General features: G+C 46.3%; 1 protein-coding gene and 1 pseudogene across 1 annotated transcript; both read right to left on the minus strand.

Annotated features, from left to right (window-relative positions):
• Positions 1 to 16,950: 16,950 nt before the first annotated feature.
• LOC148593315 (olfactory receptor 14A16-like) lies at positions 16,951 to 34,788 on the minus strand. The gene is made up of 2 exons (XM_088531442.1): positions 34,778 to 34,788; positions 16,951 to 17,936 (listed from the first exon to the last, which is right to left on the minus strand). The coding sequence occupies exon 2, from the start codon at positions 17,878 to 17,880 to the stop codon at positions 16,951 to 16,953; it is 930 nt and encodes a 309-aa protein (XP_088387568.1). The 5' UTR covers positions 17,881 to 17,936; positions 34,778 to 34,788.
• Positions 34,789 to 40,260: 5,472 nt separating this feature from the next.
• Positions 40,261 to 57,600, minus strand: LOC148593316 (structure-specific endonuclease subunit SLX4-like; annotated as a pseudogene).
• Positions 57,601 to 72,089: the final 14,489 nt, after the last annotated feature.

Below are 72,089 nucleotides of genomic sequence, written 5' to 3' on the forward strand. Positions count from 1 at the left end.
CTTAACATTAGACTGATTACAATGAGCACCTTGAAAAGAAAGTTGGCTATTTTTTTTTTGAGCTTTCTTATTTTTTTCCATTTTCTAAATCAGCCATACGCACTTTCTCCACTTCCTAGCGTGTCTCCTAATGAAGTCTGGACATGTGTGAAAAGCAGTGTTTTTGAGGGGGGACCTGTATGAAGAACCTTCTTGCTCAGCTCCCCAGCCCTGCCGCTTCTCTCATCAGCCACTGGGGACTCGGATCACTCTGCTTAAAATCAAACTGTTTTTCCACTCCAGTAGCTGAATGTTACAGCTCATGTGCATCAATTCCCACCTGAACTAGCTGCAAACAGGCGGAAGTGTTAAGTGTGGTGAAACAAAATAACCTGGATTCTGTGTCAATAGGAAACAAAACGCACTTCTCAACTGCTAGTTGAGTCCTGATTGCTTACAAGGAGCTCCACAGCCTACAAGGAATAACCTTCCTTGAACTGTTTTTCACAACTAGATAGAAAAGCCTGGATAGACACATGGTAGAGGAGCTGGTTAAGAGACAACAAGAGACTCCTGAAAGACTCCCTGAAGCTCAAAGCAGCAAGTGAAGAGTTGAGAGGTGCCTGAATGATAAAGAGCAAGAGGAGGAGGAAGACTTAAAAAAAAAAATGGAAAGTGCAAATGTGCAGATCATCTGAATCAAAGCTGTCTTTCCAAAAGTTCAGCTTAATCAGGCTTGTAGAGATATGTGAGGGATTGGTGAAAGGGTGTATATGAGGAGGGAGATTCCGCCCAATGTCAGACCCCATCCGGACAGATGTCTCTGTCAAATCCAGTTATCTGGACTTTCCTTTCTAGTCAAAGGAGGGAAATAAGTGCTCTTAACAGACTTTTAATTTCAGATATATTTCCTAATGAAAAGCTAAGGGCCTGCAGGAACTGCCTCCAAAATTTTCAGCACTGCAGGGGAATACAATGAACACAGAGCATCTCCAGCAGCACCGGCCTCTCTATGTGATCAAATGGAATCCATCCCCTAAAGCAGATTATAGTCATAAGTGAGATAATTCCCAAAGAATAACAAAGATTGCCTTTTCCAAAACTTCAGGCAGTTTTTAACCTTACGAAATACATTTTCATTCTTCTAATTTGGCAGCATCATGTTCGAGCACGACTTTCACCATGGCCATGAAGTAAGGCAGGAAGCAGACTCCTAGGTAAAATTCCCAGGATCATCTGTGTTAAGGGCACCTTTGCTCTTTTCTGGCCTATCACCTCTATCTTAAGCAGCACAGTGCATGAAACCCTGCTGAGGAAGTGAAGAACAGCGAGCCTGCTTTGGTGCTTCCAGGAGGAGGACTGTCTTCTGACATAGACTGTCCTCCATCCCACTTCTACCCAAAGAGCAGCCCACAGCAGTCATCATGGAGCTGAGGCTCACCCTCATCTCAGTCTGTGCTCAGACTTCGTGCTCTTTCATCCCACAGGCCTTTGATCCTGTCTTGCCAAACGCCAAACCCTCAAACCAAGCGCCAACCCCAGGCAACCCTATAGCTCTGCCCAGGACACACACTTGCCAGGGCAAGGACAGAGAAGTGACCTCTCCAGTTGCCCCTTTCAGACATTTCTCAGGCTTCACCTTGTTGCTGAAGGTTGACTGAAGCCAAGCAGGGCTGCACTTGCTAGAATCCCAGTCCCATTCAGCAGTGAGCCCACATTTTCCTTCTTCATTATTTACTCTTACTGAAGCAGGAGCAGGGAGATTTGGCTTCCCCAAAACCATCCTTACTGTTCTGGACAATATTTGTGATTTCCTCCTTTGCAGCCTCTTCCCCTTTCCACATGCTGCCTTATTGACTTGAAGGCCATACGTCAGTTCTCTGTTTAGTCAAGCTGAGCTCCAGAGATGTTTCCTAATTTTACCAACTGTTTGTATGGAGCATTCTTCTTCTTGACAGATGCTTACTTAATGGCTGCCTTTCCTGAGGTCCTCCACCCTTCAGAGCTGCTTGGAGCTGCTCTCCTCAGAATGGGGAGCCTGGGGCCTTGGCCCCCAACAAGGACATGGTCACCGTGGGGACCACCCTTTCACAATGGCCTTATGGGCAGGCTACCACTGCCATCACAAAGCCCTGGTGGTTTCCATGGGGATGTTATTCTGATGCCCTGATCGAGACCACCGAGACCCTATCATGATGCCTTTGTGGGGACTGCGGAGGTCCCATCATGATTCCTTGGTGGAGACCTTGGAGAAATACGCCATCAAAATGTCTTGTTGAAAACCATGGGGATCCCATCATGCTGCCTTTCTAGAGATCCGTAGTAGAGATCTACACAAGGCCAGCTCTGTTGCTCTGCTCACTAATCCTCATCCCTACAATCCTGACAGGTTCTCTCTCCATCCCTAAGCAGAGCTCCCTGCATCCCCCTGCTCTCTCCAGGGGTTCCTTTGTCCACATCACTTGCACCTTTCCTGGCCATCCCAGCTTGTCAATTCCTCCCTCTTGCTGGAGTCTTCTTCTCCCCTGAGTCACTCCCAATTTAAAGCTGTCCTCACAGGATTGGCCACCTGGTTGATAACCATCAGGCCAGCAGATGGGAAGAGTCTGGAAATGTGACAACCTGCAGCCTTGCTGCCCTGCTGTGGGCTCTTCTCCAGGTCCTCCTCCAAATCCTACTGAAAAAAAAATGAAAAAGTAGAGAAAAAAAGAGGGGGAGAGCAGGAAAGACCTTTGCTATTTGTCCTCTCCAATTTCATCTTGTAATAAGCTGGTATGAGGGTACATGAAAGCAATATGAATTATAGTATAGGAAATGCAGAATAAAATCATGAATATTTAGGACATGTTTCTCCTTCTTGCATCACTGCATGCCCAGATGTGCAGGGATGCTGCTGCTGGAGGCATGTTCTGTGCATCACTGCTTTGTTCCAGAGCAAAGGCCACCACAATGGCACTGGCTGAAGACTCCAAAGCACATGGACAGACCAGCAGGTTGTGAGGAAGCTCCAAAAGTGCCTTTGCCCACTCTGCCTTTTGACAGCACCAGCAGCACCTTTACTGGCTCCATCAGGCCACCGGGCAGGGCAAAGGGGATACCCAGGGAGTGCCAGGCACCCAAAGGCCATGCCAGTGCCGTAGGGACCATGGGTGTATGCGTGCAGGTGCTGTAGGTGGGCACATGGACCATTTGTGACTGTCACACCTGCCTAGCCTGAGGGATGGGGCAGGATGGTAGATTTCTTGAAGCAATCTCTAGGAAAGTGAAGGTGCTGCTGAAGAAGTCCCTAGGCCTTGGTAGCCAGTACTCCATCCACTCTGAGGCCCTCATTAGGCCAGTCTCTGTTCACATCATCTGGCAGGGGGAGCAGAAATTTGGGAAAGGAGAGCTAGAAGGGTTTGAGAGGGCAGAGACTGGAGAAGAGACATGGCAGGGTGAGGATGCCTCCCATTTATGCAGCACCCTGGATGTAGATGGGATGGGGTTTCCCTACAGTTTGGAAGAGGGGCTTCCTGAGTGGGACATTTTCAGGTCTTCCAAGTAACCATGCTCTGATGAAACAAACTACAGTGCTGACACCAGTCTTTCCTAGTGTTTAGAGAGGGATAATCAGGGATTATTTTAGTTGACTGCAGTGCACATTTCCCAGGAGGAGGCGACACAAGGGGCAGAGAAATTGGTGAGTTCAGCTGTTCCTCTGCTCCTGAGCGGGGCCAGGCTCCTGGGACGGAGGCAGCTCATGGCAGCCTGTCAGCACTGCCCAGAGACAGCCGAGTGCAGGAGCAGCTCCTGTGCCAAGAGCAGCAGGGCTGCGGGCACTGCCTGCTGCTGCGGACAGCAGAGGAGAGAAGGCAGCGAGAGGGGAATGGCAGTGTGGAGCAGGAGGACAGAGGAGACCTTCACAGCTCTTGACACGGTGAGTTTTTGCTTACAGGACAATGCTATGGAGCTCCTTAAAGGGACATAAGAACCCATCACACCTCATGGCTGGCAGCATTTTTCTCTTCTGGCTTCTGCAGTGTGGAGGAAGAGGAGCTTCTTCAGAGCAGGGATTCTCTAACATACCACCTAAGGGCAGGGCATCCTGCTGCCTTCCCCAACAGAAACAGCAGTGATGTGAAGCCGGGTTGTGCAGACAGGGTGAGAGGTCTGCACTTCAGAGCAGGGTCCCTGCACCCAAAGGTGCTGTGTGCCGCAGCAGTGACTGTGTCGCCTGTGAAGGTCAGCACTCAGCCTGCCCAGGGAGCTCCCCACAGCACTGAGGGGAGAAGTTCTGGGTGGGAGGATTATCCTCTACCAGGACAGGCTCCTTCTCCTGCTGGGAGGGTGCTGCAGGGCTCAGCTCTGCTCACAGGTCTAGCTGTGAGCACATTTCAGGGGGCACTTTGCAAAAGGAAAGGCAAGGCAGGTATTTCCTGAAGGAGAAGCCAATGAGATGGTGCTTAGATGGTCCTCCCACTTGGTAAGAGGAAAATGGAAATGAAATGGTCAGATTTGGACAAGAGACTGATACTCATTAAGAGATTCAAGGAACGGCCAAAGAGTCTGCCAGGGATATCTGAATGGCCCCTCATCCATCCCTTAGTGCATAGACAGCACCAGCTTCTCCTGGGCTGCTGCATCAGGGTCTATCTGAGCTGCTCCTTAGCACATGCAAACATGGGGGTGCCCCTGGACAGTCCCCTGCTCCTGGGAGGTTTTTGCAGGGAGAACTGGGCTCACTTGTGAGTGTCGTTGTCCTTCATGTGAGTGAGGTGCAAGTACATGACAGTGAGGGGCAAGGCTCAGTGATGAGGCAGGTCCCACGACAAAGTCCTTTTTCTGCTGTTGGAATGCACAAGGGTTCGTGCTGAGAGTGATTGAAATGCCAAGGATTTCTGTTCTATCTAAGAATGCTCCCACATTGAGGAGGCACCTTTGTGTGTTTGTGTGTGCACCATCATATATAATATATATATATATATATATATACGCACATTTCTATACCGACAGACTCCTGCAGTGACCCTTTTGCAGTGAACACTTGATTTCCGCATATTGAAGAGCCCTGCCATGGAAGGGGAGGCCATCGACTCCTGCACATTTTGTGCAGCAAAGCTGCTCCTTCTCTCTGAAGTTTCTGGAAGACAGGCGCAGATGATGAAGTGCCATGAGGACAAGTACTGTCTCTAGACATCTCGACATGTAAAAAGAGGTAAGGTCTTTCCTTGCTTCCATTTGACGGTTTTCCTCCCTGGCTGGAGTCAGATCTGGTGTGACAGATTCAGATACAAATATCTCTGTTGAGGAGGGCAAAAGGTTGATGGGGACAAATCCTTCACAAAGCTCTTCTCCTTCAGACACAACCGGTGTGAGTGCTGTATTCAGCTCTGATGCTGGTGAATGGAGAATATTCCCAGCGGGTTTTCCGGGACAAGTCCCTTCCAAGCAATGCAAGACACCATTCCCAGGCATCTCCAGAAATACTAATCAAAGAGTAGTTTGACACATCCAGTTACACCTGCAGCACAGCAGAAACAACTCCTTTGGAGTCATGGGAAGTGGGTTTCTGCTGCAGAGAATACAGCCATTTCAATGTGTATCACCTGAAATGGGGCTGAAAGGGAGAGAGGAAATATGGGGGGATTTTTGAGAAACTGAAATGGTTTGGCTCAGACAAGTCTGCTCTAAATTTTTGCTTTCTTTCCTTCCTTGGACAGGACTCCCAAAGGACCTAATGTCCAACAGCAGCTCCTTCAACGAGTTCCTTCTCTTGGCATTTGCAGACAGGCGGGAGCTGCAGCTCTTGCACTTCTCGCTCTTCCTGGCCATCTACCTGGCTGCCCTCCTGGCCAACGGCCTCATCATCACAGCTGTAGCCTGCGACCACCGCCTCCACACCCCCATGTACTTCTTCCTCCTCAACCTCTCCCTCCTTGACCTGGGCTCCATCTCCACGACTGTTCCCAAAGCCATGCACAATTCCCTGTGGAACACCAGGGCCATTTCCTATTTGGAATGTGCTGCCCAGATATTTTCCTTCGTCTTCTTGCTTGGAGGAGAGTTTTTTCTCCTCACAGTCATGGCCTATGACCGCTACATTGCCATCTGCAGACCCCTGTACTACGGGACCATCATGGACAGCAGAGCTTGTGTCAAAATGACAGCAGCTGCCTGGTCCTGTGGCTTTCTCTATGCTCTCCTGCACGCTGGGAACACATTTTCCCTACCCCTCTGCCAAGGCAATGTGGTGGAGCAGTTCTTCTGTGAGATCCCCCAGATCCTCAAGCTCTCCTGCTCAGACTCCTACCTCAGGGAAGCTGGGATTATTGTGCTTGGTGCCTGTTTAGTCTTTGGGTGTTTCGTTTTCATTGTGGTGTCCTACGTGCAGATCTTCAGAGCTGTGCTGAGGATCCCCTCTGAGCAGGGCCAGCACAAAGCCTTTTCCATGTGCCTCCCACACCTGGCTGTGGTCTCCTTGTTTGTCATTCCTGTATTGTTTGCCTACCTGAAGCCTCCCTCCATCTCCTTCCCGCTTTTAGATATGGTTGTGTCCATTCTGTACTCGGTGGTGCCTCCAGCCCTGAATCCCCTCATCTACAGCATGAGGAACAAGGAGCTCAAGGAGGCACTGAAGAAACTCATCCAGTGGGTACAAGGTCAATAATAACAACTGTTTCATTCACTCACCAGGATATCTGGGATCAAGACTGTATTTTATCCATTTCTTTCTTTTTTAGTTCTCTCTTTTACATCCACCTTAAAATAATAAATAATAAAATAAAGATACCTAGTTTTTGTCACGTCTGCACAGGAATCTCTCATTTAGCACTTAAACATAGACCGTAATAAAGCAGGAAGCCAGGCTTCCCCCTTCACTAGCAGAGAGGGGGGATTCTCTGAGCCGCTTCTTGGAGCTCCCTTGGATGTGCTCAGTGCAGGGAGGAGAGTTTCCCTCTGCAGCGTCTTTTCCAGCACTGACACCAAGGGACCTCTGGGGTACAGAGTCATGGCGGGACAAGGGCAGGTGGGCTGAGACCAGGGGTCCAGTGTTGTTTAGGAGATCTCAGCTCTCATGGCTATGGTTAGAGTGTGATCTCAAATCTCTCTAATATGAGAGAAATGGCAACCAAGTGTCACCGCCTTCCCATGGCAGTTCATCTTTCCTGAAGACACATTCCAGGAGGGCAGCAGGACTTTCTCTATTTAGAGTTGGCCGCCTCATTTCCGTGTGGTCCACCTGGCTGTGGTCTGTATGGTTGTCAGCTCTGGTCTGTTTGTCTACTTGAAGCCCCCCTCCATCTCCTCCCCATCTCTGGATTTGGTGCTGGCTGTTCTGTACTCGGTGGTGCCTCCAGCAGTGAACCCCCTCATCTACAGCATGAGGAACAAGGAGCTCAAGGATGCCATTAGGAAAGTGATTTCATGGACCTTTTTAAGCAGTGCTAATTTTTCCACATCTCTCTGCAAATGACTCTTTCTGTATCCCGTAACTGGATTGAGCATTGCTTCTTCATGTTATTTTTATTGCGGCTTTTATTAGGGATAATAATTGTTATCATGTTCCTACACAACTACTTGTATTAATTCCCCTTTTTACAGTGTCTGCTCTGTCTCGCCTGATACCCTCAATTGTGTTGAATGATGGACAAGGACTGGCTCCCTAACAGTATCTCTGTAATAAAGTAATTTCTATCAGTACAGTGCGTGAAAGCTGGGCTTTTCCTCCAAAGCTGGTGTCAAGAATAGGCCCAAGGACTTGCACCCCTCAAGGGCCTGCTGAACAGGATTCTCCATGGGTTCAGCAATACAGAGCTCAGGATCATGTAATGGTCTTTCGGAGACCGAGGGCTGGTTTGAGAATTCCCCTATCAGAGTCCAAGGATAGTGGAGACGCTGAATGGTCATGGATTTACACATGCACAGCTCTCCTACGTATTAAGGCACAGTGTCAGATGGCTGTTCTCATGGAGGGGAAGCTGGCGGTGTCAAGAGAGCACAGAGATCCTCCTGGAACAGCATATGCCTGGATGGACTGTGAGTAGAGCCTCATAAAGGGAGAGCTCCTCAAAGATGGAGTTTCTTAGAGGTAAAGCACTGGGTATTCACAGGCAAAAGAGGACTCTGCAGTCTCAGGAGAGGCAGTGAGGACTCAACTGTCAGGAAGAAGGGAGAACAGAGAGCCCTCTGGGTCACCATCTATCAGATACCAGGGCAGGATGTATAGGCACAACTGGACACAACGAGCACCCTTGGAAATGCTCTGCAGTCCAGGTGCCCTGGACTGTGCAGTCATCTGCAGTCCCCCGGAGGGATTAGAGGTCGTGATACCCATTTGGTTGGGTCTGACTCCTACCCCCGCTCACAGGGGCAGTGAAATGTCACCCTTAGCCACTTTACTCCCCCCTCTCCTCCCTCCATATCCTTCCCAGCTCTGGATCTCTCTGTACTGGCCATTCTGTACTCAGTGGTGCCTCCAGCACTGAACCCCCTTGTCTACAGCATGAGGAACAAGGAGCTCAAGGAGGCACTGAGGAAACTTCCTCAATGGGTACAATGTCCGTGCCAAAATCTGTCCTGTGTGCAGTCACTTGTCATTCCCATGTACTTGGCATGAAACATGTGCTCTTCATTTATTTCTTTCTGAATTTTGACTCTTACATTCCTGATAAAATAATAATAAATAATTATTTTAAATACAATACAAAAATACAGTAGGAACAAAAGGCTGACTAGGGAAAATATGGGCCTGCTGCTGAATGGGCCAAGAGCCCTGGTGAGAGAGGACACAGAAAAGGCCACCTTTCCCACTGGCTTTAGTGCTAAGAGTGACCCTCAGGAATCCTAGGCCCTGGAGACCATGGAGAAAGGAAGACTTTCCCTTGCTGGAGAAGGATCTGAGTAGCGCTCACTTCAGCAAACTGGACACCCACAAAACCATGGGCTCTGAGGGGACTCTCTTGCACTGTTCAGTGCCCACATCTGACAGAGCTCCATGAACTGGAAGAAATCGAGTCCCTCCAATTACACTGCTTGTACCTCTGGCCCTTGGCAAGCGACCTTCACACATCAGAGACTCTCTGAGTACCACCTGATAGATGCAAAAAGGGGCTCACATTGGAATGCTGCATTTATGGCACTGCATCTCGCAAGGCTTTCATGCCTCCTGATGGTTAGCTTGCTTCCCTTTACCCCTTCTCTGTTTGTCACACTGCACCATTGCATGTGTCACGATCACATCTCAAAGTGCACAAGTGGCAGTTCCTCCTCTGGTGTTATTCCTGTGTTTCACACCTCAGACAACTTCACCTGCCACCTGCATGGTCAAAGTGACAACTGGGAATAGAAGAAGCTGAGAGCAGGGAAGGACCTTGCTCTACCTTCCTTGGTCTTGTTACAGGCATTGCCTGCTTCAGACTGGGCTGCTTTTTCTTGGAGAGTAGCAAGGGAAGAGGCATCTTTCCCTTTTAAAAGTCATCAGGCAATAATTTGCATCCTGCTTGTAACACACACTTGCTACTCAGGGCCATAAGGGCCAGGGGCTTGGGACATGCAAAGGAGCACAACGAGAAAGAAGAGCACCGGCACAGCTCTGGGGCACATGGGGCGAGGGAAAGAACCAGACGCCACTGGAAAGAATGGTCTTATTTCACTATTAATATTAAGTCAGTACAGAATGATACATTTAACAAAAAAAAGCTTATTACACACTAGTTTTAGCATCAGACAAAATAAGCAAGGTAATGCCCCTAACCATTACTATATGAGAAAGGGAATAGTGATTAAAAGATACATCACCAATTGCCTAAATTTGCCATCATATGTCATCATCTTCCAGATCCGCAGTTGCTGGGGAGTCCCTGTTGTGGCGAGGATTTGGAGAACCTTCTCAGCAACTGGGAGGTCTTACGTGGTGCATCCACCCGTGAGGTCTCCAAAATCACAGCAAGAGTGTCCATCTTTTATAGAGCCAAATCAGCAAATCATGACAACTTGAATTTTCTTTGTGAGCGGTAACATCTGATGTGGCATACTTTCCCTATCATGTGGGATGCGGATCTGCTCAGAGCCCAGGCCTTGGATGGGAGGGTTCCCTTCAAGGTCAAAAACAACTGCACGAAGGCTTAAAAAAGCTACAGTTTAATAATCCTCCGTGCAAGCTGGCATGAGCAATTCTACAGGCGAGTTTGTGCACTGCAAAGGTAGTGCCGTATTCATCTCTAAGTCAACCCCGACTCGGGACTGTCGTTCAGGCCCTGGCACTTCAGTTCCTCACGTTCCACTCTGTCGTGACACACCAGGTTATATTCGTTCCCACATTGTGGGGCTGCCAAGAGATTTCCTTGGTAGTGGGAAGCAGCATGAAAAGAGGAAACAGGACCAAAATACAGCTTGGGAAGCTCAGATTGGGCAATAGGATGAAGAAATATCACTTGAAGGGTGGAGCAGTGGTGCTACAGGGCACCCAGAGTGAGTCTGTCACCACCCATGGCTTTGTGTTCCAAGAAACAGCCACTGAGGATGGAAAAGCTCTCAAGGATGGGAAGGAGAACCTCTTGTGAGAACTTGCTGGGGAAGCAGATTGGGTGTCCATAGTCTGCAGGGACACAGGTGCAGGTCTAGGACGACCTGTGGTAGAAATGGCCAAGGGCGCTGTCAAGGCCCCAACAGAATGGAGGTCTTTATCCTCTTGACTATGGCTGTTGTGTCTGTCACTGAGGCCTACCAGGAATCATCAGGACTTCTTTGCCCCCTTTATCCTTCTCGGGACCCTGGGAGGTGTCGTGTGTTTGTCCTGCACTCAGCATTGCACACCCACACCCAAACACTGATGCCAGGGAAAATGTGGGCAACACATAGAGGAAAGGATCTCCCTTCCCAGGGTTTCTCTGCCTCTGCTCTGCAGAGAAGACAGACAGAGAAGACAGTTTCTCTGCCTGTGCTCTGCAATTTTCCTTGATAAAACACATCAAGGGTGTATTCAGCATCAGAGCCACCTGAGTATTTTTTCTACCTAACTATTACCAATGATTATATTTTTTAGTTTTAACCAGCCCCTGGTGATTTGTTGTAGTTAATGGCCTCAGGGGGATCCATTAATGCTCTACAAAACTTTAGGGTTTCCTTCTGACTTTGACTTCTTCACGGATTTCATCAATCTCCTCTCAATAGCTGCAATTCATGGACTCAGCTCCAAGTACTGCATGCAGCTCATTAAAAAGCAAAAAGCCCTGATACACCAGGACTCTGCCTGCAAAGTCCTTCAAGTGTCCATGGCTAATTGGAGAGGTTTGGGGAGTGTAGCTGAAAGCTGAAGACAACAATTATATACAAGTATTTCATCTTTTTAAGGTTTTGCATTATTATTCCAAAGAATAGGTGATAGCACACTGCCAGCTTGCAGCCATCCAGAGTGACTCCTAATGAAGTCAACACACATATGAAAAGCAGTGTCCCGGAGATCAGGCACTGTATGCACAATCTTCCTCCCCACCTCCCCATCCCTGCTATTTCCCTCATCAGCCTCTTGGAAATTTAAATCACTCTTGCTGAAATCCAACCTTAGTCCACCTAAGTCTGCATTGAATGTTATAGCTCACCTGCCCCAATTCTCACCTGCTCTACTTAGACAACTGGCTGCCAACAGGCACAGGGGGATCTTTTTTTAGCTACAAGGAGACAAAAAAATAAAGCAGAGTATAGTTTCATGGCAAATAATGACACTCTTTGAATGTATGCAAAGTCCATACAATCTGTACATATAGTAAGGACTTGGATAATGGGGTAGACTGCAGAAAGACAGAGCAAGCTTTAACCTCCCTAAAGGGCAAACCAGCCGCTGGTTCTCTGAGTGAACAAAGTATTGGGAGGAGTCACAATGTGTCCAGATAGTGCCCAAAAGGGGATGTTAGAAATTGTCACTTGAAACAGGACATGTGGGAATGGGAGGCTTAGGTAGATGCACAGGACACAGGGGAGAGAATGGGCCAAGACCCCCGTAATGACGAGCTGGGCTCACAGCATCACTGATGAGCTGCCACAGACTGAATAAGCAACCCAAAGAAGTCCTTCCTTTGGCAGTGACTTGGAAAGCCACATCTCTGGAAGGGTTCCAGGGAGACGGGGTTTTCTCTTCGCGAAGATGGTCTCCAGGACTACGCAGAGATGAGGAAGAGCAGGAAGGGAGGTTGCAGGGATATTCACCAGCTTCATCAGCTGCAGAGAAGGGAGCTGCTCATCTCACAAACTGCTGATTGAGTAAAATGAACTTCAGTTCTTGCTCGCAGTGATCCTGCTGCTCTCCAACAAGGCTCCCACCTTCGGGAGCTCCTTCCCAAGGGGTCACACAGAAACTGTCACTGCAAAGACCCCTGTGGATCCCAGGATGTGGCAGTAGCTGCTCAGGGCTGCAGGCTGCCACAAGAGTCCTGCCTGAGGGTCCCACCTTGCTCAGGGGACAACGTGGCAGCCAGGAATCCTGGAGATGGGGCTTTCCCAAGCCCCAAGGCTGCCATGGGGCAGCTCCAACCCTTGTGTGGGCGCTGGGGGCAGAAGGAGAGAATCCAGGGCAGGTTTCCCTGGCACTGGCTGCCCCTCTTCTCCCCCACGCCGGGGTGGGCAGTGCTGGCTGAGCCCAACACAGCAGCTCACACAGCCCCCCAGGCCCCCACACCAGCACCCCCAGCACCCGCAGCCCCGAGCTGGGCTCCCCTCCCTGCCCCGGCCCCGCACAGCCCCCAGCACAGCCAGGAGCCCCGCGGGGCCTCACAGCCAATGGCTGCGCTGGGCACGAGGAGGTCACTGCTGCCGCAGCCCCTGATAGGCCAGCTGCAGGGAGAGGGCGTGGCTGCTGCTTGGGAGGTCCCCGCTGCGGGCAGAGCTGATTGGGCAGCAGCAGGGCTGGCTCTGGCTGGTGACTGTGAGGTCACCGCTCCCGCAGCGCCTCATTGGGCAGCAGCCGGGCCCTGCGGGGCTCTGCGCTGCTGAGATCATCTCCGCGGAGCAGCTGCTGAGCCCGGGCTGGGCTCCTGGCGGGGAAGGGCTGGGGAGGCCATTGCTGCCCTGGAGGGCAGGGCCAGAGAGCTGGGCGGGACGGCGCTGTGACGTCATGTCTTTGTGAGTGCCTGATTGGCCGGCAGCAGGCAGGCAGGCGTGGGCGGTGGGTGGGGGGTCTCTGTGGTGAGAGGAGCTGAGAGGGCAGCAGTGGTTCCTGTGTGGGGAAGGGGTTTGAGGAAGCTGCTGTCTCTGAAGGCCTCAGGCAGCAGCAGGGATGTGGTGGGTTTGCACCTGTGAGGTCACCTCCACCTGAGCAGCTGGTTCTAGGCTTTAGGGTTGTGATTCAGTGGCACAGAGCCTCGTTGGAGGGCTGTAGCTAGCAGTGTCCCCCAGAGGTCCAGTCCTGTTCAGTTTATTCATTAATGACCTGCATGAAGGGACAGAGTGCAGCAGGTTTGCTGAGAATATAAAACTGGGAGGAGTGGTGATGCTTGGTAGGGCTGTGCAGGCATTGAGAGGAACTTGGAGAGGCTGGAGAGCTGGATGTAGATGAACCTCATGAAGTTCAACACAGTCAAGAGCAGCACGTGGGGAGGAATGACTTCATGCACCAGGACAGTTGGGGTTTCACTTGCTGAAATTCAGCTGTGTGGTGAAGGACCTGTGCATCCTGGTGGCCAAGAATTTGTCCATGAGCCAGCATGTGCTGGCTCCTGTGGCGGAGAAGCCCAATGGTGTCCTGGTTGGAGAGAGGATCTTATCAGTGTTTATAAATACCTTAAGAGAGGATGTTCAAAGGAGGAGGGCAGCTCGTGTCATCAGAGGCTCTCTCTGTAAGTCAATGCCATGGAGATGGCCCAGTCAGGCAGAGAAGAGACCTGGAAAAGAGTACCCTCCATTCAGCCCTGTTGTTATCCAGAACTTGCTGATAAATCCTTCAGGAATGTCTCCAGATGGTACCAAAGGATGTGAAGTATTTCCAGTGGGGCACTGGAGAAGCCCTTTCTACTCCCCTGCACCAACAGGCCTCTGCACTGGGCACAGCTGTGCAAGAAGCCAGGACTTTGGGGCTGTTTGGGGGTTTGGTGTTTTGTGAGGGAACCAGGCTTTCAGGGTGCTTTCAGGCTGGGTATTTTTCAACACTAGAATTGAAGTTGCGTGGGATGAAACAGCACAAAACATGGCCATGGCATGAGATGCTTTGATGGACCTCAGTACAAGTTTCTCCTGGGAGTTGCTCTTTTTGTGCAAGTCAGATGTAGGACAATATAGGACAGGTCAGATGTTTCCTTCTTTAGGCACCAGAGTAGCTTTTAAGCAGCAGGAATCATGTTTCTTAGTTGCTACATACGATTAGTAGGAAGAAGGTGCCTCTCGGCTAAGAGCACAAGAGGGATCCTGAGCATTTTTCTGTCTAACTTTTAAGTGGGAGTAAATTTTTACACAGACATTATTTTACATGATGAATCAGATCTATCCACCATTCTTGATCCTACCTATCCCTTTGCTGTGTTACAGTGTGAGTTAGTTCTGTGTGGACATGAAATGGGCCATTGGGGCTGATTTTGCACTTCTAGTATAACCTTTGCACAACCTTTGTGCCTCTGGCTGGATTAGACTGCTTTCTTTGTAGCACTTCTATTTTATAAGAAGAGCGGGGCTGTGGAAGGTCAGCTGAGATGTCCTGCTCACGGGGTACATGGCCTTGCATGTTGTTTCCTGTAAAACTAGAGTGTAATATAAATTTCCTTCACAAGTGACCAATAAATTTCTGCAATGGAAGGAGGTTCTGGGAAGAAGATAGGGTGTGATGGACCACAGTTCTTGCAAGGAAAGCTAAAGGGTGGGACTGTAGGGTGGCCCTTGTTTTAGATAAGCTGCAAGACCACTTCAGTGGAGTAGTTGACCGTATTCCAGCTGAGTGGATCAAGTGGTTGCACAAATGTCTTTGACCATATTAATCAAAAGAGAGTGAATGTCTCCCTGAGTGAGCCAGACCAGCGTGTGTTGGGTAGGGGGAGTGTGGACGTGCCTCAGCTAACACAGATTATAAAAAACAAAATTTAAGAAAGAAATAAAAATGGGATCTGGAGCTGTTTTCATGGTATTCCTTTCTGGCAGCTGGGGATGCTCAGTGTGGTGGCAACGAGCGTGTTGTAAAGACAGGTTAATGGGAATCCCATTTGTACTGTCCCACACCTGAGTTCCCATCCAGCTGTGGGGCGGTCCCTGGCCAGCTCAATCCTCCTGCAGGTCCCCATATCCCAAGGAGAGGAACAGGCCAGGCTTGCGTGACCTCTCTTGTGCAGCAGAGCCCAGCAGGTCCTGCAGCCCAGCTGCCTGCGGAGCCCTGTGTGGGGCACAGCCTGGGGTGGGCAGGAACCGGCTCCTCGGCTGCCCCAGACCTGACCCCGCTGAGCAGCAGCCCCCATTTCCCTCCCTCCTTCCTTGTGCTCTGGATGTGCTGGCAGGAGGCCTCCGCGTTGCCCTCCCCTCCCCTCGCTCTTTCCAGCTCCAGCCGAGCTCTGCATTTCCTCTCTCCATCCCTGCTTGCACAGAGCAGGTCTCGATGCTCCCCCGGGGCAGCCCGTCCCCTCCTGCCCTCTGTGCACTCCCACCCGGGCACCCTGGGCGCTGGTACTGCTGCCAGGGCAGAGGTGGAGGATTCCCTGGAGCGGCTCCGCAGGGAGCTCCCAGGGAAAAGCTGTGCCCAGCCCCAACCCCAGCGTGGCAGAGGGGGCTGCCCTCTCCCACCCACCTGGTGGTGCCAGACCCACCTCAGCCCAATCCTGAATGGCTCCAGCACAGCCCTGGAGGAGCTGGAGCTGCCTTGGGCCTTGAGATCATCTGCCAGCAGGAGGATTTGACGTGGGCACAGCAGCAGCGGTGATGAGAGGAACAGACCCTGCAATTGCCTATGTTGGCCAGGGCACTGGACGGGTGATGCCTCTGTGGCCAGATGGACCCTATGTGTTAGGTGGATACCTGCTCAAGGTAGGAGCAGCAGGACCTTCTTGGGCTTCCAATGCAGAGTGAGCTTCCAGTGCTTCTGGATCTGTGGCTAAGGAGTAAGAAATCACGGAGTTACAGAGAAGTTGCTGTGGGAAGGGACCCCTGGAGTTTTCCAGTCCAACCTCCTACACAGAGCAGGGCTGTTTGGAGCCCTCCAGTGTTACCTGGCCACTGCTGGACTCTGCCTGACCCCCGTTACCATCCACAAACCTGCCCTGCTTATCTTGTTTGAGCACTGGAGGATGGCATCTTCTGTCTGTAGATTCCTGCCCTGCTTGCACCCTGGACATTGTAAGCTCAGACCCGAGTGTCTGATGTTGTTTCTTCATGCACATAAGACTCTGCATGCAGCGTTCCTGGGTAGGCGGCCTGAATCTGAAGTTCTTCTCATGCTTTTAATTTGTCTTGTCAGGAAATTTTCTGCCGTGTACATACAGACAGCTTTGGTATCTAGAGCCCTCTCTGGGACCTGCTCAGTTCCAGCTTCCCTTGCCAAGACTTTCCAAACTATTAGGAGGGCCGAGTCGAGCTGGAGATGGGAAGTCATCTCCACAGAATGATGACAAGACCAAGTCAGGACCCAGCTCAGCCATGTCCACAGCATGAGTCAGGGCAAGCACAAGGACAAGGGGCAGGAGGCCCCATAATGAGGTCGATGACTCCCTGTCTCCCTAGCTCTTGTGCCCAGCAGGTCCCCTCCCTGTCTGCCTGCAGTCCCTCCATACCCACCCTGCTGCCCAGCACTGCATGAGACCGGCCCTGCAGCCCCTCCAGCAACTGCTGCTTGTCACGGTGGGAGACAGACTCAGTTGGAAGTGAACATGGCTAAGAGTCAGATTTACATGAGAGATTCTTCAGGACAAATGGCACGAAACAGAAAATTTATTTTCCTTTGCAGGAATGTAACAGAACAAAAGGAAGAAATAAATCAAAAAACAACACATATCCTGGATGCCAAATCTCCCAGTACAGATATTGCTGATGTTAGAACAATTGGATGAGTTTCCTAAGGGCATCCTTGAGCTCCTTGTTCCTCATGCTGTAGATGAGGGGGTTCAGTGCTGGAGGCACCACCGAGTACAGAATGGACACAACCATATCTAGAAGTGGGGAGGAGATGGAGGGGGGCTTCAGGTAGGCAAATGCACCTGTGCTGAGAAACAGGGAGACCACGGCCAGGTGTGGGAGGCACATGGAAAAGGCTTTGTGCCGGCCCTGCTCTGATGGGATCCTCAGCACAGCTCTGAAGATCTGCACGTAGGACACCACAATGAAAGTGAAACACCCGAAGAACAAACAGCCACTAACCACAATAATCCCAGCTTCCCTGAGGTAGGAATTTGAGCAGGAGAGCTTGAGGATCTGGGGGATCTCACAGAAGAACTGCTCCACCACATTGCCTTGGCATAGAGGTAGGGAAAATGTGTTCCCAGTGTGCAGGAGAGCATTGAGGAAACCACTGGCCCAGGCAGCTGCGGCCATTCTGACACAGGCTCTGCTGCCCAGGAGGGTCCCATAGTGCAAGGGTCTGCAGATGGCAACATAGCGATCATAGGCCATGACTGTGAGGAGATAATGCTCCGCTGATACGAAAAAAAAGAAGAAAAAGACCTGCCCAGCACATCCCAAGTATGAAATGACCCTCATGTTCCACAGAGAATTGTGCATGGATTTGGGAACAGTGGTGGAGATGCAGCCAAGGTCGAGGAGGGAGAGGTTGAGGAGGAAGAAGTACATGGGGGTGTGGAGGTGGTGGTCACAGGCTACGGCTGTGATGATGAGGCCGTTGGCCAGGAGGGCAGCCAGGTAGATGGCCAGGAAGAGCGAGAAGTGCAAGAGCTGCAGCTCCCACCTGTCTGAGAACAGCAGGAGCAGGAACTTGTTGAGGGAGCTGCTGTTGGACATCTGTTCCATTGGGCTCAGGAAAACTGTGTAGGGAAGAAAAGGCAATAATAGCTTAGAAGAATTTTCTCTGAAATAAACTTTCCATTTTTCATAGAAATGCTTCTCAATCCCTGTTCCAGCTCTCAGTAATTCCTTCTTCTCACTATCACCTTCAGTCAGCTCCTCAGTCTCTGCTCCAGCTGAGTTTTCTGGGAAGAGCCGGAGCCTGAGTTACTCTAAGTCAATGTGTATAAAGGACTGGTTCTTGATATCTCTCCTTTTTGGAGTTGATGTCACAGGACATCCAACTTTAAGATAAAGGTTCGTTTCATATTCCCACATACACTTCCAAGGAGTTCGGGGTGCAGGAGGGGATTTTAGCATTTTGCTTTAGAATAACTTATTTTGGAAAGTTTTAGATTCTGTCACCATATCTCATCAGGTTTTTTACATGTCTTTCTTGACATGCAAATACAGCTGTCTTTATTGCTGCAAGCATGAACATAAAGCAGACTGGAGAGAGAGCTCTCTGCTGCTTAGGGAAGAGTGTGGAGTGCGGTTGAGTCCATGTGCCTTGTTCCTGCAGAAAAACCTGGACTCTGTTGAGATCATAGAAGACTGTTTCAAAGCACTCATTTAACTTTGCTCTCCCTCTAATGTTAAGGTGGATACATGATGGAGAGAACAGGACACTGCTCCTTACATGGCAAGCACTCTGTGCACTGAATCCTCTTCTGGAGGGCACCTCACAACCCCAGCCGGACAACAGAGACAGTCACGTATCCTGACAGTCACAGGGTCTCCTAAAGGGAGAGTCAACCCCTTTGCAGCCCCTCCAATGACGCTGCCCAGCACCCTGGGCACATTGCCCCTCTTCAGACACCTCCATGGCAGGACCTCACGGTGAGTATCTGAATTTGTAGCTGAAGCCCCAGCTGACTGCCAGGACAAGAGCAGAAAGGAGAGGCAGGGAAATGAGGAGAAACACTGTGACTGCTGCCAAGGGAGGACAGAGAGACAGAGCAGCACCGTCCCCAGGTTGCACCTCCCAGACAGTGTGTCCTCCCAGGACAGTGGTTCTCAGACCCTGTGCCTTGCAATGGGAAATGGGCACATGGCAGGAGAGAGCAGCTCTGCTGTTCTGGAAATCTGACTGCAGGAGAGTCTTTTTGCTTCTCTGGGAAATTTCCTATCCGATTCTGAAGACATAAGTGAAGAACCAACAGCAGGATAAAAAGACATAGAAGATTTGAGAGGAGGACTGCCAAAAAAACCATCCCTGTGTGGAGAGAGGTCTTTTTGTGACTTGGAGTAAGGAAGCAAATCATTAACATCAACATGTTTTTCGCTAACAGCCTTTCCTGACTCTTTGATAACTTCTTTCATTGGAGAAGGCTCACTGTATTCTATCTGATTTTTGGAAAATAAGCATTTATAATTTTCACGCCTATCAGTATCATTGTGCAGTGAACAGTTGGTGAATTGTTGTTCTTCCAAGCGGTCGTCTCCTCCCATATTATGTGAAGCCTGAGACAACTTGAAATCTTTCCCACTTTCCCATCTCCTAACCCACATCTGAGGTTCAAACTGACAAGACTCAAAATTGATGCTTGTGGCATTCACATTTTTGCATCCACTTGTATTCTGCATTTTGTCTTCTTCAGACAAGTCACATTTGGATGTTTCCACATCATTGTCTTCCCTCAGATGTTTGAAGTCATTGCTTATCAAGGCAGATACGGACCTTTTTGCCTCTTTTTTCTTAGTCTGCTGGTTCGCACCTTGGGCTACCTCAGTATCACTACAGATGTTGTAATCTGTGCCTTCACTCATCTCCAGTTTGTCTTGAACCATTTTTCTTTGAGTTGCAGCAAACTCATATATTTCCTCCGGCTCCTGTTCACCCACCCCGTTGTCGTCTTCCTTCTGGCATGCAGGGTTTAGCACAGCTTCTTCTTCCTCATCTTCACCCACCCACACTGAGTTCAGGAGCTCTTTGAAGTTCTCAGCTCTGTTATCATTATCTTCATCGTCTCTCGCAGAGAGGAGATCATCTTCTGGATCCACTCCAGAAGATGCCTGGCTCTCTTCAGCGCAGTCCTTACACTTGAGCACAAGTTCCCTTAAATCAAACCTGCAAGAATGTAACAGAAATGTTAATGTTTATCTCCCTCAAAATTCATTCAAAATTCCAAAATGTTATAGTTGCCTCATCAATCTAGTGAGTCTTGTAAAGAAAGTTAAATTTAATTTGTGAAACTGTTGTGCCAAATTAGACATGCAGTTTCAACATTAATAAAGTCAATAACAATTTCAGGTTTTCACTCCGTGTCACCATAATCTTCTCAGGTTTCACACTTATTTCCTCCATTCCAAACAATGCATCGCTGCCACTACAGAGGATAATCAGTTCTCCTTGATTAGGTATGAGTTTAACTGACTATCAACATAAAAGAGCAGATTTTTTTTCCTGGTCTTTTTCAGAATTACTTTAAAAGGAGGACACCTACATTTCCAGAACTAAGTGATTTTGATCCGATAGAATGTGTTTCATCTGCTGCTGTTTCAAGTTCATTATCTAACACATGTCTAGGATCATGACTGACATAACAAATTAGCATTCCCTGCATCCACATTCTGCAAGTCTCATTCAGATTAAGTGTGTCACTAGGGCAATGCTTTGAGAATTACACTCATCACCATTGCCACCATCAGCTGTCATTAAAGATCATGAGACAAAACTTGGCAAAAGTGTTCTAGTCATAAACCAAAAATAGAAAATCTCAAGCAGATGTAACCTGAAGAAAGATTCATGAAAAAATGAGGATAAGATGCTCTTGTGTTCATATTTCACTTAAGATGGAAGCAGAGGTACTTGCATCTCAAGTGAAATGAGTTTTGTGAAAGCCACTGAAACCACAACAGAAGGTATCAGGTTAAAGTCCATGTGGCTGAAAGCATGAGGTGACCCAAAGCACACTCATATGATACAAACCTGGTAGCCAAAGCCCTCAGCTGGGGCACAATCCTAGCAGGGATGTCAGTATAAGCAGTGTAAAGATATCGCAGGAATGCGAGGACTGCCTCTTTTGTCACATCGCTCAGCAGCACCCGGCGCGTCTGCTCGTCGTCATCGTCCTTCACCTTCACATATATCCCTTCGTCGTAAACCTGTGCGGTAAAAGGAAAGCAAACAAGGTCCGCTTCCTCATAAAGGAACACCACCAGCAGTATCTGCTCTCTATCAGGCCACTATTTTTTTTTTTTTTTGTGTGTGAAAGTCTGTTCCTATGGCCAGGATTTGGTGCCTCAGAGGGAAGCTAAAATGACCAGAGATACCGTGAAGCTTTCAAGGACCCCTCATAAATGGTCCTAAGCACCTTGAGTTGAAACTGCTGTAATCATGCATGAGGACAAAACGAATTCTACTGATTACAGAAAGAATGACAAAACTTTGTCAAGAAGTTGGTATGGTTTGGTGGCAGCTCTGTCAGAAGGCAAGTTCCTGTCTTCAGCCCACTACCTTTCATTGCCTTTGCAGGAAATTGCACAGGAGCAGGCTGGAAACTGTATGAACCAAAATGCTTCTGGGAACACAGAAATTACTTCACTGGCCTTGCCAAAGGCACAGGTCAATGCAGCTACCTCCATAGCACCTGTGGGAGTGACAGACCTCTGTCTGGGTTAGTTACAAGCACAGCTTGTAAATACTGTCTACTCCATAATCAGCAGGTCCAGAGTGACTTGCCACTGGATCTCCAAATACTCTGTGCTTACTGTACGGCATCACTAACTCATTTGTTGTGATCAGTCTGGAATAGACGGTCAAACTCCTGTTACTGCAAAGGGGCTTTACTCGAGGGGAAGAGAAGAGTCTAACAGCAGTACTTACCAGCTGAACAGCCCGTGGACAGCGTGCATACAGCACAAACATATGGGCATAAAGGATTTCTCCAGAGTCCACTTGAAACTGGATATCACTCAAGTAGGCGTTGTTAACCATGATATTGTAATCTTCTGCCAGCATCCTGAAAGAGGACTAGAACATAGAAGGGACACAAAGACAGAAGTTGTTACAGCTGTAAGGCATTTTCCTGGCAGATAAGGAGGCAACAGCCCAGTTTGTCAGCACTGCTGTACTCTGGGTCCCAGCGTGGGTATGGCTGCCTTTGCCTTCTCAGGACTAACAGAATCCTTATCAGTGCAAGGTCTTCCATAAGAGACGTAAGCAACCTAGTCCAACACACATCTCTGGCTTTGTTTCCCTCCTTCTCCTCTCTTCAAAGCTTAGCAGCTGTGAAGAGGCAGTCACATGCTGTCTTCCACTCTACTTGTGGAACAGCCTTTTGCATTACAGCACATCATCGTCCTCGGATCTTTACCACATCATTTCCTGATGTGGCAGAGCCACTGCCTGCAGTTGGCCTCTTGCTCTGCTGTCTTCCACCATGTTTTTGAAAGCTGTAATTCCCACCTTGATGGAACTGAACTCAGTTCATAACAATTGCATAGAGCAAGAGGAATGAGGATGACCCAGGGGCAAGGTAATGAGCCTTTCCTCTCTTGTTCACTGTTTTGGTCTAGCAATGACACCTGGGAAGAAGCCCTCTGCAACAAGGGGGCAACACGGAATAAAAGAAATGCAGGTATCTAGTCCAAAGGAACTTGTGCACTTGTTACTGAAATCTCCTTTGAAAATTCCTTTATTTATTTACTTTTAAGTATTTACTCTTATAATTTTAGACTCCTTTACTGAAAGTTTGGGGAAGGCTGGTTGCCCAAGCGATCTGTGACTAGTTTAATGTCTGGCACTACCCCTACTACAAACCCATACAAGGCAATCTTCTAAAGACTCAGACTCCCTAGGTAGCAGTGTTGCTTCTGGAGGTGGCCAGTGCTTCAGAGAAGCGTGAAATACCTGCAGCCCATGGTTGAGGGAGGCTGCCTGACTGTAAGTAGAAAGCAGCTTTACCTGAGACACTAATTGTTGACCTTGTACTTTCTGAACCTAGCGCAGACTGGAAGAAAGGCAAGTTTTATCCAACTCCATGAGAGGTAGTTCCACCAGAAACAGCAGAGCTCTTTATTTTATTAGCAGGTTTCTAGGTTGGTTCAGTGGGAACTCAGCCTCTCTACTTGCTTCAGTGTGTTTGCAAGGAGCCAATACCGGTTAGCATGGAAACGGCAGCACACGCTGGGCCATTTCTTCCAGGCTTCACAGGTGGGCTAGAGGAGACTCTGCACGTCATGGACTGCTCTCCAAGGGCAAGACAGGAAGCTCAGTCTGGAAACCTGTTAGGTGTTTCTTGCTCTCTTTTTCTTGGCAGGTAGGACACCTGCAAGACGGTACCCCGAGAAGGCAGGCACTGCTTTCCAGGCAGGAAGCCCAGAACAGCCTTCCTGCTGACACTAAAATTATGACTCGAAAATGGGGAAATTAAGTAAGAACAGAAATATTCTGGCTGCACCATTCTCTGTGCAAAAGAAAGACTGGAAAGGAAGATAAGAGGAGAGGCATTGACAAAGTTCTGGTCAGAACCATGCAAAATGGGTGCGTACATGAGCCTGGATGAAACCCCAGACAGTTCTGTCTCTCCTGGTCTCCAGGAAGTGTGGCCTGTGTCATCTAGGCTGGGCATCAAAGCAGAGTACTACCTAAGTGCTGAGCAGATACATCCCTAGTAACTACCCCCAAATACTCTATGCACTACAGCCTCAATATTTAACCTGGTTCTCTTTGTGTAAATTATGCACAAATTTGCTTTATGTTACCTGTTATTTTAAATTAAGTAGGACAAACACTCTGAAACACCCACAAGCCTGCCTGTGGGCATCAATGAAACATCACGTATTTGGACTTCAGCTTTGCCTAGGATGATTCCTGTGAGTGACTGTAATGCTTAAACATCTCTGTTTCTGTGAAAATGAATGGGAAATACTCCATACTTCTGGAAATTAATCAAATAGGAGAGGCTTTTTTTTTAACAAATAAACAATACAAAAATACAGTGCAAATAAACAATACAAAAATACAGTGCAAATAAACAATACAAAAAAGGGGAAAAATAACATTTGTCCTTACATTTCTATCGTTGCTTCTCGGAAATCTCTTCTCTATGGGTAGAAGGGCAAAGCCACTTAGTGAAGAATCACTGGAAGTCAATTCTTTTCCTCAAAGAAGAAAAGGCACATCTCAAGTCATGTACAACCTTCTTGTAAGACAGAATGAAGTGGCAACTCTTAACTGCCATTTCTTCCTTGCCATGACAACTCCCCAAGAGACTCCTGTCCCAGGCTGACATTTCTGAGCTGAATGGTTCAGCCTCCCCCTCTTGGCTTTATCAGATGCATTTGGTTTTCTTGGCATATGACCAGCAGCCATTTGCTGCAGCTTAATAGGAGAACTGAGGGAATTTTACCCAAGTCAAGTACAAAGCAGAGAGACATTAGATTTAGCAACCATAGTCTTCACTGATGAGTGAACAGGAGACACACAGTGCATATATTATGCTAAATGGTTGGACAATTTTAAGGCTATCATTGGTCTTGGAATGTGCCGTTGTGCAATGCACACCACTGTAACCAGGGAAGTTAGAGCTGCTCTTGAAGGAATTCTAGGTGGTGGACTTTTTTCAGCCTGTACAGATCAACTTCAGGGACTGTGTATCCATGTACCAACACAACATCATCTCTTAACGCTCTTCTTTCACCAGGTCTTCTCCTGGTGAAACCTCGTAAGACAGTGCTGTCGGCAAAAGCCACTAGGCAGAAAAGAGCATATATTTTGGGGATATATTTTTGCCTCACGATTGGCCGTGTCTGGGCCCCCAGCTGGCAGAAATGCATCTGACACCTTTAAAGGATTTTTAAAATAAAATTTAGAAGCTGCTGTCTAAGAGGAGCTCTTCTTAAATATTGGGATCTATGAATCATTTCAGAAATGTCAACTTGATTGTACCTAAAGCCTACTACAGAACAATGCCCCCAAATATCACCCCCTGGATCAACAATATCATCTTGAGGCTGCTGCCACTGCTCTCCAAGTTCAGTATGGCTAAACGTGGCTCCTCATAGCTGATGACACCAGAGAGGAGGCTCATGAGGCTGCCAGAACTTACTTGGCTGCTCTACTTCCTGAGCGTCGTTAAGCTCAAGCCTCCACTGAGTTTGTGCTTCCATGGCCAACTCAACCAGTTGCTGCAGAGTCTGAACATGAACCTTCTCGCCCTGAGACGAAATCTGTCCAGCCTGTTCAGAGCCTGAGTCGGCTTCATCAGCAGCTTTTTCTCCGGTCTCTGGAGAAGCAGGATAATGAGGACTGAGATCAGGCTGAAGTTGCTGAGATACTTCTGGTTGATCAGATCCCACTGATGGCAGAGAAGTCTCTGACTTACAAATCTGATCAAAGGAGAGAAAAAAAAAGACATCAATAAAATAATTTTGTATGTATTTGCAGAGCTCAGAGTACAGTCTCTGAATTGATCTCTAGTTCATACTTTCAAAATATCTTAATAAATATTAATAAAATACTTTGAGCGATCCCCAGATACATACTTGCTCTCCAAGAAGATAGTGCTATAAGGCGACAGACTAAAAGGTCCTGTCTGTTTCTGTAGGCAGCATTTATAAAACTACAGAAAAACGAGAGGCAAGACATCTGGATAATAACAGAGTGAGACCGCCCGGTTTAAAACTGGATCACAGTCCTGCATGCAGCTTCAGGCAGTGGGATACATGGGGAAAGCCTGAAATGCAAACGCTTCACTTTACAACCCTAGGAGTGCCCACCCCCTCCTCAGTGTAACACACAAGCATCCATCTTCAGTGTGAACTTTCCACACTGTTCCTTGCTGCCTTGATACAAAACATGAGTAAAGAAAGAGAAAGGCTCTCATTATAATCAGTCAGAGAAAAGTATCAAGAAGGAACACAAGAGTCAGGCTACTGTAAAAATAGCTAAGCTAGTGGCAAAATGAAGAGGCTCAAGCCCTCTCACTCAGTGCTCTGCTCCCATTTGTTTTGTCTTCCAAAAGCCCAAAGAACAGCACGGCAACACAAGCCTCAGCCTCCTGTCCAAAAGGGAGAAGCGAAAGTTCAAGATCACCAAACCTACTTGTGTGAGACCAGGGGACAGTTGTGCAGGAGCAGAGAGCATGCAGAGCATGGGGTGACTCACTTACATGGCAGAAAAGAGAAGGGCTACAGAGCAAGTAAACTGTGGCACACAAATACCAGAGGAAGGAGAAAAGAGCATCCCACCTGCACAGTTATGCAAGGTACGATTGGAGGGGTCGGTTCAGCAGTGTAGAATGATTCAGGGTCGCAGGGCCCTGTTAGAGCACTGCTGTTCCATAAAGGGCAGTCCTTGTTTCTGGGCGATGGCATGAGCCAGTCTGTTTTCTCAGATCCATCCTCCAAAATCCTACTGGTGGGAAGCCGAGGAGTGGAAGGGAATTCCATCTCTTGTGTAAGCACCATGGCGGCTCGCTCTTCAGTCCTTTTGCGGGCTGTCTCTGGATCCCGCAGCAGTAACGGTGGAGGAGTAGTTGGGCCTCTTTTACGTGTTCTTTTCTCTTTAAAAAGAAAAGCAAAAGAAACCCAAATAAATGAACAGCTGAACACATAAGCAGAGGAACTGAACCTGCCAGCTTTTTCAAGTGTTGCAGTTGGCAATGATCAAAATGCAACTACAGCAGAACACAAGATTTCTGCAATAAGTCCCAAGCCTCCCGTTACTTCTGCCAGAGAAACAAACCTTCAGGGAAGACTTATTCGTGCACACATGGTCCTGCTGGGCTGAGCTGTCAAATCAGATCACTATGAAAGCAACTGATACCTATGTGCAGGCTACCTTCCAGACCCTTTGAACAGTGAGCGTACAGTGCTTTTGGCGAGTTAGCAGCGCTTCACTCAAAAAAGAGAGAGAGAGAGAGAAGAAAAAAGACTCCAAAGCCATGAAGGACTGCTTTTGGTGTGTCTTGATCACTGGTGATGGTCACTCATGTCAAACCACAGCACATATGAATCCTGCACAGCTATCATTTGTCAGGTCTGTTTCTCAGGTCTGTTTCTTTACTGCCTTTGACTTACTAATTCCCAATATAATTGGCAGTGGTTATCAGCAGGAAGAGATTGAGGAGAGCCACGAAGAGCAAAGTGTCTCCTATGTGCAGAACTCAACCTTCCCCCACGGCAACTGGCTTCTTTTCTGACCATTTTTGTGCATTTAAATAGCAAACCACAGGTTCAACGTGTGTAGTTGTATGCACATATACCTCAGAAAGAAAGCAGAGCAAGGAGAGAAGGATGAAAAAGTTGCATAATCAAGGGTATGGGACAGTGAATAAGAAAAATGCACTGCAAAAAAAATAACAATGGTCTTTTCATGTTTTCCCTTTGGGATTTATTAAAAAAACAACTCATCTTAAAAACATTCTATAGTTTTGAAACAATCAACCAGTGAAATAAATATAAGACTCAGAATGGATTTCAGTGAAACATCCTGCAGCCTCCCTTGGCTATCTGTATGTGGATACTTTGCATTACTCCATCTCGGACAACTTAAATGAAACAGAAGTGTGCTTGTCATCCCCTATGCCCAACAGAAAAGTTGGTAGTGAAGAGCAGGCTGTTACATCACTCCTCCAATAGTACAGCCTGAGACACTCACGGTGACACATACCTGATCCAGGCTTCCATTTGATTGGCAAGGCAGCCACGGGTTTCATATTTGCAGCTACTGCTGCTTGTTCACGCTTTTCTTGCTCCAAGAGAGAGCGTGACATTGCCATAGCAACCTGCAGATCTTCATCCTGAGGTTCCATTTTGATCCTCTTTTTCATTTCCTTTGAGTCATCTCCGGAGAACTCTTTGCGCTTTGATATGTTTGGTTGATTGCTGAAACGTAAGAATGCAGCAGAAAGCCCAAGTTAACCTAACATAACTGGATCAGAGACAAGAAACCCTGAGCACTTCAGACCAGCTGCCCCACTTCCTCAGAGAGATTCCCATATCCAGAATAATAAGAAAGCATCAACAGTACTTTTTTCTGTGGAGGAAAGAAAAGGATTTCTTATCATGCGTGGAATTCACAGCAATTTGGAGAAAATCTTATTTTGGAAAGGTAAACATAAGACTGCAGCACTGACAAACTGCCTTTTTTTTTTTTTTTTGCAAGGGCAGGAATGGCCTTAACCATCTGCTACCTCAAACCTAAACTTTGTATCAAAGGGCAAAAATCAGGTTGAAGTCAAGAACACCGTCACCAAAACCGTTCTGCCAATCTTACACTTCCACAGTAAACAAGCAATGGCCCTTCCTCAGCACAATAAGACTTAAAAGTCCTTTGGATACATTTCAGGCAGGCACCACTCGCTATACTCTGAACATGGTGCTCAAATCCCAAAGAGCAGATACATCTCTGCACCCAGCACAATTCAGAACATCCTGTATGTTTCCTCCTTGACTCTGTGGATAAGGCCCATGTATCCAGGACAGCAACGAGCCGAAAAGCTGAGGCCTTGGAAACACGGATACTCCAAAGAGACTGTATGCTCATATAGCATGTTCTGCTTAATAAGCTCAACCACGCTATTCAGCTTTATTACGTAATTACCTCTCAGAGCATAAATATTTCTGACAAATTAGTGTAAGATTATTTACTTCCCATTTTGCTCCTGTCTGCTGACTCATAGTCATCCACCACCTGATCACTTTTGAAGGAAAGCAAGATTTTCACCAAAATCTTACCTGGGATACTTAGGAGAGGCAACTCCAAACTGAGACACCTGCAGTGCCTGAAGCAGCATTTTAGGAGGAACAGCCATCTTCACAGCACAGCGTTTCAAGTGAGTAGTTTGGCTCTCGGAAGTTTGGAAATGTTTGCCACAGACGAGACAATCAGGGATTGCTGGTTTGCTGGAGGAGGAGATCTCTGCTGCCTCCATCTCATCCAGACACCTGGAGGATGATGGAAATAAAACAAAACAAAACAAAATAAAATAAAATGCTCTTTTTGAACCTTGCCTCCTGAAATGCTGTAATTGAGCAACTCCAACTACTTAAGCAAGCTGTTTACAATACTTTCTTTACAGAGAAGCACAGACATTTCATTCATAAAGAGCTAGCTGTATGTACTATTTTAACAGTATTTGATATTTACCACTAAGGAAACTGTTATAGAGTGCTGGCATCAATTTAAGCCCACACCATTCTGACAAAAGAAAACACAAGGATCCTTCCCTTAGCCTTCCACTCTCATTACCTGTGGAAAGCAAAGGTCTATAGTGCATATATATAGTATTTACAAAGGTATATAGTGCATAGTTTTACAAAAGTATATAGTGCATAGTCTATGTGCATCTTGCAAAACAGTATCACATCTTTCCTTCAGCGAATAGCTCAGATTTGCAAACAGCTGACATACCAAATGTTCTTAGGAAATCATTATTTAATTGAATAAATGGGTTGAAATGGGCAGATTTTGAAATGGACACTAACGGGTAGCTTTGCTACCTAGTCTGCAATTACATCTTCTCTAAGGCACTGCTGCTGAAAGCCACACTGGCCTTTCATGCTAGTGCTTCACCTATTAACGTGCTGCCCCCGTCGTGTTGTGTTCATGGCTGAAAGATCCTTCTGGCAGATCTGACAAAAAAACAAGCCCTTCTCCTCTAGGCTTTCCGGGACTTCCTCCTTGATCTTCTGCTGAAGGGCAAAAGCCAAAGCACCATCGTCCTTTGTGGATGGAAGATCGTGGGTAACTGGCACAGAAGGGAGAGATGATAGAGTTAAACATCTTGTAGTGAAAGGCATGAAACTGTTACATTTGTCATGATTATTTTATTAACTTAAAAAACCCCTGCAATCTTCCTGTTGCATCTTCACATCTCATTTCTCACAAGGGAATGCACAAACAGTACAGGAGAGCACTACCCCAGGAGTGGAAGGTGGCAATTGGTTCATCGCACATTATGTATCAGAACCAAAAGGAGAGTTATGTTTTAGATGAAGTTTCTGGGAGAACATGGGGTCTTAAACATTACATATTAAGCACAGGAAATTCTCATGTCCATAGAGAACCAGCAGGGCCTTGACTTTTAAAGGGGCCTTGACTTTTAAAGCACCAAAACACCAAAAAAAGTGCTATGAATTCAAATTGCTACGGATTCAATTCATCTGCATAGAACATCCTATTTTGTAAGTGCTCAGAGATTTACAGAAGACACGGAGTAACTAAGGTCATATTTATATGAGCTACACAATATTGCCCCCGAGAAGAACGACTAGATTTACTGATGCTGTTAGAATCTCAACCTGTTTCCAGAAAGTAAATTCTCTCTCCAGAACTTAACATAAAATCAAATTTCAGCCGCACAAAAGATCTAGGAGAAAAGTATAGAGATCAATACACATTTATCAATAGAGAAAGCAAGTTCTCAGACATGTGGAGCGATTTATTCAGCATCACACAAGCCACCTGTCCAGCTGTGAACAAAGCCCAGGAAGCCAGACTGCTGCTCATGCAATCACCCTAAGCAGCCCTCAGCACTCTCCATGCACACATAGGAGCTAAATAACAGCAGAAACGTACCTTTTTCCGGGTTCTCTTCCTCGCTTTCATCAGAGGAATTCCTGCTAGCTGCAGCCTTTGGCAAGCTATCGCCCAGGCTATGTTTTAGCTGCTCAGGTGCCACTCTCTTGAACTGCTGCATTCCCTCCACCGCCAGCTTTGCTGCCCGCACCTTCGACCCAGGCAGCAGTGGTGTCTTCAAGGTGTCCGAAGAGCAGGTCTCTGGTTGTGAAGGACGGAAGGATAGTGTAGTCTGGGAACAGTCACTCGGAGCATTCACTGAAGGGGACAAAGCACAGTTTCCCAGTCAGAATTAAACAGGTAACTGAGCTGCCCAGGGAGCTCTTGGGAAGCTTCCCAAAACAGCAACCTGAGATAGTCAAAAAAAATGAACATGTTTCTACTCTGATCTTCAAGCCCTATCCATGGTTCGGACTTTCAGGCTCAGAACCAAGCAACAGGTGTTCCTAAGGAGGGGTGGTAACGAGCAGCAGGCTAACAGCTCAGTGTATCTCCGCTCTGCTTTGAGGCAACCTGTGAGATCAGACCAAAGATCTCACCAGCCCAGTTTCTGAGTGCAGTCACTAGTAGATAATTACGAAAGGGTATCAGGCAGAACAAGTACAAAATAATCCTTCTCCTGGTTGACCTTAGCTGTCAGCTTAAGGATTTCATGCACTGGTGACTGCCTTCTGGTCATCATATTTAGTCATCACTGAAAGACCAATCCTTCATGAATTAACCCAGAACCTTTCTTAATTTATTTTTTTGGCCTTGGTGACAGTCAATGGCAACATAATTCAACATTCAATACAATAACACACTGTGAAAAAACACTTTGATATAATCTAAACTTGCTTCTTGATGATTTGAGGGATGATTTACATTCTGAAGTCGCAAAAAAAAAGGTAATGACTCCCTCATATATCACTCAGCACTTAGGTTTCACCTTACTGAAGAACTGCATACCTCCTCCAGACTTCTAAAGAGCTCTACTGAACTGAGTCTTTTCAGTACTAGCCTATTTTCTGTCTGAAAGATTTCAGTGCACGCACCTGTCACATTCCTCTTGGTAGAGTAACTGGTCACTGTGCGCAGCTGGCTGTCAGGGAAAGCGCTTCTCCTGTCTTCTTGTGACGTCCCACCACTACTGCAGGGCACAGCATCATCGTCTTCTTCACGCATCCCTGTCGGCACCTTAGAACCCAAATTTTGTGGCAAATCTTTCCCCTTCACTACTGGAAAGCACTGATCGATTTGGCTCCCAGGAACAGATCTGCCTGTTGTAGTGGTCTTTATCCATTTCTGAACCTTCTTTGTTGCCTCAGTATCCTCAGCTTTCTCCTCAGTATCCTCAGCTTTCTCCTCAGTATCCTCAGCTTTCTTCTTTGCCCTACCGACAATTTTTGCCCACACTACTTTAAATTCATTGTCCTCTTCATCCATGGTGCTGCAGGCTGCAGTAATGCTGCCTAGCAGCGCTACAGGGAAAGATCTCAGGAACAGTCAGGGCTGCGTCTTCTCTGGCTCGCCGCCTTCATTCTTCAGACGCCAGCACTTCTCCACTGTTCCAACGGTGGACTTTCCTCTGTGATTAATTCATCTGCATAGAATATATTATAGCATTTAGTGCAGCACATTCTCCAAGGACCCTGCTTATTTTCACTCAGCACAGTGATGACTTTCTTGTTCAGAGGATTTTGGAATGGAAGTGAAGCATTTCAATCTGCCCAAAGCATGTGTAGGATCTTCATGGTACGCTAGAGGGCTTCAGAAAGATTTACTGAAGCCCTTTAATGGAAAAACCTCTAAAAGGTGGATATGTAAGATGGTATACGCAGATGCAGTGTGAAACAGGCCTCTGGTACCAATTTGAAAGAGGACATTCTTTGAAGACTCTTCTTTGAAGGAGAAGAGATTCTCATATAAAATATTGCAGCACATAAGTATAATAGCACATATTGACCCAAAACACTAATACTGTACTTTCCGCACAGACAGACACAGGCCACATTCAAAAGCATGCTGACCTCTCCTTTGAGGTCAGAATCCTGCCTGGAGCTCAGAATTTGAGATGTCCCACTTGTATATGCATCCATATCTACATTTACATAACACAGCAAAAATGAATGTATTCACTCCCATAAGGTGGGGAGGAAAGACTGTCACTCGGAGTGCAAAATTTCATTTTGTGACACAGCATATTTAAAGAAGAGAGCCTGTCCCCATGCTGAAAAGCAGCTCACAGAGTAAGGCTTAGCAGTGCTTGGCCTTGCAGAAGAGTTTCTCGGACAGATGAGAGAGCACATCTAACAAATGTGCCCACCCTTCTTTCACCTCTGAGTTCTTACCTCCTCCTTTGGCTACTCAGTAGACACTGACCATGTTTCATAAACTGTTGTCAAATACACCAGATAAAAGTATTGTCTCTTTCTTAGCTGGTTTAAATTAGCTTCTTAAACTAACTTAAAAAAAACTGATTTAACTAAGTTTCTTAAACTTTCTCTACAGTAAGAATAACAGTGCTAGCTAGTGATTTCTTGGAACAGCAATAGGTACAACAACATCCATATGGAAATGCCATCAATCCCTGAGCAACACTAGAACTAGATTTCTATTCTTAGACATTTTGATTGTCCTCTTCTTCCTAGCCATATGTTCACTACGGTTCTGGCTATTTTAATGGAGCTTTTATATTGACTCCCAAATCCATTTCTTTCAAAACTTAAACAGAGTGTTTCATTTGGAATGGCAGCAGCTGTGGTTCAGTTTCTCCAATAAAACTCTGGGCACCAAAAGACTCAAAATGCAGGAAGAACACAAGCAGGATTGTTTTCTCAAATGGCTTGGCTGCAGCCATGCAAGGCTAAGGAATGCTGGTTACACATTTTCACAGGTCAGCCTTTCCTATAAGCAATTACAGATGTTAATGGATTTATCTATTTTAAATTCCACCTCCCAAACCTGCAGAGGACTTTGCTGTGAGTCTTAGATCATTTCCTGAGAGAGAAATTGACATTTTCTGTAACTAGTTTATAAATTTATTTTTTTCAGACAGAATCTTGGAGTAGTTATCACTACAAATTGACCTTTTTTTTTTTTTTCCTAAGGAGGAGGAGGCACACAGAGAATCTCACATCCTCCATGGCTTTAAATAACTCTCACAGACATATGCATACACATGTCATATTATTTACGGTGACTTCCTGATGTTAAACTTTTGTTTGCAATTAATACTGAATGCCCCAGACAGATCACGTGAGATGCATAAGCAATGCAAACCTAAGGATTAATCTATCTTACTCCTCCATCTACAGACGTGTAGTGAGGCGTAGGCACAGACCAGGATCCTCTAAATACATCTGATCATGCTGTTATTGATGTACCTTAAAGCCCCTTTGGCACCATCTTGTAGAGCTTGTCAAGTAACGGTTTTGCAAAATTATTTATTTCAATATAGAATTCGATTAATTTTGTAAGATTTTAGGACTCTACAAATCACACAAGCTGGTCAAATAAAATAAACAGCAGCACTTACCTATCCACTTAGATGTTCAGTCTATAGCCCAACTGAACCTTTTGATGTATATAATCAAAATAGCACAGAGCAGCAAGAACCTAGATGGTTCTTGAGATGGAACCTAGAAATTGGGAGGAAAGGGTTAGATTTTAGTGTATTTTTACTAATTCCTCTTTTTGCTCAAGTTCCAAGCTTCAGAGGGTGGGAGAAGGTGACAGCACATGCTCTAATGGTGCTAAGTTTAGCCACTTCCACAAGTACCTGTGTACTTAAATATGTGTGTGAATTCAAATATTACTCAGGATCTGCTCAGCCCAGCACTGCTCCCAGCAGTGAACAGCACTGCTCCTGCAGAAAACAAACAAACAAACAACAAACCCCCCCAACGCAGCTCTTTGGAAGTCAGAATAGATCAGGCTAGATAAAGTCCTGAACAACACAACGCAATTCGAGAGCTGACCCTATTTTGAGCACAAAGTTGGGACTCATGATACCATGAATAGTCTGCCCTTTCTTTTTCCATCTTGTTTCCTAATAACTTGCTTGAACCCAGAACCACAACTCTATGGCACACTCTCTCCTACTGAGACATAATGCAAGAGCTGCACAGTGCAGGTTCTCTGGCTTTGTGGAAGTGCCAATATAATATATAATACCGAGGAGAGAGAACAGGAGTTACTCAGTGAGCAGAGCACAAATATAAGTGTAGAAGACAAATTCCAAATCAGGTACTAACCTTTCTGCTCTAGTCTCTGTCAGTCTTCCTATGCCAGACAAGGGTAACTGAAACAGATAGGGAAATACAAGCAATGACAAATTAACAAGCAAAAAATAACGGCTAAAAAAAAAAAAAAAAAAAAAAAAAAAACGGATTTTAAGAAGCAACCTTAGCAATGACCAGCATCATTGTCTACCAGACACTACCCACTTATGTTCCCTCATAACCCATCAGTGCATCATGTTCATGTTTCCTTTAAAGCAACCCCCCTCACTAGTACCTCGTACATAAGGCAAAACATTTTATATCTAGTAAAATTTTTATCACGTTCCAGAAATTAATTTTAAATTGGTACTTACATGACAAAAACTGCCCCTGTTTTTTAAGTGTTATAGAAACTAACCTCCTATTTTACAGAGCATCTTATTGAAAACAGAAAAACTTCACATTATACCTCCTATGGAAGGATAAAGGGGAAGTAATCATAAAAATAAAAAGTAACGGTTGCTCAGTGCAAATTTTCATGGCTTGTATGCAAACACAGTAACATACAAATCAGGAATCTATGCAGCGGGTGTTTCAAAATGAAAAATACAACTGAGAATTAAGCACAGAGCCGCGGCCCGCGGAGGGGATCGGGGGGCGCCGGTGCCGCCGCTCCCTCCCGGTCCTCGCCGCCCCCGGCCCGCCGCTGACCTCTCCGCCGCAGCCGCGGCTCCCTCCGCTCCTCGCACCCCGCCACAACACCGGGAAGGACCGCAGCGAAGCGCATGCACCGCGCGCCAACGGCCCGCGCTTGCCGCTGCTCGGGCGCTGCGCGCAGGCGCGTCCGAGCCGAGCGACGCAGGCGCAACACAGACTTCCTGACGCCACAGCGGTTGCCGTGGTGACGGGCCCCGCCCTGCGAGCCGGGCCCAACGGCCGCCGCTCGCCAATGGCGCCCCCTGAGGGCCGCCCGCCCCGAGCGCGGGAAAATAAATAAAAAAAAAACGCTCAAATATGGAGTAAAACCCTAAAACACCGATCCGCTGGGCACACCGCTCACCCGCTCTCGGGCAAAAACAGCGCCAAAGCACGAAAACTTACAGCAGGGAGGGGCGCTTCTATTAAGAATTAAGGTCTTTGAAACATCCAATGCTAGAAACACATACATGTTGAGGAGATAAAGACAGAGCCTCTGCTTGCGAGCATCAAATATTTGCTTTTTCAGCTCTGTGGTTAAAACCCGCAGTGGTCATTTGCGGGCCACAAAGCTGCTGCTAAAGTCCATTAAATCCTCCTGCTCCAGGGATTTAACAAGCCCCTTCCTGCTTGCAATGAAGCTGGAAGGTGGACAGCTCCATCGCTCAGGCTTTCACAGAGCCCATCGGTCAAGCGACAGAGCATTACCTTTCATTTGTGCTTTCTGCTACCTGGAGTTGACAAGGAAGACGGATGTTGCCTTTCCACAGCATTTAGTTTGGGCTCAGATCACACACTGCATTTTAATTTCAGACTGTGTTCAAAAGCAATTGGGTTAGTTGTGGCTAAAGTTCTAAAGGTTTGAAGCTTGCAAAAACTGACATGAAAAACTCCTTTGTTTTTGTGTCTTTCAACACTTCTGCTGGTTTATTCAACTTCTTTCTTAAGTTGCTACACTTCATGGGAATTAGAAATGCTCTTAAGAAAATCCTGCAAGAACTTGCAAGCAAATATTGCACAAATATACCGAAAATACTCCAGTTAGGAGGCACTGAGACATTGCATCGGTTCCACAATTACTACTAAGCCAAGTCACAGTAATATTTTGCTGCACAGTACTATAAATGCCATTCTTGAGCACCAACTACTTAAAATAAAAACCCAAACTAAATGTTAGAGACACAGGAAACATAGTATAGGGAGAGAGCTAAATTATTCCAAACAATCTTACTTTTGCCTTCATATTCTCATCTGTGTTTCCAAATAGACAAAGCAAGGCAGGGACTAAGCAAGAGACAAAACCCTTATATACAGCCCTTAAAAACTAACACATAAGGTAAAACCTTAGCTTTCTAGAAATGTCAGATCACATTCCTCACCTTCCAGCATAGCACTTGCTAGTACTGAGCCCCAAAGGCCAAGTTCTCTGGGATAGATGTTACTGGGTTAGGTGGCGAATCGCACTGAATTGCCCAATGAAAAACACTGACACTTAAAAGAGGAGGATCCCTCAAAAATGTGAAATGCATAACACGCACAGGAATCTGTTTTTTCATCATCTGAATCGTTTACAACTTGTGTTCAACTTCTATACGACAACCACCTTGAACCTTGCTGATCCATGTGAATACCTTGCAGCCTTTTTAAAATCTGCACTTAAAAACAACCAGCTGTATTGTAGTATTATTATATAAACAGACTCCAAAGCAAAGAGATTTAACAGTATCTGCTAGTATCTGTAGATGTTCATACTGGTAAACCTGTATCTATTTCACAGCACATTTCTATGCTTCTGACCATTGCTGCAATGCAACAAGGTCATCGTTGCTACAAAAGCCTCCATTTGCTATTTGCACCCAAGAGTATTTGGAAGACGCTGCCACAGTAACAGGCATAGAGAGAGGAAGGAGCTTTCCCAAAATTATGCAGCTGATCAGAGGCAGGATATCAGATTCCCTGCGTAGGAGCTGATCTACAAGACTTTTGTTACTAAAACTCACTTTTTTGTCCCATTAGGGAAGTGGTCTGTGTCTGAGATGGCCAGCCAGTCCCTGATCCATCATCTTTGCATTTGAAGAGCAGCTGCGACCGGTCCCAGCTATTGGAGTTTGCAGCCACTCACTTAGGGCCTGCGATGTCACCTTCTGGGCACAAGAAGCTCCAGTTCCCCAAGAGTGGCGGTGACGTGAGCGCAGGGGCAGCAGTGGAAGGCACACGTGGTTCCTGCTAACCGGGGAGTGCAGATTCCCCTGGCTCAATGCAGGCAGCTGGGAGATAACAGCTCCCTACTGAACTTCAGCCGAACAGTAGAGCTAAAAATGGCTTGGAGCAATGACATGGGACTGAAATGATGTGCTGGAATAATTAATAGTACTGGAAAAGGTACAGAAAGGTAACATGGATGCCCAGGTTTGGAGCAGCCTCTGTATGAGAAATGATTTAACGGGGTGTTCCGCCCAAGAAAGGTTCATCTGATGGGAGATATCAGAGCTCTGTAAGAACACGCATGTCCTGCAGAGGGTGGGCAGCCATCTGCCCTGCGCTGTTTATTCCAAAACAAGAACCACGGGCATCCAGCGAACCAGTAGAAGGCAGCTTCAAAGCAGAGGATGTGGTTCCTCACAAAGCGCTGCCAGCTGCAGAATTCCTCAATGTAAGTTAGGCTGGATGCTAAAACACCCGCAGATGCAGACAGCAATAAAACACACAGCGGGTTATGAAATACCCCACACCGCGGCTGGCTCGGGAGTGCCCGAAGCCGCAGAAGACCCGGTTCGGACGGCGCGGGGGGCCCTTACCTGCACGGGCGCTGCTCAGGGGCGCCTGGAGCCGGCAGAGCCACCGCTCCTCGTCCTGCTCCATGTGGGAGATCATGTTCCGCCGCTGCCCGGAGCTCCTGCCGGGGGAAGGGAAAGCGGAGAGCAGAGCCCGGCCGCCCGCCCCGCCGGGGCGCCTGCGCCGGGGTCCAGAGAGCAGCGACGCGCGGCCTCGAGGCGACAGCCGCGCTGCCCGGGCCCGCGGGGCCGGGTCCGACCGCGTAGCGGCCGCCGCGAGGCCGGGCCGAGCCGGGCCGAGCCCGGCCGGGCCGCTACCCGCTCCGGGCTCGCCCACAGCCCGGCGGCGGAGCCACGTGACGGCGGCGGCCAATGGCAGGCGGCGGTCGCGGCCGCGGCCTGCGAGGACGACGTGAAACGGCGGCGGCGGCGGCGCTGCTGCCGGTGCTCGGCGCTGTCCGGGCGCGTTACGAGGCGCTTCTCGCCGTTCAGGGCCCGTTGCTGCCGAGTATGAACGGCGGGCAAGCTCGTTACCTGCAGCACGCGGCTCCCCCGTGGGGGAAGCGCCGCTGTCACGCGGGGGAGCCGCTTCTGAGCCTCGTGCAGGAGCAGGAGGAAGTTTCTTGGCCCTCGAGGTCCCCAGCGAAAGCAGAGGGGCAAAGCAGGAGAGCGGAGACCTGCCCTGGGAGGCCGCCAGGAGGGCTGCCGGCACCGGGGCCCAGGCGTCAGGGACACACGTCAGCCACCACCGCGGCTGGGGCGAGATGTATTTGCTGAAGGTCAAGATATAAGAAAGAATGGATTGCAAAAGTTTTGATGATAAATGTCTTGACTAGGAATACAGCAGAGAAGATGGAAAGGGATCTTACTTATTTTCACATATTAAGACTGACAAGAGAGAAATATGTGATACATTATGGGAAACAGTATTTCCTAGAATGCCACTTAAGGCAAAACTTGGCCTTTTTCTGCAAGAAAGTCTTCCCCCATCTCTCCTTCTGGCCAACCAAAACACCTTCCCCAGCCTTACCTGGAGTCTCTCCTACCTTGGTGCTCTCCATCTCAAACAAACCTGGTGATCTTCCTCTCTCCAGCCACTGCGCAGCAATCCCTTGTTCCAGCTCTCCTTGCTGCTGGGCCCCTGTGCCACGACTCACCTTGTCCTTCCGTCCTCTGCTGAGGACCCTTCCAGCCAGAGCGCTCACTGTGGAGCCACTACTGCTCCCAGCTAGACCCAGGACTGCTGCTTAGGCTGCCCCGGGCCTTCCTAAGGCATTACCTGTTACAGTTTATCATCAAGATCTTATTCTGTTTATTTATATAAATTAAATAAAAAGGCTATAATATATCAAAAATATAAATAATTTCCAGAATACATAAATACATTACAAAAGTGGCTCCTTTTTTAAAAAAAATAACAATGTGTCCTTTTTGCCAAGACCTTTTCAGATTCAAAGCTCTCAAAACACATGAAAGTCAGAAGAGCTCACAAAATACATATAAAAGATGACCTTTTAGGGTCCAGGAGTTTGTCCAAGAGTTCCAGATGATGTTCACAACTTCTTTTACAATAGGTTTAAGAAGAGACTGTTCAAGGAAGAGATTTAATCACTATAATACCATCTCCTTAAAAAAACAAAAACAAAAACCCCACCTCTGTCAAGGATGTGCTCTGATCGGACTACAAAGACAAGGTAACACAGCCCTCAGAAAATGGAGCAGATTATATCTTGGAGATCCCAGCACGCCAATACCTGCTACATGCTGGACACACACAGCGGAATGTTGGAATCCAGGCTTTCACACAATTGCTGGTGTTAGAGGACACTGCAAAGCCATGAGAAATAGTTTAGAAGAACAGCTGCACACAGATTGAGGAGTGTTACCAGAGACCACCAGATTAACCAAGGACAGCAAAGGCCTCTTATTTCCACAATGTCCCCTGCGTAGCAATCAGTAGGGCCGCTCAGATACTGAATAAATAACTACTTGGAGAGTCTGAAGATTCAGGAAAAAAGATCTTATTAGGGAACTAAAACTTATTAGGAAAAAATGGAAAGCAAAGATAAAGAGGAGAAGCAGCAGGGGAGTGCACCAACAGGAGGGATCTTTGCAGCTGCCGCTGGAAATGGGAGAGAGGCTCCATTCAGTAGTGTTTCCTCTGTCTTCCGTTCCCCTTGCCTTTGGCTTCCTTCTCCTTCCGCTCTGCAGCCGTGGTGAAGGTGATACAGTAAGCATCTAGAAAATCCATCAGCTTTGCCTTGGAAATCTTCATGCCGTTTGCTTTCAGCTCTCGGTGCAGTGCAGCCAGCTCAATTGGCTCGTAAAAGAGGACCTTGTGGCACAGGACTGAATTTGAAATGATGCAGTTTCCCACTGCGTCCAGTGTATCTGCTTCCTGGGCTGCTGTCTGAGAAGCTGGGAGCTCCTCTTCCTCATCTTCGGATATATTGCTACAAGAACTAAAAGTGAGAAAAAGTGCAAAAAACAATCAAGGAAACCACTGGTCATCAAGGGCACACTCAGAGATGCCCAAGTCCCTGGCTGCCAACCCTTGCAATGCCCTGTGTAGGATCTCCGACACCAGCAATTGCCAAAGGGAGGGAGGCAGAACACGCCACGTGTTCTGCAAACCTGCACATCGAGCTGTGCCGGTGCTGCCCGGCATTCCTTGCTCCTGCTGCACTACTGCTGACACACTTGCTCTGTGCAGCACCACACGCAGTGCTCACCGAGCAGCGCTCCCTGCTCCTCCTGCAGGCTCTCACTCCACCCTGCGAGGCTCCTTGCAGTGCCAGCTTTGAGCTCTGCCCATGTGCAGTTTCACCCGTGAGCATTTCTGTGCTCTCAGAATAGCTCACTAGCAATTAGACTGAAACGCACAACAGAAGAACTTACTTCAAGTGACAAAAGCTCAGGGAAGCTGCCTACAGTACAGATCCCCTGTATTCTGCATTGACACTTATATTTCCCATTTTCCCAGCTCATCTCTGTGCTGCACAGTAGACTCCTTCGTTAGTATTTTGTTCCCCTACCTCTGTATACCAGTAGAGACGTCACTGCCATCCAGCGAGGATGACGATTCCTGAGAATATGAAGATTCCTGAGATGATGAGAGCATCAGCTCCTCCTTATCAGCTGCCAGAGAGCCCCTCTCTGGAGATACAGTTGGTGTCTGTCTACAGTTGGAGATTTTGGCACGTTTCCCACCAGCATGCCCGTTAGTCTTCAGCTGCCTACGGCGCTTGGCTGGAGGCCTCTGTGGGGGAAGCTGGGAGGATGGGATATCATCCTCTGTGTCAGTATCCACATCTGTATCCACGTCCTGGTGAGTATCCTGGAATATGGCCTTCAACTTTAACACCATCTGGCGTTTTGGGAAAGGACGAACTCCAAATCTGAAAGAGAAAGGTAGGACTTAAGCCTAAGATAATGCTGCGCCTTCCACTGCTATAGCTCAGGAATGTGACCAGGCCAGGAAGCTCAGTGGCCAGCTGGAAGAGCATGACATTGGAAAACCATCAAGTTTTCCCCTTTAGCACAGTAGCTGCCTTTCACACCACCTACCAGCAGGTTTCTCACAGAATCACAGAATGGTTGGGGTTGGAAGGGACCTCTCGAAATCATCTAGTCCAACCCCCCTGCTCCAGCAGGGACACCTAGAACATGTGGCACAGGGTGACATCCAGGCGGGTTTGGAAGATCTCCAGGGGAGGAGACTCCACAACCTCTCTGGGCAGCCTGTTCCAGGGCTGTGACACCCAAACAGTAAAGAAGTTCTTCCTCATATGGAGATGGAACTTCCATGTATTTTTTCTGCTCATAAAGAGATGTACTTGCACTTTTTTTTTTTTGTAGATATACTTGTAGAAGCAGTGCTAACCTGCTCAACTCCCTCCTCAGTTCTGGGGTCTTCATAAGGGAGTAAGCTGGCATTGGTGTCATAGGAGTCTCAGGAGACTTGTCCTTCTCAGGAGACTTGTCCTTCTCTTGACAGGCAGGTTCTGCAACAGAATGAAATTGTCATCAGAATTAGTACAGAAGGATATAGGAGGGATGATATCTTCCCCTCCTGGTGGCAGATATTTTAATGTTATCTAGTAACTGTTTAAGAAGAACTACTTGTCTGCAAGCTGCTCTATTAAATACCTTTATACTGAACAGATCAACACTTTCGTCTTCCTTGGGTCTAGGATATTTGTTTTTTACTGTCTTTAAATCAGAAAACAAATTGAGCCATATGTTAGGTCTGAATAAAAAAGCCCACTGGAGGCTTTGATAGAACTGCTGCAAGGTAATTAAAAATATATGTTTACTGAATTCTGTGAAGTGGTTCTTTCCCAAGGAAGAAAATTGCATAGGAGAGACTTGATGCAGAAGAAACCGAACAAGTCAAGGTTCTGGGGGCCTGAATTAGATACTGATTTAGTGATACTGATTTCCTGATACTGTGAAGCACAGTCAGTCTCAGGTCATGTTCTAAATCCTGCTTGTTAAACTAATTACTTACGATAGTATAATTAGTAATATATCTAATAAATATTAAGGGATAAATTGCTGTTCTTAGAGCTTAGATGGAAGGAACTGTCCTAGTAAGCAGCTGACCCCAGAAGGGTATGACCCCAGAGGCTAGTGTTCTCTGTGTCATCAGACATTCAAGCAGACAAGGCCCAGCTCCTGACACCACTAAGTGCAATCTGGTGGCAAAGAGCAGCTTGGCCCTTAGTCTTGTGTGCGTCCTGAAACCGCTCACTGTGTCCTCCAGTTGGGACCAGTGCTGGACACACAAAAATCTGTTGGAAGAGCCTACAATCAGCAAACAGAAGGGCAGGGCAAGTCAAAGCAAAGGCAAATCAGAAGAGCTTTGCAGGAAAATATGCAGAGAGCCTACCCGTGGGCAGGAGAGGCATCTACTTCCAGCCAACCTCTATACTTCTACCACTGGAAGCAAAGCTTACCCGATGTCTTCGTGCAATTGTTAGCACATACATCAGTGATGAATGCATGAAAAACAAGACCCATTACTGCAAGGAATAATCATTCCCTAGCATGCAAAGTGAAGGCTGTTTGATTTTTTTTCCCCTCCCAGGTAATGTCTCATCATTTCTACAATGCATACGATCACTGTCAAAGCAGCAGCATGAATGGATCACAAATGGCTACGCTCCAACTATCCCACGTATTTAGTTGCACTCCCCCACATCAGAAGCTGACTGTACCTTCTTGTGCCTGGCCCTGACTGCTTTGGATTAGAAGGCCAAAACACCCTCTCAATATAGCAGGTGAACAACAAACAGGATGATCACCTAAAATGACAACAATTTAACCTACTTCAGTGAACCCTGTACAGATACAAGCTCTCACCGGGAGTCTTTGCAAGGTCTGTCGGACAGGCATCTGCTGAAGCTGACACCTTCTCAGTTAAAAAAAGCATCTGTGGGAATTCCTCCTCTTCACTATCCGAAACTTCCCAGAATCTGGGCTTCAGGAAACTTTGTATACTGCACTCTGATGACCATGCCTCAACAGGACTCTTTTTGAGGTGAAGCGAAGTTGTTGCTCCGTCACTAGGACTGCCCTGAAGAGGGGTACTGCCCTTCATTTCCTGGTCTCGGACCGGGCTCTCCCAGTCGAAAGCCCAAGAGATAGATCTGGGTCTGCTGCCAGGGCTGGCATTTGCCCAGCCAGCCAGGCTGGAGTTCTGGCTGTTTCCTCTCAATGGTGATGGATACTCAGCGTGCCAGCAGTCATCAACGGGGACTGGGGGCTCATCGTGAAGCGAGACAGTACTGCTCAAAGAAAGACGACTTTCATCAGCTGAGTTCTCCCTAGGCAACTGTTTGTCTGACAGCGATGTTTCAGGAACTTTTATGAGGCTAAGAGCCATTTCATGGTCACTGTTACCTGCCACTAAGCTCTTGGTCTCGAGTTTAGACATCGATTGCTTTATACGGTTTATACTTGTGACACGTATCTGCGTTGCGAAATCCCTGCTTTTGGTCTGAGGTGGTGTGTCTGGCACTAGCCAGGAGCTGTCCATACCTGAAGACTCCTCGCGACTCTGCCCTTTTTCATGGCTCAGGTTCAGGCTCTGTTTGCTCTCTGTACAGGCACCTACCTGGGTGCTGGGAGGCAACTCTCTGGACATTTTTACATCATTATTTGTAAGTGATGCATCTGTAATGCGACATGAGACCTGGGATGATCTCAGCTGTATCTCAGTGACAAATGACGAGTTAGGTTTAGGTTTGGGGATCTCAGGCCCATGTGCTATGCTAGCACTTTTCAGTTGCTTGGAGATTTCCATTTCCTTCACAGGAGAGCCAGACTCTGGTAACTTCCTCTCTTGTTCTAGCTCCATTTCATCATCAGAAGATAAAACAGTAATATCAGCCTCTTTTCTGTTCTGGACTGCAACATCCGGAGTTTTTATGACAAAACTGAACAAAACTGAAGCATATTTATGCTTGTTGAAATCAGTGCAGGAAAGCTCTTCTGGAGAAATTGTGCTCTCTATGTTCCGATTTCCTGATGTAATGTCCTGCTCATTGGCTTTCTGGAAAGCTATTTTGGGAGACGGGAATGGTTTTTGATTTCTCTCTGGTGTTTTTGCTTCTCTGGGAAATTTCCTATCCGATTCTGAAGACATAAGTGAAGAACCAACAGCAGAATAAAAAGACATATAAGATTTGAGAGGAGGACTGCCACAAAAACCATCCCTTTGTGGAGAGAGGTCGTTTTGTGACTTGGAGTAAGGAAGCAAATCATTAACATCAACATGTTTTTCGCTAACAGCCTTTCCTGACTCTTTGATAACTTATTTCATTGGAGAAGGCTCACTGTATTCTATCTGATTTTTGAAAAATAAGCATTTATAATTTTCACGCCTATCAGTATCATTGTGCAGTGAACAGTTGGTGAATTGTTGTTCTTCCAAGCGGTCGTCTCCTCCCATATTATGTGAAGCCTGAGACAACTTGAAATCTTTCCCACTTTCCCATCTCCTAACCCACTTCTGAGGCTCAAACTGACAAGACTCAAAATTGATGCTTGTGGCATTCACATTTTTGCATCCACTTGTATTCTGCATTTTCTCTTCTTCAGACAAGTCACATTTGGATGTTTCCACATCATTGTCTTCCCTCAGATGTTTGAAGTCATTGCTTATCAAGGCAGATACGGACCTTTTTGCCTCTTTTTTCTCAGTCTGCTGGTTCGCACCTTGGGCTAGCTCAGTATCACTACAGATGTTGTAATCTGTGCCTTCACTCATCTCCAGTTTGTCTTGAACCATTTTTCTTTGAGTTGCAGCAAACTCATATATTTCCTCCGGCTCCTGTTCACCCACCCCGTGGTCGTCTTCCTTCTGGCATGCAGGGTTTAGCACAGCTTCTTCTTCCTCATCTTCACCCACCCACACTGAGTTCAGGAGCTCTTTGAAGTTCTCAGCTCTGTTATCATTATCTTCATCATCTCTCGCAGAGAGGAGATCATCTTCTGGATCCACTCCAGAAGATGCCTGGCTCTCTTCAGCGCAGTCCTTACACTTGAGCACAAGTTCCCTTAAATCAAACCTGCAAGAATGTAACAGAAATGTTAATGTTTATCTCCCTCAAAATTCATTCAAAATTCCAAAATGTTATAGTTGCCTCATCAATCTAGTGAGTCTTGTAAAGAAAGTTAAATTTAATTTGTGAAACTGTTGTGCCAAATTAGACATGCAGTTTCAACATTAATAAAGTCAATAACAATTTCAGGTTTTCACTCCGTGTCACCATAATCTTCTCAGGTTTCACACTTATTTCCTCCATTCCAAACAATGCATCGCTGCCACTACAGAGGATAATCAGTTCTCCTTGATTAGGTATGAGTTTAACTGACTATCAACATAAAAAAGCAGATTTTTTTTCCTGGTCTTTTTCAGAATTATTTTAAAAGGAGGACACCTACATTTCCAGAACTAACTGATTTTGATCCGATAGAATGTGTTTCATCTGCTGCTGTTTCAAGTTCATTATCTAACACATGTCTAGGATCATGACTGACATAACAAATTAGCATTCCCTGCATCCACATTCTGCAAGTCTCATTCAGATTAAGTGTGTCACTAGGGCAATGCTTTGAGAATTACACTCATCACCATTGCCAACATCAGCTGTCATTAAAGATCATGAGACAAAACTTGGCAAAAGTGTTCTAGTCATAAACCAAAAATAGAAAATCTCAAGCAGATGTAACCTGAAGAAAGATTCATGAAAAAATGAGGATAAGATGCTCTTCTGTTCATATTTCACTTAAGATGGAAGCAGAGGTACTTGCATCTCAAGTGAAATGAGTTTTGTGAAATCCACTGAAACCACAACAGAAGGTATCAGGTTAAAGTCCATGTGGCTGAAAGCATGAGGTGACCCAAAGCACACTCATATGATACAAACCTGGTAGCCAAAGCCCTCAGCTGGGGCACAATTCTAGCAGGGATGTCAGTATAAGCAGTGTAAAGATATCGCAGGAATGCGAGGACTGCCTCTTTTGTCACATCGCTCAGCAGCACCCGGCGCGTCTGCTCGTCGTCATCGTCCTTCACCTTCACATATATCCCTTCGTCGTAAACCTGTGCGGTAAAAGGAAAGCAAACAAGGTCCACTTCCTCATAAAGGAACAACACCAGCAGTATCTGCTCTCTATCAGGCCACTATTTTTTTTTTTTTTTTTGTGTCAAAGTCTGTTCCTATGGCCAGGATTTGGTGCCTCAGAGGGAAGCTAAAATGACCAGAGATACAGAGCTCCCTGGGGAATAGGGAGCTCCATACAGCTGTTAACTTGTACCCTGAAGCTTTCAAGGACCCCTCATAAATGGTCCTAAGCACCTTGAGTTGAAACTGCTGTAATCATGCATGAGGACAAAACGAATTCTACTGATTACAGAAAGAATGACAAAACTTTGTCAAGAAGTTGGTATGGTTTGGTGGCAGCTCTGTCAGAAGGCAAGTTCCTGTCTTCAGCCCACTACCTTTCATTGCCTTTGCAGGAAATTGCACAGGAGCAGGCTGGAAACTGTATGAACCAAAATGCTTCTGGGAACACAGAAATTACTTCACTGGCCTTGCCAAAGGCACAGGTCAATGCAGCTACCTCCATAGCACCTGTGGGAGTGACAGACCTCTGTCTGGGTTAGTTACAAGCACAGCTTGTAAATACTGTCTACTCCATAATCAGCAGGTCCAGAGTGACTTGCCACTGGATCTCCAAATACTCTGTGCTTACTGTACGGCATCACTAACTCATTTGTTGTGATCAGTCTGGAATAGACGGTCAAACTCCTGTTACTGCAAAGGGGCTTTACTCGAGGGGAAGAGAAGAGTCTAACAGCAGTACTTACCAGCTGAACAGCCCGTGGACAGCGTGCATACAGCACAAACATATGGGCATAAAGGATTTCTCCCGAGTCCACTTGAAACTGGATATCACTCAAGTAGGCGTTGTTGACCATGATATTGTAATCTTCTGCCAGCATCCTGAAAGAGGACTAGAACATAGAAGGGACACAAAGACAGAAGTTGTTACAGCTGTAAGGCATTTTCCTGGCAGATAAGGAGGCAACAGCCCAGTTTGTCAGCACTGCTGTACTCTGGGTCCCAGCGTGGGTATGGCTGCCTTTGCCTTCTCAGGACTAACAGAATCCTTATCAGTGCAAGGTCTTCCATAAGAGACGTAAGCAACCTAGTCCAACACACATCTCTGGCTTTGTTTCCCTCCTTCTCCTCTCTTCAAAGCTTAGCAGCTGTGAAGAGGCAGTCACATGCTGTCTTCCACTCTACTTGTGGAACAGCCTTTTGCATTACAGCACATCATCGTCCTCGGATCTTTACCACATCATTTCCTGATGTGGCAGAGCCACTGCCTGCAGTTGGCCTCTTGCTCTGCTGTCTTCCACCATGTTTTTGAAAGCTGTAATTCCCACCTTGATGGAACTGAACTCAGTTCATAACAATTGCATAGAGCAAGAGGAATGAGGATGACCCAGGGGCAAGGTAATGAGCCTTTCCTCTCTTGTTCACTGTTTTGGTCTAGCAATGACACCTGGGAAGAAGCCCTCTGCAACAAGGGGGCAACACGGAATAAAAGAAATGCAGGTATCTAGTCCAAAGGAACTTGTGCACTTGTTACTGAAATCTCCTTTGAAAATTCCTTTATTTATTTACTTTTAAGTATTTACTCTTATAATTTTAGACTCCTTTACTGAAAGTTTGGGGAAGGCTGGTTGCCCAAGCGATCTGTGACTAGTTTAATGTCTGGCACTACCCCTACTACAAACCCATACAAGGCAATCTTCTAAAGACTCAGACTCCCTAGGTAGCAGTGTTGCTTCTGGAGGTGGCCAGTGCTTCAGAGAAGCGTGAAATACCTGCAGCCCATGGTTGAGGGAGGCTGCCTGACTGTAAGTAGAAAGCAGCTTTACCTGAGACACTAATTGTTGACCTTGTACTTTCTGAACCTAGCGCAGACTGGAAGAAAGGCAAGTTTTATCCAACTCCATGAGATGTAGTTCCACCAGAAACAGCAGAGCTCTTTATTTTATTAGCAGGTTTCTAGGTTGGTTCAGTGGGAACTCAGCCTCTCTACTTGCTTCAGTGTGTTTGCAAGGAGCCAATACCGGTTAGCATGGAAACGGCAGCACACGCTGGGCCATTTCTTCCAGGCTTCACAGGTGGGCTAGAGGAGACTCTGCACGTCATGGACTGCTCTCCAAGGGCAAGACAGGAAGCTCAGTCTGGAAACCTGTTAGGTGTTTCTTGCTCTCTTTTTCTTGGCAGGTAGGACACCTGCAAGACGGTACCCCGAGAAGGCAGGCACTGCTTTCCAGGCAGGAAGCCCAGAACAGCCTTCCTGCTGACACTAAAATTATGACTCGAAAATGGGGAAATTAAGTAAGAACAGAAATATTCTGGCTGCACCATTCTCTGTGCAAAAGAAAGACTGGAAAGGAAGATAAGAGGAGAGGCATTGACAAAGTTCTGGTCAGAACCATGCAAAATGGGTGCGTACATGAGCCTGGATGAAACCCCAGACAGTTCTGTCTCTCCTGGTCTCCAGGAAGTGTGGCCTGTGTCATCTAGGCTGGGCATCAAAGCAGAGTACTACCTAAGTGCTGAGCAGATACATCCCTAGTAACTACCCCCAAATACTCCATGCACTACAGCCTCAATATTTAACCTGGTTCTCTTTGTGTAAATTATGCACAAATTTGCTTTATGTTACCTGTTATTTTAAATTAAGTAGGACAAACACTCTGAAACACCCACAAGCCTGCCTGTGGGCATCAATGAAACATCACGTATTTGGACTTCAGCTTTGCCTAGGATGATTCCTGTGAGTGACTGTAATGCTTAAACATCTCTGTTTCTGTGAAAATGAATGGGAAATACTCCATACTTCTGGAAATTAATCAAATAGGAGAGGCTTTTTTTTAACAAATAAACAATACAAAAATACAGTGCAAATAAACAATACAAAAAAGGGGAAAAATAACATTTGTCCTTACATTTATATCGTTGCTTCTCGGAAATCTCTTCTCTATGGGTAGAAGGGCAAAGCCACTTAGTGAAGAATCACTGGAAGTCAATTCTTTTCCTCAAAGAAGAAAAGGCACATCTCAAGTCATGTACAACCTTCTTGTAAGACAGAATGAAGTGGCAACTCTTAACTGCCATTTCTTCCTTGCCATGACAACTCCCCAAGAGACTCCTGTCCCAGGCTGACATTTCTGAGCTGAATGGTTCAGCCTCCCCCTCTTGGCTTTATCAGATGCATTTGGTTTTCTTGGCATATGACCAGCAGCCATTTGCTGCAGCTTAATAGGAGAACTGAGGGAATTTTACCCAAGTCAAGTACAAAGCAGAGAGACATTAGATTTAGCAACCATAGTCTTCACTGATGAGTGAACAGGAGACACACAGTGCATATATTATGCTAAATGGTTGGACAATTTTAAGGCTATCATTGGTCTTGGAATGTGCCGTTGTGCAATGCACACCACTGTAACCAGGGAAGTTAGAGCTGCTCTTGAAGGAATTCTAGGTGGTGGACTTTTTTCAGCCTGTACAGATCAACTTCAGGGACTGTGTATCCATGTACCAACACAACATCATCTCTTAACGCTCTTCTTTCACCAGGTCTTCTCCTGGTGAAACCTCGTAAGACAGTGCTGTCGGCAAAAGCCACTAGGCAGAAAAGAGCATATATTTTGGGGATATATTTTTGCCTCACGATTGGCCGTGTCTGGGCCCCCAGCTGGCAGAAATGCATCTGACACCTTTAAAGGATTTTTAAAATAAAATTTAGAAGCTGCTGTCTAAGAGGAGCTCTTCTTAAATATTGGGATCTATGAATCATTTCAGAAATGTCAACTTGATTGTACCTAAAGCCTACTACAGAACAATGCCCCCAAATATCACCCCCTGGATCAACAATATCATCTTGAGGCTGCTGCCACTGCTCTCCAAGTTCAGTATGGCTAAACGTGGCTCCTCATAGCTGATGACACCAGAGAGGAGGCTCATGAGGCTGCCAGAACTTACTTGGCTGCTCTACTTCCTGAGCGTCGTTAAGCTCAAGCCTCCACTGAGTTTGTGCTTCCATGGCCAACTCAATCAGTTGCTGCAGAGTCTGAACGTGAACCTTCTCGCCCTGAGACGAAATCTGTCCAGCCTGTTCAGAGCCCGAGTCGGCTTCATCAGCAGCTTTTTCTCCAGTCTCTGGAGAAGCAGGATAATGAGGACTGAGATCAGGCTGAAGTTGCTGAGATACTTCTGGTTGATCAGATCCCACTGATGGCAGAGAAGTCTCTGACTTACAAATCTGATCAAAGGAGAGAAAAAAAAAGACATCAATAAATTAATTTTGTATGTATTTGCAGAGCTCAGAGTACAGTCTCTGAATTGATCTCTAGTTCATACTTTCAAAATATCTTAATAAATATTAATAAAATACTTTGAGCGATCCCCAGATACATACTTGCTCTCCAAGAAGATAGTGCTATAAGGCGACAGACTAAAAGGTCCTGTCTGTTTCTGTAGGCAGCATTTATAAAACTACAGAAAAACGAGAGGCAAGACATCTGGATAATAACAGAGTGAGACCGCCCGGTTTAAAACTGGATCACAGTCCTGCATGCACCTTCAGGCAGTGGGATACATGGGGAAAGCCTGAAATGCAAACGCTTCACTTTACAACCCTAGGAGTGCCCACCCCCTCCTCAGTGTAACACACAAGCATCCATCTTCAGTGTGAACTTTCCACACTGTTCCTTGCTGCTTTGATACAAAACATGAGTAAAGAAAGAGAAAGGCTCTCATTATAATCAGTCAGAGAAAAGTATCAAGAAGGAACACAAGAGTCAGGCTACTGTAAAAATAGCTAAGCTAGTGGCAAAATGAAGAGGCTCAAGCCCTCTCACTCAGTGCTCTGCTCCCATTTGTTTTGTCTTCCAAAAGCCCAAAGAACAGCACGGCAACACAAGCCTCAGCCTCCTGTCCAAAAGGGAGAAGCGAAAGTTCAAGATCACCAAACCTACTTGTGTGAGACCAGGGGACAGTTGTGCAGGAGCAGAGAGCATGCAGAGCATGGGGTGACTCACTTACATGGCAGAAAAGAGAAGGGCTACAGAGCAAGTAAACTGTGGCACACAAATACCAGAGGAAGGAGAAAAGAGCATCCCACCTGCACAGTTATGCAAGGTACGATTGGAGGGGTCGGTTCAGCAGTGTAGAACGATTCAGGGTCGCAGGGCCCTGTTAGAGCACTGCTGTTCCATAAAGGGCAGTCCTTGTTTCTGGGCGATGGCATGAGCCAGTCTGTTTTCTCAGATCCATCCTCCAAAATCCTACTGGTGGGAAGCCGAGGAGTGGAAGGGAATTCCATCTCTTGTGTAAGCACCATGGCGGCTCGCTCTTCAGTCCTTTTGCGGGCTGTCTCTGGATCCCGCAGCAGTAACGGTGGAGGAGTAGTTGGGCCTCTTTTATGTGTTCTTTTCTCTTTAAAAAGAAAAGCAAAAGAAACCCAAATAAATGAACAGCTGAACACATAAGCAGAGGAACTGAACCTGCCAGCTTTTTCAAGTGTTGCAGTTGGCAATGATCAAAATGCAACTACAGCAGAACACAAGACTTCTGCAATAAGTCCCAAGCCTCCCGTTACTTCTGCCAGAGAAACAAACCTTCAGGGAAGACTTATTCGTGCACACATGGTCCTGCTGGGCTGAGCTGTCAAATCAGATCACTATGAAAGCAACTGATACCTATGTGCAGGCTACCTTCCAGACCCTTTGAACAGTGAGCGTACAGTGCTTTTGGCGAGTTAGCAGCGCTTCACTCAAAAAAGAGAGAGAGAGAGAGAAGAAAAAAGACTCCAAAGCCATGAAGGACTGCTTTTGGTGCGTCTTGATCACTGGTGATGGTCACTCATGTCAAACCACAGCACATATGAATCCTGCACAGCTCTCATTTGTCAGGTCTGTTTCTCAGGTCTGTTTCTTTACTGCCTTTGACTTACTAATTCCCAATATAATTGGCAGTGGTTATCAGCAGGAAGAGATTGAGGAGAGCCACGAAGAGCAAAGTGTCTCCTATGTGCAGAACTCAACCTTCCCCCAGGGCAACTGGCTTCTTTTCTGACCATTTTTGTGCATTTAAATAGCAAACCACAGGTTCAACGTGTGTAGTTGTATGCACATATACTTCAGAAAGAAAGCAGAGCAAGGAGAGAAGGATGAAAAAGTTGCATAATCAAGGGTATGGGACAGGGAATAAGAAAAATGCACTGCAAAAAAAATAACAATGGTCTTTTCATGTTTTCCCTTTGGGATTTATTAAAAAAACAACTCATCTTAAAAACATTCTATAGTTTTGAAACAATCAACCAGTGAAATAAATATAAGACTCAGAATGGATTTCAGTGAAACATCCTGCAGCCTCCCTTGGCTATCTGTATGTGGATACTTTGCATTACTCCATCTCGGACAACTTAAATGAAACAGAAGTGTGCTTGTCATCCCCTATGCCCAACATAAAAGTTGGTAGTGAAGAGCAGGCTGTTACATCACTCCTCCAATAGTACAGCCTGAGACACTCACGGTGACACATACCTGATCCAGGCTTCCATTTGATTGGCAAGGCAGCCACGGGTTTCATATTTGCAGCTACTGCTGCTTGTTCACGCTTTTCTTGCTCCAAGAGAGAGCGTGACATTGCCATAGCAACCTGCAGATCTTCATCCTGAGGTTCCATTTTGATCCTCTTTTTCATTTCCTTGGAGTCATCTCCGGAGAACTCTTTGCGTTTTGATGTGTTTGGTTGATTGCTGAAACGTAAGAATGCAGCAGAAAGCCCAAGTTAACCTAACATAACTGGATCAGAGACAAGAAACCCTGAGCACTTCAGACCAGCTGCCCCACTTCCTCAGAGAGATTCCCATATCCAGAATAATAAGAAAGCATCAACAGTACTTTTTTCTGTGGAGGAAAGAAAAGGATTTCTTATCATGCGTGGAATTCACAGCAATTTGGAGAAAATCTTATTTTGGAAAGGTAAACATAAGACTGCAGCACTGACAAACTGCCCTTTTTTTTTTTTTTTTTTTTGCAAGGGCAGGAATGGCCTTAACCATCTGCTACCTCAAACCTAAACTTTGTATCAAAGGGCAAAAATCAGGTTGAAGTCAAGAACATCGTCACCAATACCGTTCTGCCAATCTTACACTTCCACAGTAAACAAGCAATGGCCCTTCCTCAGCACAATAAGACTTAAAAGTCCTTTGGATACATTTCAGGCAGGCACCACTCGCTATACTCTGAACATGTTGCTCAAATCCCAAAGAGCAGATACATCTCTGCACCCAGCACAATTCAAAACATCCTGTATGTTTCCTCCTCGACTCTGTGGATAAGGCCCATGTATCCAGGACAGCAACGAGCTGAAAAGCTGAGGCCTTGGAAACACAGATACTCCGAAGAGACTGTATGCTCATATAGCATGTTCTGCTTAATAAGCTCAACCACGCTATTCAGCTTTATTACGTAATTACTTCTCAGAGCATAAATATTTCCGACAAATTAGTGTAAGATTATTTACTTCCCATTTTGCTCCTGTCTGCTGACTCATAGTCATCCACCACTTTTGAAGGAAAGCAAGATTTTCACCAAAATCTTACCTGGGATACTTAGGAGAGGCAACTCCAAACTGAGACACCTGCAGTGCCTGAAGCAGCATTTTAGGAGGAACAGCCATCTTCACAGCACAGCGTTTCAAGTGAGTAGTTTGGCTCTCGGAAGTTTGGAAATGTTTGCCACAGCTGAGACAATCAGGGATTGCTGGTTTGCTGGAGGAGGAGATCTCTGCTGCCTCCATCTCATCCAGACACCTGGAGGATGATGGAAACAAAACAAAACAAAACAAAATAAAATAAAATGCTCTTTTTGAACCTTGCCTCCTGAAATGCTGTAATTGAGCAACTCCAACTACTTAAGCAAGCTGTTTACAATACTTTCTTTACAGAGAAGCACAGACTTTTCATTTATAAAGAGCTAGCTGTATGTAATATTTTAACAGTATTTGATATTTACCACTAAGGAAACTGTTATAGAGTGCTGGCATCAATTTAAGCCCACACCATTCTGACAAAAGAAAACACAAGGATCCTTCCCTTAGCCTTCCACTCTCATTACCTGTGGAAAGCAAAGGTCTATAGTGCCTATATATAGTATTTACAAAGGTATATAGTGCATAGTTTTACAAAAGTATATAGTGCATAGTCTATGTATTTATTCATCTTGCAAAACAGTATCACATCTTTCCTTCAGCGAATAGCTCAGATTTGCAAACAGCTGACATAACCAAATGTTCTTAGGAAATCATTATTTAATTGAATAAATGGTGTTGAAATGGGCAGATTTTGAAATGGACACTAATGGGTAGCTTTGCTACCTAGTCTGCAATTACATCTTCTCTAAGGCACTGCTGCTGAAAGCCACACTGGCCTTTCATGCTAGTGCTTCACCTATTAACGTGCTGCCCCCATCGTGTTGTGTTCATGGCTGAAAGATCCTTCTGGCAGATCTGACAAAAAAACAAGCCCTTCTCCTCTAGGCTTTCCGGGACTTCCTCCTTGATCTTCTGCTGAAGGGCAAAAGCCAAAGCACCATCGTCCTTTGTGGATGGAAGATCGTGGGTAACTGGCACAGAAGGGAGAGATGATAGAGTTAAACATCTTGTAGTGAAAGGCATGAAACTGTTACATTTGTCATGATTATTTTATTAACTTAAAAAACCCCTGCAATCTTCCTGTTGCATCTTCACATCTCATTTCTCACAAGGGAATGCACAAACAGTACAGGAGAGCACTACCCCAGGAGTGGAAGGTGGCAATTGGTTCATCGCACATTATGTATCCGAACCAAAAGGAGAGTTATGTTTTAGATGAAGTTTCTGGGAGAACATGGGGTCTTAAACATTACATATTAAACACAGGAAATTCTCATGTCCATAGAGAACCAGCAGGGCCTTGACTTTTAAAGGGGCCTTGACTTTTAAAGCACCAAAACACCAAAAAAAGTGCTATGAATTCAAATTGCTACGGATTCAATTCATCTGCATAGAACATCCTATTTTGTAAGTGCTCAGAGATTTACAGAAGACACAGAGTAACTAAGGTCATATTTATATGAGCTACACAATATTGCCCCTGAGAAGAACGACTGGATTTACTGATGCTCTTAGAATCTCAACCTGTTTCCAGAAAGTAAATTCTCTCTCCAGAATTTAACATAAAATCAAATTTCAGCCTCACAAAAGATCTAGGAGAAAAGTATAGAGATCAATACACATTTATCAATATTTATCAATATACAATTTATCAATAGAGAAAGCAAGTTCTCAGACATGTGGAGCGATTTATTCAGCATCACACAAGCCACCTGTCCAGCTGTGAACAAAGCCCAGGAAGCCAGACTGCTGCTCATGCAATCACCCTAAGCAGCCCTCAGCACTCTCCATGCACACATAGGAGCTAAATAACAGCAGAAACGTACCTTTTTCCGGGTTCTCTTCCTCGCTTTCATCAGAGGAATTCCTGCTAGCTGCAGCCTTTGGCAAGCTATCGCCCAGGCTATGTTTTAGCTGCTCAGGTGCCACTCTCTTGAACTGCTGCATTCCCTCCACCGCCAGCTTTGCTGCCCGCACCTTCGACCCAGGCAGCAGTGGTGTCTTCAAGGTGTCTGAAGAGCAGGTCTCTGGTTGTGAAGGACGGAAGGATAGTGTAGTCTGGGAACAGTCACTCGGAGCATTCACTGAAGGGGACAAAGCACAGTTTCCCAGTCAGAATTAAACAGGTAACTGAGCTGCCCAGGGAGCTCTTGGGAAGCTTCCCAAAACAGCAACCTGAGATAGTCAAAAAAAATGAACATGTTTCTACTCTGATCTTCAAGCCCTATCCATGGTTCGGACTTTCAGGCTCAGAACCAAGCAACAGGTGTTCCTAAGGAGGGGTGGTAACGAGCAGCAGGCTAACAGCTCAGTGTATCTCCGCTCTGCTTTGAGGCAACCTGTGAGATCAGACCAAAGATCTCACCAGCCCAGTTTCTGAGTGCAGTCACTAGTAGATAATTACGAAAGGGTATCAGGCAGAACAAGTACAAAATAATCCTTCTCCTGGTTGACCTTAGCTGTCAGCTTAAGGATTTCATGCACTGGTGACTGCCTTCTGGTCATCATATTTAGTCATCACTGAAAGACCAATCCTTCATCAATTAACCCAGAACCTTTCTTAATTTATTTTTTTGGCCTTGGTGACAGTCAATGGCAACATAATTCAACATTCAATACAATAACACACTGTGAAAAAACACTTTGATATAATCTAAACTTGCTTCTTGATGATTTGAGGGATGTTTTACATTCTGAAGTCGCAAAAAAAAAGGTAATGACTCCCTCATATATCACTCAGCACTTAGGTTTCACCTTACTGAAGAACTGCATACCTCCTCCAGACTTCTAAAGAGCTCTACTGAACTGAGTCTTTTCAGTACTAGCCTATTTTCTGTCTGAAAGATTTCAGTGCACGCACCTGTCACATTCCTCTTGGTAGAGTAACTGGTCACTGTGCGCAGCTGGCTGTCAGGGAAAGCGCTTCTCCTGTCTTCTTGTGACGTCCCACCACTACTGCAGGCCACAGCATCGTCGTCTTCTTCACACATCCCTGTCGGCACCTTAGAACCCAAATTTTGTGGCAAATCTTTCCCCTTCACTACTGGAGAGCAATGATCTATTTGGCTCCCAGGAACAGATCTGCCTGTTGTAGTGGTCTTTGCCCATTTCTGAACCTTCTTTGTTGCCTCAGTATCCTCAGCTTTCTTCTCAGTATCCTCAGCTTTCTTCTTTGCCCTACCGACAATTTTTGCCCACACTACTTTAAATTCATTGTCCTCTTCATCCATGGTGCTGCAGGCTGCAGTAATGCTGCCTAGCAGTGCTACAGGGAAAGATCTCAGGAACAGTCAGGGCTGCGTCTTCTCTGGCTCGCCGCCTTCATTCTTCAGACGCCAGCACTTCTCCACTGTTCCAACGGTGGACTTTCCTCTGTGATTAATTCATCTGCATAGAATATATTATAGCATTTAGTGCAGCACATTCTCCAAGGACCCTGCTTATTTTCACTCAGCACAGTGATGACTTTCTTGTTCAGAGGATTTTGGAATGGAAGTGAAGCATTTCAATCTGCCCAAAGCATGTGTAGGATCTTCATGGTACGCTAGAGGGCTTCAGAAAGATTTACTGAAGCCCTTTAATGGAAAAACCTCTAAAAGGTGGATATGTAAGATGGTATACGCAGATGCAGTGTGAAACAGGCCTCTGGTACCAATTTGAAAGAGGACATTCTTTGAAGACTCTTCTTTGAAGGAGAAGAGATTCTCATATAAAATATTGCAGCACATAAGTATAATAGCACATATTGACCCAAAACACTAATACTGTACTTTCAGCACAGACAGACACAGGCCACATTCAAAAGCATGCTGACCTCTCCTTTGAGGTCAGAATCCTGCCTGGAGCTCAGAATTTGAGATGTCCCACTTGTATATGCATCCATAGCTACATTTATATAACACAGCAAAAATGAATGTATTCACTCCCATAAGGTGGGGAGGAAAGACTGTCACTCGGAGTGCAAAATTTCATTTTGTGACACAGCATATTTAAAGAAGAGAGCCTGTCCCCATGCTGAAAAGCAGCTCACAGAGTAAGGCTTAGCAGTGCTTGGCCTTGCAGAAGAGTTTCTTGGACAGATGAGAGAGCACATCTAACAAATGTGCCCACCCTTCTTTCACCTCTGTGTTCTTACCTCCTCCTTTGGCTACTCAGTAGACACTGACCATGTCTCATAAACTGTTGTCAAATACACCAGATAAAAGTATTGTCTCTTTCTTAGCTGGTTTAAATTAGCTTCTTAAACTAATTAAAAAAAAACTGATTTAACTAAGTTTCTTAAACTTTCTCTACAGTAAGAATAACAGTGCTAGCTAGTGATTTCTTGGAACAGCAGTAGGTACAATAACATCCATATGGAAATGCCATCAATCCCTGAGCAACACTAGAACTAGATTTCTATTCTTAGACATTTTGATTGTCCTCTTCTTCCTAGCCATATGTTCACTACGGTTCTGGCTATTTTAATGGAGCTTTTATATTGACTCCCAAATCCATTTCTTTCAAAACTTAAACAGAGTGTTTCATTTGGAATGGCAGCAGCTGTGGTTCAGTTTCTCCAATAAAGCTCTGGGCACCAAAAGACTCAAAATGCAGGAAGAACACAAGCAGGATTGTTTTCTCAAATGGCTTGGCTGCAGCCATGCAAGGCTAAGGAATGCTGGTTACACATTTTCACAGGTCAGCCTTTCCTATAAGCAATTACAGATGTTAATGGATTTATCTATTTTAAATTCAACCTCCCAAACCTGCAGAGGACTTTGCTGTGAGTCTTGGATCATTTCCTGAGAGAGAAATTGACATTTTCTGTAACCAGTTCATAAATTTATTTTTTTCCGACAGAATCTTGGAGTAGTTATCACTACAAATTGACCTTTTTTTTTTTTTCCTAAGGAGGAGGAGGCACACAGAGAATCTCACATCCTCCATGGCTTTAAATAACTCTCACAGACATATGCGTACACATGTCATATTATTTACGGTGACTTCCTGATGTTAAACTTTTGTTTGCAATTAATACTGAATGCCCCAGGCAGATCACGTGAGATGTATAAGCAATGCAAACCTAAGGATTAATCTATCTTACTCCTCCATCTACAGACGTGTAGTGAGGCGTAGGCACAGACCAGGATCCTCTAAATACATCTGATCATGCTGTTATTGATGTACCTTAAAGCCCCTTTGGCACCATCTTGTAGAGCTTGTCAAGTAACAGTTTTGCAAAATTATTTATTTCAATATAGAATTCGATTAATTTTGTAAGATTTTAGGACTCTACAAATCACACAAGCTGGTCAAATAAAATAAACAGCAGCACTTACCTATCCACTTAGATGTTCGGTCTACAGCCCAACTGAACCTTTTGATGTATATAGTCAAAATAGCACAGAGCAGCAAGAACCTAGATGGTTCTTGAAGATGGAACCTAGAAATTGGGAGGAAAGGGTTAGATTTTAGTGTATTTTTACTAATTCCTCTTTTTGCTCAAGTTCCAAGCTTCAGAGGGTGGGAGAAGGTGACAGCACATGCTCTAATGGTGCTAAGTTTAGCCACTTCCACAAGTACCTGTGTACTTAAATATGTGTGTGAATTCAAATATTACTCAGGATCTGCTCAGCCCAGCACTGCTCCCAGCAGTGAACAGCACTGCTCCTGCAGAAAACAAACAAACAAACAACAAACCCCCCCAACGCAGCTCTTTGGAAGTCAGAATAGATCAGGCTAGATAAAGTCCTGAACAACACAACGCAATTCGAGAGCTGACCCTATTTTGAGCAGAAAGTTGGGACTCATGATACCATGAATAGTCTGCCCTTTCTTTTTCCATCTTGTTTCCTAATAACTTGCTTGAACCCAGAACCACAACTCTATGGCACACTCTCTCCTACTGAGACATAATGCAAGAGCTGCACAGTGCAGGTTCTCTGGCTTTGTGGAAGTGCCAATATAATATATAATACCGAGGAGAGAGAACAGGAGTTACTCAGTGAGCAGAGCACAAATATAAGTGTAGAAGACAAATTCCAAATCAGGTACTAACCTTTCTGCTCTAGTCTCTGTCAGTCTTCCTATGCCAGACAAGGGTAACTGAAACAGATAGGGAAATACAAGCAATGACAAATTAACAAGCAAAAAATAACGGCTAAAAAAAAAAAAAAAAAAAACAGATTTTAAGAAGCAACCTTAGCAATGACCAGCATCATTGTCTACCAGACACTACCCACTTATGTTCCCTCATAACCCATCAGTGCATCATGTTCATGTTTCCTTTAAAGCAACCCCCCTCACTAGTACCTCGTACATAAGGCAAAACATTTTATATCTACTAAAATTTTTATCACGTTCCAGAAATGAATTTTAAATCGGTACTTACATGACAAAAACTGCCCCTGTTTTTTAAGTGTTATAGAAACTAACCTCCTATTTTACAGAGCATCTTATTGAAAACAGGAAAAACTTCACATTATACCTCCTATGGAAGGATAAAGGGGAAGTAATCATAAAAATAAAAAGTAACGGTTGCTCAGGTGCAAATTTTCATGGCTTGTATGCAAACACAGTAACATACAAATCAGGAATCTATGCAGCGGGTGTTTCAAAATGAAAAATACAACTGAGAATTAAGCACAGAGCCGCGGCCCGCGGAGGGGAGCGGGGGGCGCCGGTGCCGCCGCTCCCTCCCGGTCCTCGCCGCCCCCGGCCCGCCGCTGACCTCTCCGCCGCAGCCGCGGCTCCCTCCGCTCCTCGCACCCCGCCACAACACCGGGAAGGACCGCAGCGAAGCGCATGCACCGCGCGCCAACGGCCCGCGCTTGCCGCTGCTCGGGCGGTGCGCGCAGGCGCGTCCGAGCCGAGCGACGCAGGCGCAACACAGACTTCCTGACGCCACAGCGGTTGCCGTGGTGACGGGCCCCGCCCTGCGAGCCGGGCCCAACGGCCGCCGCTCGCCAACGGCGCCCCCTGAGGGCCGCCCGCCCCAAGCGCGGGAAAATAAATAAAAAAAACGCTCAAATATGGAGTAAAACCCTAAAACACCGATCCGCTGGGCACACCGCTCACCCGCTCTCGGGCAAAAACAGCGCCAAAGCACGAAAACTTACAGCAGGGAGGGGCGCTTCTATTAAGAATTAAGGTCTTTGAAACATCCAATGCTAGAAACACATACATGTTGAGGAGATAAAGACAGAGCCTCTGCTTGCGAGCATCAAATATTTGCTTTTTCAGCTCTGTGGTTAAAACCCGCAGTGGTCATTTGCGGGCCACAAAGCTGCTGCTAAAGTCCATTAAATCCTCCTGCTCCAGGGATTTAACAAGCCCCTTCCTGCTTGCAATGAAGCTGGAAGGTGGACAGCTCCATCGCTCAGGCTTTCACAGAGCCCATCGGTCAAGCGACAGAGCATTACCTTTCATTTGTGCTTTCTGCTACCTGGAGTTGACAAGGAAGACGGATGTTGCCTTTCCACAGCATTTAGTTTGGGCTCAGATCACACACTGCATTTTAATTTCAAACTGTGTTCAAAAGCAATTGGGTTAGTTGTGGCTAAAGTTCTAAAGGTTTGAAGCTTGCAAAAACTGACATGAAAAACTCCTTTGTTTTTGTGTCTTTCAACACTTCTGCTGGTTTATTCAACTTCTTTCTTAAGTTGCTACACTTCATGGGAATTAGAAATGCTCTTAAGAAAATCCTGCAAGAACTTGCAAGCAAATATTGCACAAATATACCGAAAATACTCCAGTTAGGAGGCACTGAGACATTGCATCGGTTCCACAATTACTACTAAGCCAAGTCACAGTAATATTTTGCTGCACAGTACTATAAATGCCATTCTTGAGCACCAAATACTTAAAATAAAAACCCAAACTAAATGTTAGAGACACAGGAAACATAGTATAGGGAGAGAGCTAAATTATTCCAAACAATCTTACTTTTGCCTTCATATTCTCATCTGTGTTTCCAAATAGACAAAGCAAGGCAGGGACTAAGCAAGAGACAAAACCCTTATATACAGCCCTTAAAAACTAACACATAAGGTTAAACCTTAGCTTTCTAGAAATGTCAGATCACATTCCTCACCTTCCAGCATAGCACTTGCTAGTACTGAGCCCCAAAGGCCAAGTTCTCTGGGATAGATGTTACTGGGTTAGGTGGCGAATCGCACTGAATTGTCCAATGAAAAACACTGACACTTAAAAGCGGAGGATCCCTCAAAAATGTGAAATGCATAACACGCACAGGAATCTGTTTTTTCATCATCTGAATCGTTTACAACTTGTGTTCAACTTCTATACGACAACCACCTTGAACCTTGCTGATCCATGTGAATACCTTGCAGCCTTTTTAAAATCTGCACTTAAAAACAACCAGCTGTATTGTAGTATTATTATATAAACAGACTCCAAAGCAAAGAGATTTAACAGTATCTGCTAGTATCTGTAGATGTTCATACTGGTAAACCTGTATCTATTTCACAGCACATTTCTATGCTTCTGACCATTGCTGCAATGCAACAAGGTCATCGTTGCTACAAAAGCCTCCATTTGCTATTTGCACCCAAGAGTATTTGGAAGACGCTGCCACAGTAACAGGCTTAGAGAGAGGAAGGAGCTTTCCCAAAATTATGCAGCTGATCAGAGGCAGGATATCAGATTCCCTGCATAGGAGCTGATCTACAAGACTTTTGTTACTAAAACTCACTTTTTTGTCCCATTAGGGAAGTGGTCTGTGTCTGAGATGGCCAGCCAGTCCCTGATCCATCATCTTTGCATTTGAAGAGCAGCTGCGACCGGTCCCAGCTATTGGAGTTTGCAGCCACTCACTTAGGGCCTGCGATGTCACCTTCTGGGCACAAGAAGCTCCAGTTCCCCAAGAGTGGCGGTGACGTGAGCGCAGGGGCAGCAGTGGAAGGCACACGTGGTTCCTGCTAACCGGGGAGTGCAGATTCCCCTGGCTCAATGCAGGCAGCTGGGAGATAACAGCTCCCTACTGAACTTCAGCCGAACAGTAGAGCTAAAAATGGCTTGGAGCAATGACATGGGACTGAAATGATGTGCTGGAATAATTAATAGTACTGGAAAAGGTACAGAAAGGTAACATGGATGCCCAGGTTTGGAGCAGCCTCTGTATGAGAAATGATTTAACGGGGTGTTCCGCCCAAGAAAGGTTCATCTGATGGGAGATATCAGAGCTCTGTAAGAACACGCATGTCCTGCAGAGGGTGGGCAGCCATCTGCCCTGCGCTGTTTATTCCAAAACAAGAACCACGGGCATCCAGCGAACCAGTAGAAGGCAGCTTCAAAGCAGAGGATGTGGTTCCTCACAAAGTGCTGCAAGCTGCAGAATTCCTCAATGTAAGTTAGGCTGGATGCTAAAACACCCGCAGATGCAGACAGCAATAAAACACACAGCGGGTTATGAAATACCCCACACCGCGGCTGGCTCGGGAGTGCCCGAAGCCGCAGAAGACCCGGTTCGGATGGCGCGGGGGGCCCTTACCTGCACGGGCGCTGCTCAGGGGCGCCTGGAGCCGGCGGAGCCACCGCTCCTCGTCCTGCTCCATGTGGGAGATCAGGTTCCGCCGCTGCCCGGAGCTCCTGCCGGGGGAAGGGAAAGGGGAGAGCAGAGCCCGGCCGCCCGCCCCGCCGGGGCGCCTGCGCCGGGGTCCAGAGAGCAGCGACGCGCGGCCTCGAGGCGACAGCCGCGCTGCCCGGGCCCGCGGGGCCGGGTCCGACCGCGTAGCGGCCGCCGCGAGGCCGGGCCGAGCCGGGCCGAGCCCGGCCGGGCCGCTACCCGCTCCGGGCTCGCCCACAGCCCGGCGGCGGAGCCACGTGACGGCGGCGGCCAATGGCAGGCGGCGGTCGCGGCCGCGGCCTGCGAGGACGACGTGAAACGGCGGCGGCGGCGGCGCTGCTGCCGGTGCTCGGCGCTGTCCGGGCGCGTTACGAGGCGCTTCTCGCCGTTCAGGGCCCGTTGCTGCCGAGTATGAACGGCGGGCAAGCTCGTTACCTGCAGCACGCGGCTCCCCCGTGGGGGAAGCGCCGCTGTCACGCGGGGGAGCCGCTTCTGAGCCTCGTGCAGGAGCAGGAGGAAGGTTCTTGGCCCTCGAGGTCCCCAGCGAAAGCAGAGGGGCAAAGCAGGAGAGCGGAGACCTGCCCTGGGAGGCCGCCAGGAGGGCTGCCGGCACCGGGGCCCAGGCGTCAGGGACACACGTCAGCCACCACCGCGGCTGGGGCGAGATGAAAGGGAAGAGCAACCGCACGCAGGGAGGTCGGAACGCACCGTGAACGCGTTACCTGTGTCCCCAGGAACCTCTGTGGGACCTGCGTGGCCAGGCCTCCCCCCGTCCTTCGTATGGCCACCATGGAGCTGAAGCGCACAGGTCACTGACCAAAGCCCACGGAATCCACCAGCATGGAGCTACCAAAGGCTCCAGGAGGCCCTTGGATGAGCACAAGGCTGTTCTTGTATTTAGCACTTCGGTACCTAAACTTTAGCACTGTAAACACAATAGTTGGGAGTTATTGGTCGGGTAGAAAGGGAGGGCACAACAGTCATCACCCTACCGATTTTGTAGGTAGGAAATGTGATAATGCACAAAACAACAGGCAGTAGCTGCAAAAGTTGCTCTACTAGTATCCATAGGCACTCACACAGATCACTTCGTTGTCACACACATTTGGAAGTGTTTTTTTTTCAAAGCTCATTTGGAGCTCATCAGGTGTGTTGGGGTAGGACAAAGGCTTTATGCATTGCCAATAACATATTGGCTACTTTTTAACGTAGGAAACAATTCAAATCTTAGTTGAAAAGGTTTTTTTCTTATAGAGACAATGGATTTTCCAAGAGAGATATGACCCTGTGTTAGGAACATACAAAAACAGAGAAAAGTGTACAGATGAAACTGATTGATAACGTCATCACTGGCAGATGGGAACATCAATATTAGCTGGAAGAGACACCCTTGCGTACAGATTAACGGAGCAGGAGAATGAATAATGGCTTTCTGATAATTTGCAGCATGCAGGCTGCATTGTGACCTATCTGACATGCTGCAAGTCATTTTTCCTCTTTTGGGAGAATTGTTAGAATTAGGAAAACCATTTAATTTTGTCAACTGTAGCCACAAGAATACTGAGAGAAGCCTCTGCAAAATGTTATCTCCAATCCGAATGGCACAGTTGTTAAATTTTTGTTTTGTTTCATTAGGCAAAGTGTCCACTTGAAAGGCTTAAGGATGACAGAGAAAAGAGGATATAGGCATTTTCAGTAACTGTTCTTTTTTAAATTTTTTTTTTCTTAGCATGCTACCAAGTTTCTTATGGTGCAGTCCTATTAGTTGAACGATTGTAATTTATATGCCCAAAGTGTAACACTGTATTTGCTGAAGGTCAAGATATAAGAAAGAATAGATTGCAAAAGTTTTGATGATAAATGTCTTGACTAGGAATACAGCAGAGAAGATGGAAAGGGATCTTACTTATTTTCACATATTAAGACTGACAAGAGAGAAATACGTGATACATTATGGGAAACAGTATTTCCTAGAATGCCACTTAAGGCAAAACTTGGCCTTTTTCTGCAAGAAAGTATTCCCCCATCTCTCCTTCTGGCTGACCAAAACACCTTCCCCAGCCTTACCTGGAGTCTCTCCTACCTTGGTGCTCTCCCATCTCAAACAAACCTGGTGATCTTCCTCTCTCCAGCCACTGCGCAGCAATCCCTTGTTCCAGCTCTCCTTGCTGCTGGGCCCCTGTGCCACGACTCACCTTGTCCTTCCGTCCTCTGCTGAGGACCCTTCCAGCCAGAGCGCTCACTGTGGAGCCACTACTGCTCCCAGCTAGACCCAGGACTGCTGCTTAGGCTGCCCCGGGCCTTCCTAAGGCATTACCTGTTACAGTTTATCATCAAGATCTTATTCTGTTTATTTATATAAATTAAATAAAAAGGCTATAATATATCAAAAATATAAATAATTTCCAGAATACATAAATACGTTACAAAAGTGGCTCCTTTTTAAAAAAAATAACAATGTGTCCTTTTTGCCAAGACCTTTTCAGATCCAAAGCTCTCAAAACACATGAAAGTCAGAAGAGCTCACAAAATACATATAAAAGATGACCTTTTAGGGTCCAGGAGTTTGTCCAAGAGTTCCAGATGATGTTCACAACTTCTTTTACAATAGGTTTAAGAAGAGACTGTTCAAGGAAGAGATTTAATCACTATAATACCATCTCCTTAAAAAAACAAAAACAAAAACCCCCACCTCTGTCAAGGATGTGCTCTGATCGGACTACAAAGACAAGGTAACACAGCCCTCAGAAAATGGAGCAGATTATATCTTGGAGATCCCAGCACGCCAATACCTGCTACATGCTGGACACACACAGCGGAATGTTGGAATCCAGGCTTTCACACAATTGCTGGTGTTAGAGGACACTGCAAAGCCATGAGAAATAGTTTAGAAGAACAGCTGCACACAGATTGAGGAGTGTTACCAGAGACCACCAGATTAACCAAGGACAGCAAAGGCCTCTTATTTCCACAATGTCCCCTGCGTAGCAATCAGTAGGGCCGCTCAGATACTGAATAAATAACTACTTGGAGAGTCTGAAGATTCAGGAAAAAAGATCTTATTAGGGAACTAAAACTTATTAGGAAAAAATGGAAAGCAAAGATAAAGAGGAGAAGCAGCAGGGGAGTGCACCAACAGGAGGGATCTTTGCAGCTGCCGCTGGAAATGGGAGAGAGGCTCCATTCAGTAGCGTTTCCTCTGTCTTCCGTTCCCCTTGCCTTTGGCTTCCTTCTCCTTCCGCTCTGCAGCCGTGGTGAAGGTGATACAGTAAGCATCTAGAAAATCCATCAGCTTTGCCTTGGAAATCTTCATGCCGTTTGCTTTCAGCTCTCGGTGCAGTGCAGCCAGCTCAATTGGCTCGTAAGAGAGGACCTTGTGGTACAGGACTGAATTTGAAATGATGCAGTTTCCCACTGCGTCCAGTGTATCTGCTTCCTGGGCTGCTGTCTGAGAAGCTGGGAGCTCCTCTTCCTCATCCTCGGATATATTGCTACAAGAACTAAAAGTGAGAAAAAGTGCAAAAAACAATCAAGGAAACAACTGGTCATCAAGGGCACACTCAGAGATGCCCAAGTCCCTGGCTGCCAACCCTTGCAATGCCCTGTGTAGGATCTCCGACACCAGCAATTGCCAAAGGGAGGGAGGCAGAACACGCCACGTGTTCTGCAAACCTGCACATCAAGCTGTGCCGGTGCTGCCCGGCATTCCTTGCTCCTGCTGCACTACTGCTGACACACTTGCTCTGTGCAGCACCACACGCAGTGCTCACCGAGCAGCGCTCCCTGCTCCTCTTGCAGGCTCTCACTCCACCCTGCGAGGCTCCTTGCAGTGCCAGCTTTGAGCTCTGCCCATGTGCAGTTTCACCCGTGAGCATTTCTGTGCTCTCAGAATAGCTCACTAGCAATTAGACTGAAACGCACAACAGAAGAACTTACTTCAAGTGACAAAAGCTCAGGGAAGCTGCCTACAGTACAGATCCCCTGTATTCTGCATTGACACTTATATTTCCCATTTTCCCAGCTCATCTCTGTGCTGCACAGTAGACTCCTTTGTTAGTATTTTGTTCCCCTACCTCTGTATACCAGTAGAGACGTCACTGCCATCCAGCGAGGATGAAGATTCCCGAGATGATGAGAGCATCAGCTCCTCCTTATCAGCTGCCAGAGAGCTCCTCTCTGGAGATACAGTTGGTGTCTGTCTACAGTTGGAGATTTTGGCACGTTTCCCACCAGCATGCCCGTTAGTCTTCAGCTGCCTACGGCGCTTGGCTGGAGGCCTCTGTGGGGGAAGCTGGGAGGATGGGATATCATCCTCTGTGTCAGTATCCACATCCGTATCCACGTCCTGGTGAGGATACTGGAATATGGCCTTCAACTTTAACACCATCTGGCGTTTTGGGAAAGGACGAACTCCAAATCTGAAAGAGAAAGGTAGGACTTAAGCCTAAGATAATGCTGCGCCTTCCACTGCTATAGCTCAGGAATGTGACCAGGCCAGGAAGCTCAGTGGCCAGCTGGAAGAGCATGACATTGGAAAACCATCAAGTTTTCCCCTTTAGCACAGTAGCTGCCTTTCACACCACCTACCAGCAGGTTTCTCACAGAATCACAGAATGGTTGGGGTTGGAAGGGACCTCTCGAAATCATCTAGTCCAACCCCCCTGCTCCAGCAGGGACACCTAGAACATGTGGCACAGGGTGACATCCAGGTGGGTTTGGAAGATCTCCAGGGGAGGAGACTCCACAACCTCTCTGGGCAGCCTGTTCCAGGGCTGTGACACCCAAACAGTAAAGAAGTTCTTCCTCATATGGAGATGGAACTTCCATGTATTTTTTCTGCTCATAAAGAGATGTACTTGCACTTTTTTTTTTTTTTTTGTAGATATACTTGTAGAAGCAGTGCTAACCTGCTCAACTCCCTCTTCAGTTCTGGGGTCTTCATAAGGGAGTAAGCTGGCATTGGTGTCATAGGAGTCTCAGGAGACTTGTCCTTCTCTTGACAGGCAGGTTCTGCAACAGAATGAAATTGTCATCAGAATTAGTACAGAAGGATATAGGAGGGATGATATCTTCCCCTCCTGGTGGCAGATATTTTAATGTTATATAGTAACTGTTTAAGAAGAACTACTTGTCTGCAAGCTGCTCTATTAAATACCTTTATACCGAACAGATCAACACTTTCGTCTTCCTTGGGTCTAGGATATTTGTTTTTTAGTGTCTTTAAATCAGAAAACAAATTGAGCCATATGTTAGGTCTGAATAAAAAAGCCCACTGGAGGCTTTGATAGAACTGCTGCAAGGTAATTAAAAATATATGTTTACTGAATTCTGTGAAGTGGTTCTTTCCCAAGGAAGAAAATTGCATAGGAGAGACTTGATGCAGAAGAAACCGAACAAGTCAAGGTTCTGGGGGCCTGAATTAGATACTGATTTAGTGATACTGATTTCCCGATACTGTGAAGCACAGTCAGTCTCAGGTCATGTTCTAAATCCTGCTTGTTAAACTAATTACTTACGATAGTATAATTAGTAATATATCTAATAAATATTAAGGGATAAATTGCTGTTCTTAGAGCTTAGATGGAAGGAACTGTCCTAGTAAGCAGCTGACCCCAGAAGGGTATGACCCCAGAGGCTAGTGTTCTCTGTGTCATCAGACATTCAAGCAGACAAGGCCCAGCTCCTGACACCACTAAGTGCAATCTGGTGGCAAAGAGCAGCTTGGCCCTTAGTCTTGTGTGCGTCCTGAAACCGCTCACTGTGTCCTCCAGTTGGGACCAGTGCTGGACACACAAAAATCTGTTGGAAGAGCCTACAATCAGCAAACAGAAGGGCAGGGCAAGTCAAAGCAAAGGCAAATCAGAAGAGCTTTGCAGGAAAATATGCAGAGAGCCTACCCGTGGGCAGGAGAGGCACCTACTTCCAGCCAACCTCTATACTTCTACCACTGGAAGCAAAGCTTACCCGATGTCTTCGTGTAATTGTTAGCACATACATCAGTGATGAATGCATGAAAAACAAGACCCATTACTGCAAGGAATAATCATTCCCTAGCATGCAAAGTGAAGGCTGTTTGATTTTTTTTCCCCTCCCAGGTAATGTCTCATCATTTCTACAATGCATACGATCACTGTCAAAGCAGCAGCATGAATGGATCACAAATGGCTACGCTCCAACTATCCCACGTATTTAGTTGCACTCCCCCACATCAGAAGCTGACTGTACCTTCTTGAGCCTGGCCCTGACTGCTTTGGATGAGAAGGCCAAAACACCCTCTCAATATAGCAGGTGAACAACAAACAGGATGATCACCTAAAATGACAACAATTTAACCTACTTCAGTGAACCCTGTACAGATACAAGCTCTCACCGGGAGTCTTTGCAAGGTCTGTCGGACAGGCATCTGCTGAAGCTGACACCTTCTCAGTTAAAAAAAGCATCTGTGGGAATTCCTCCTCTTCACTATCCGAAACTTCCCAGAATCTGGGCTTCAGGAAACTTTCAGGAGAGCCAGACTCTGGTAACTTCCTCTCTTGTTCTAGCTCCATTTCATCAGCAGCAGATGAAACAATAATATCAGCCTCTTTTCTGTTCTGGACTGCAACATCTGGAGTTTTTATGACAAAACTGAACAAAACTGAAGCATATTTATGCTTGTTTAAATCAGTGCAGGAAAGCTCTTTTGGAGAAATTGTGCTCTCTATGTTCCGATTTCCTGATGTAATGTCCTGCTCATTGGCTTTCTGGAAAGCTATTTTGGGAGACAGGAATGGTTTTTGATTTCTCTCTGGTGTTTTTGCTTCTCTGGGAAATTTCCTATCCGATTCTGAAGACATAAGTGAAGAACCAACAGCAGGATAAAAAGACATAGAAGATTTGAGAGGAGGACTGCCAAAAAAACCATCCCTGTGTGGAGAGAGGTCTTTTTGTGACTTGGAGTAAGGAAGCAAATCATTAACATCAACATGTTTTTCGCTAACAGCCTTTCCTGACTCTTTGATAACTTCTTTCATTGGAGAAGGCTCACTGTATTCTATCTGATTTTTGGAAAATAAGCATTTATAATTTTCACGCCTATCAGTATCATTGTGCAGTGAACAGTTGGTGAATTGTTGTTCTTCCAAGCGGTCGTCTCCTCCCATATTATGTGAAGCCTGAGACAACTTGAAATCTTTCCCACTTTCCCATCTCCTAACCCACATCTGAGGTTCAAACTGACAAGACTCAAAATTGATGCTTGTGGCATTCCCATTTTTGCATCCACTTGTATTCTGCATTTAGAATGTGTTTCATCTGCTGCTGTTTCAAGTTCATTATCTAACACATGTCTAGGATCATGACTGACATAACAAATTAGCATTGCCTGCATCCACATTCTGCAAGTCTCATTCAGATTAAGTGTGTCACTAGGGCAATGCTTTGAGAATTACACTCATCACCATTGCCACCATCAGCTGTCATTAAAGATCATGAGACAAAACTTGGCAAAAGTATTCTAGTCATAAACCAAAAATAGAAAATCTCAAGCAGATGTAACCTGAAGAAAGATTCATGAAAAAATGAGGATAAGATGCTCTTCTGTTCATATTTCACTTAAGATGGAAGCAGAGGTACTTGCATCTCAAGTGAAATGAGTTTTGTGAAAGCCACTGAAACCACAACAGAAGGTATCAGGTTAAAGTCCATGTGGCTGAAAGCATGAGGTGACCCAAAGCACACTCATATGATACAAACCTGGTAGCCAAAGCCCTCAGCTGGGGCACAATTCTAGCAGGGATGTCAGTATAAGCAGTGTAAAGATATCGCAGGAATGCGAGGACTGCCTCTTTTGTCACATCACTCAGCAGCACCCGGCGCGTCTGCTCGTCGTCATCGTCCTTCACCTTCACATATATCCCTTCGTCGTAAACCTGTGCGGTAAAAGGAAAGCAAACAAGGTCCACTTCCTCATAAAGGAACAACACCAGCAGTATCTGCTCTCTATCAGGCCACTAATTTTTTTTTTTTTTGTGTCAAAGTCTGTTCCTATGGCCAGGATTTGGTGCCTCAGAGGGAAGCTAAAATGACCAGAGATACCGTGAAGCTTTCAAGGACCCCTCATAAATGGTCCTAAGCACCTTGAGTTGAAACTGCTGTAATCATGCATGAGGA

Source organism: Tinamus guttatus, unplaced genomic scaffold (genome assembly GCF_059628265.1).
Source record: "Tinamus guttatus ecotype Peru unplaced genomic scaffold, ASM5962826v1 Tinamus_guttatus_pri_ptg000417l, whole genome shotgun sequence".
Lineage (NCBI taxonomy): Eukaryota > Metazoa > Chordata > Aves > Tinamiformes > Tinamidae > Tinamus > Tinamus guttatus.

Bases quoted from the DNA above. Each gene is read 5' to 3' on its own strand.
- LOC148593315 (XM_088531442.1), bottom strand. From the start codon at position 17,880: ATGGAACAGATGTCCAACAGCAGCTCCCTCAACAAGTTCCTGCTCCTG.